General features: G+C 39.0%; 2 protein-coding genes across 3 annotated transcripts in view; one reads left to right on the top strand and one right to left on the bottom strand.

The window, feature by feature from the left end:
* The window catches only part of LOC149288955 (sacsin-like), a 22,799-nt gene extending 15,832 nt beyond the window's left edge, over positions 1 to 6,967 (top strand). For both annotated transcript variants that reach the window (XM_089491264.1, XM_089491263.1), the window contains one exon: positions 1 to 6,967. This exon is cut by the window's left edge and continues 4,582 nt beyond it. In XM_089491264.1, the coding sequence (XP_089347390.1) occupies positions 1 to 6,967 (6,967 nt within the window).
* A 17,439-nt stretch (positions 6,968 to 24,406) lies between these two features.
* On the bottom strand, positions 24,407 to 64,222 carry SGCG (sarcoglycan gamma). Its single transcript, XM_089491244.1, has 7 exons — positions 64,028 to 64,222; positions 51,662 to 51,763; positions 49,056 to 49,143; positions 43,592 to 43,711; positions 36,143 to 36,215; positions 28,813 to 28,936; positions 24,407 to 24,580 (listed from the first exon to the last, which is right to left on the bottom strand). The coding sequence occupies exons 1-7, from the start codon at positions 64,220 to 64,222 to the stop codon at positions 24,407 to 24,409; spliced, it is 876 nt and encodes a 291-aa protein (XP_089347370.1).
* Positions 64,223 to 72,089: the final 7,867 nt, after the last annotated feature.

Genomic DNA, 72,089 nt, shown 5'->3' with positions numbered 1-72,089 from the left:
GAAGCCAGTTCTTAATGAAAATTCCCCTTCGTTCAAGGGTTGTGGATCAATATCGTTGGCTGTCAAGGAGTTTTTAGGTTTACTCAGGAAACCGTCGGCAGAGCTGGTGGTGGAACAACTAAAAGAAGTTGCAAAATATTCTGATGGAATTACATTGTATCAAGAGAATATAACAAATTCCTGCTATAAGTTTCTAAGCGAAGCAGTCCTACAAAGTGAAACAACAAAAACAATGGTTGTTAGAGAATTAAAGCAGTCTAATTTCATCCTTGTTGAGAACATATATGTCAGTCCAGAAAGGGTTTCTTTTCAACTGAATTTTGATGCAGCACCTTACCTCTACCAGTTACCAAATAAATACAAAAACAACTTCAGAGAACTTTTTGAAAATGTGGGTGTAAAGCAAGCATTCACAGTGGAAGATTTTGCATTGGTTCTTAAAATCATTAAAGATGAAAGCAAAGGTAAAAAAATGACAGAAAATAATTTCCAGCTTTGTAGGAGGATTGTTAGCGAAGGAATATGGGGACTTATTCGAGAAAAAACTCTAGAATTTTGTGAGAACAATTATGGCCAGATACTCCTGCCAGATGCCAATCTTAACCTCCTACCAGCAAAATCATTATGCTACAACGATTGCCCATGGATTCAGGTAAAAGACTCTACAGTGAAATATTGTCATTCAGATATCCCTCGAGAGGTGGCGGTAAAACTTGGGTCTATACCAAAAAGACATAAAGCTTTAGAAAGGTATGCTTCTAACATTTGTTTTACTACCCTCGGAACTGAATTTGGCCAGAAGGAAAAACTTACTAGCAGAATTAAAAGCATTCTAAATGCATATCCTTCAGAAAAGGAGATGCTGAAAGAACTTCTTCAAAATGCTGACGACGCAAAAGCTACAGAAATATGTTTTGTGTTTGATCCGAGGCACCATCCGACAGACAGAATATTTGATGAGAAGTGGGCACCTCTGCATGGACCAGCACTTTGTGTATACAACAATCAACCTTTTACAGATGATGATGTGAGAGGCATACAAAACCTGGGAAGAGGAACAAAAGAAGGGAATCCATGCAAAACAGGACAATATGGCATAGGCTTCAATTCTGTTTACCATATTACTGATTGCCCATCATTCCTTTCTTCAAATGACATAATTTGCATTTTTGACCCTCATGCAAGATACGCCCCAGGAGCAACTTCAACGAGCCCTGGCCGCATGTTCAGGGATTTAGACACTGACTTCAGAACACAGTTTTCAGATGTGCTAAACTTATATTTGGGGAACCTTTTTAGCCTCTCAAGTGCTACAATGTTTCGGTTTCCACTTCGGAATTCAGAAATGGCCAAGACATCAGAAATTTGTTCAGCCCCTAGCTCAGATAGGATGGTTCAAAACCTGCTTGACAAGTTGCGTGCAGATGGAGCAGAACTCCTGATGTTTTTGAACCATATGGAGAAAATTTCAGTTTGCGAAATAGAGAAGAACACTGGTGAGTTAAGAGTGTTATATTCTGTAAGGGGCAAGATTACAGATGGGGACAGGCTAAAGAGAAAGCAGTTTCACGCATCTGTAATTGATAGCGTCACCAAGAAAAAACAGTTGAAGGACATTCCTGTGCAACAGATTACCTACACCATGGACATTGAAGACTCAGAGGGAAATCTAACTACATGGTTAATCTGTAATCGATCAGGATTCTCTAATATGGAAAGGGTGCTAAAAAGTGTTATATCGGCTCACAAAAATAAAGACATCACACTGTTCCCACGCGGAGGAGTTGCTGCTTGTATTACTCACAACTACAAAAAACCTTACAGAGCGTTCTGCTTTCTGCCCCTTTCTCTGGAAACGGGACTCCCGTTTCACGTCAATGGACATTTTGCTTTGGACTCTGCAAGGCGTAATCTGTGGCGAGATGATGATGGGGTCGGAGTAAGAAGTGACTGGAACAACAGCTTGATGACTGCTTTGGTAGCGCCTGCATACGTAGAACTCTTAATTCAGCTGAAAAAACGCTATTTTCCTGGTACTGACCCTACAATATCAGTGCTGCACAGCACTCCAATACACACTGTAAAAGACATTTTGAAAAAGTTCCTGTCGTTTTTCCCTGTAAACAGACTTGATTTACAGCCAGATTGGTACTGCCTTGTAAAGGCCCTGTACATGTGTATCTATATGGATGGTAAACGTCTTTTACCCATGGTGCGTGCCCCAAACGTCGATGGCTCCGATCTGCAGACCGCTGTCATCATTACATGGGTTAATATGTCTGCAGTGAATTCCGGGAAGCCATTCTTCGACAACCTGCTCCAAGATGAATTACACCACATGAAAAACATTGAATACAACATAACGACACGGAAAACAGTAGCCGAAAATGTTTATAGACTCAAACATCTTCTTTTAGAAATTGGCTTTAACTTGGTTTACTACTCTGAGGAGACCGCAAATCTTTACCACTGCCTTGTCGATGCAGGTATACCTGTTAGCTATGCAACTCCTTCAGATGTTCGCAATTTTTTGATGACTTTCTCATCTCCTGACAGTAATTGCCATATTGGAAAGCTGCCATGCCGTCTTCAACAAACAAACCTGAAACTATTTCATAGTTTGAAACTTTTGGTTGATTATTGCTTGAAAGATGCAGAAGAAAGTGAAATTCAGATTGAGGGGCTGCCGCTTTTAATTACACTTGACAGCGTTCTGCAGACTTTTGATTCAAAACACGCAAAGTTTTTAACAACTTACCATGAACTCATTCCATCCCGTAAAGATCTGTTCATGAATACTCTTTATCTAAAATATACCAATATTTTGCTTTCTTGCAAAGTGGCAAAAGTTTTTGATATCAACAGCTTGTCCGAGTTGCTGTCATCTGTGCTCCCCAGAGAATATAAAACTAAAGTGGTCGTTCAGTGGAAAGAAAATTTTGCAAGTGAATCGTGGTTAAAAAACGCATGGCATTTTATCAATGAGACCATGAACACCAAAGAAGAACAAACTGATATGAATGCAACATTTGATACTGTAGTGGATACACTGAAAGATTGGGCTTTACTTCCCGGTACCAAGTTTACTGTATCTTCCAACAACCTTGTTGTTCCAGAGGGTGATGTATTGCTACCTTTGAGTCTCATGCACATTGCGATTTTTCCAAACGCACAGAGTGATAAAGTGTTCCATACCTTGATGAAAACTGGCTGCATTCAGCTTGCACTAAACAAAATGTGCGCAAAAGACAATGTCTTGCTGCCTTTGTTGTCGGTACACACTGCAAACATTGACAATCCAACCAGCATACTCAAAGCCATTCAACACATGATCCAGACTTCAACATTCAAGACAGAAAAACTTGCAGAAGCTGATTTTGACGCTCTTCTAATGTACTTCAATTGCAATTTGAATAATCTAATGTTGGACGAGGCTACCAGCATTCTAAAGTTACTTCCGTGCTACAAGTCTGTCAGTGGCCGCTATGTGACCCTTTCCAAGTATGGAACCTGTTATGTACTTACCAAAAGCATTCCATTAGCTGAGGTAGACAAGTGGTCTCACTCTTCATCTTGTGCTTTCCTTGAAGAAAAAGTTAATCTGAGGGAATTGTACAGCGCTCTGGGTTGCGTCCCTGTTGATGACCTTGAAATTTATTACAAACACCTTTTACCAAAGTTTGAAAACCTTTCCTATAATGCAAAATTGGAGCACTTGATTTACCTGAAAAACAGACTATGCAGCATTGAAGAGACCTCAAGCATGAAAGAACAACTGTATGCCAAATTGGAAGACCTTTCATTCATTCATGATGCTAATGGTCGTCTTAGACCTGCCAAGAATTTCTACGATCGAACTGTCCGTGTTTTTGAAGTAATGCTATCTGAAAAATTATTTATACCTCTGGATTTCTTTAAAAAACTGGAACAAATTACGAAACCTAAAAACCAAGCCGCTTTCCTCGTATCCTGGATCAAATTTCTAAGAAATATAGGGCTAAAGCATGTCATTTCTCAGCAACAAATGCTGCAGTTTGCAAAGGAAATAAGCATGAGAGCAAACACTGAAAGCTGGACCAAAGAAGTCCTGCAGAACACTGTAGAAGTTCTTCTTTATCATGTCTTCCAAGAAAGAACAGATCTTCTATCAGGAAACTTTTTAAAGGAGCTGTCTATGATACCATTTTTATGCCCAGAAAGAGCACCTGCAGAACTTGTACGTTTTCACCCTCAATATCAAGAAGTAAATGGCACACTACCACTTATAAGATTCAATGGAGCACAGGTAAATCCCAAATTTAAACAAACAGATGTCATTCAGTTACTTTGGACGTCTTGCCCTATCCTGCCTGAGAAAGCAACTCCAATAAGCATAAAAGAACAGGAAGGGACCATTCTTGATCCACAAGAACAGCTGGAACAAGTATTAGCATTGCTAAATGTAAATACTGACCCCTCACTTGACAAAGTCATTAACAATTGCCGAAACATATGTAACATTACAGTGGTTGATGAAGAGATGGTAAAGACGAGATCAAAAGTTCTCAGGAGTATCTATGAGTTTCTTAACACCGAGAAAAGAGAATTCAAGTTTCAGCTGAGAGGTGTTGCCTTTGTCATGGTTGAAGACGGATGGAAGCTTCTAAAGCCAGAGGAGGTTGTAATTAATCTAGAATTCGAATCAGACTTTAAGCCGTACTTATATAAGCTTCCATTAGAGCTCGGGACATTTCACCAGCTGTTTAAGCACTTGGGCACTGAAGATGTTGTTTCTACAAAACAGCACACTGAAGTTCTTAGTCGAATATTTAAGAACTCTGAAGGAAAACAGCTTGACCCTAATGAAATGCGAACAGTAAAGAGAGTTGTTTCTGGATTACTCAAAAGTCTTCAGAATGACGCATCTAAGGTGCGTAATGATCTAGAAACTATCCGTGATGTTGCACTGTATCTGCCAAGTCAAGATGGAAGGCTGGTGAAATCGAGCATTCTAGTGTTTGACGATGCTCCACATTACAAAAGTAGAATACAAGGTAACATTGGTGTCCAAATGCTTGTCGATCTTAGTCAGTGCTATATGGGGAAAGATCATGGCTTCCACACAAGAATAATAATGCTTCTTCCTCAGAAATTGAGACCAAGACTTCTTAGTAGTATACTCGAAGAACAGTTAGATGAGGAAACACCAAAATCATGCCAGTTTGGAACATTATGTTGTTTGCAAGGAAGATTACAATTGTTGCTGTCATCTGAGCAGTTTATCACAGGGCTGATAAGGATCATGAAGCATGAAAACGACAATGCGTTTCTAGCAAATGAGGAGAAAGCCATCAAGCTTTGCAAAGCCTTGCGTGAAGGTTTGAAGGTAACGTGTTTTGAGAAGCTGCAGACAACATTACGTGTAAAGGGATTCAATCCAATTCCACACAGCAAAAGTGAGACGCTGGCATTTCTGAAGCGATACGGCCATGCAGTCATTTTGCTTTACATACAACATTCAGATAGCAAAGATATCAATTTCTTGCTAGCGTTAGCCATGACTTTAAAATCTGCAACGGACAATCTAATTTCTGACACCTCCTATTTAATTGCTATGTTAGGATGTAACGACATATACAGAATCAATGAAAAACTTGACAGTTTGGGAGTTAAATATGACTCCTCAACTGAGCAGTCAAAACTAGAGCTTCCCATGCCTGGCACTCCGATCCCAGCAGAAATTCACTATACACTTCTCATGGATCCAACAAATGTTTTTTACCCCGGTGAATATGTTGGCTATCTAGTTGATGCTGAAGGAGGAGACTCTTTTGGGTCGTACCAACCAACCTACACATATGCAATTATTGTTCAAGAAGTGGAAAAAGAAGATGAAAACTCTGAGTTCTTAGGGAAGTTTTACCAGATTGATATTGGATATAGTGAATATAAAATTGTCAGTTCCCTCGATTTGTATAAGTTTTCAAGACCAGACGAGACTGCACAGAATAAGGACAGCACTCCCTCAACACCAACAAGCCCAACAGAATTTCCACCACCTGGTCCTAGGACAGCGCCATCTTTTCCTGGTAAAGAAAGCAACAAAACATCTTCTTCCAAACACCAGTCTCCTAAAAAGATCAAGCTGAATTCTTTGCCAGAAATCTTGAGAGAAGTTACGTCCATAATGGAGCAAGCCTGGAAACTTCCCGAAACTGAAAGAAAGAAGATTATTAGGAGGCTTTACCTAAAGTGGCACCCTGATAAAAATGCAGAAAACCTAGAGATAGCAAATGAGGTTTTCAAACATTTGCAGAATGAAATAAACAGACTCGAGAAGCAGGCATTTGTGGATCAAAATGCAGACAGAGCTGCTAGAAGAACATTCACATCCTCATCATCATCAAGGTTCCAGTCTGAAAAATTTTCATTCCAAAGATTTTATACTTCCTGGAATCAGGAGGCCACAAGCCATAAATCAGAAAGACAACAATACGATGAAAAGTTTTCTTCCTCCGGCGGGTCATACGATTCTAAACGATTTTTCGTACCCCCCACATTTAAGTCTGTGGGGAACCCAGTGGAGGCACGCAGGTGGCTAAGGCAAGCCAGAGCTAATTTTTCTGCTGCAAGGAACGACATGCACAAAAATGCCAATGAGTGGGTCTGTTTTAAGTGTTACCTGTCTACTAAGTTAGCCTTAATTGCTGCAGACTATGCTGTTCGAGGAAAGTCAGACAAAGATGTAAAACCAACTGCCCTTGCACAGAAAATAGAAGAATATGGTCAACAGCTTAGCGGACTTACTAACGATGTTCAGACATTAGAAGCTTATGGTGTGGACAGTCTGAAAACTCGCTATCCTGACATGCTCCCCTTTCCACAAATTCCAAATGATAGGTTTACATCAGAAGTTGCCACGAGAGCCATGGAGTGCACTGCATGCATCATAATAAAACTTGAAAATTTTATACATAACAAATTATGAGTTTGAAAAAATTCAGAGCTTCTTAATATGCAATCATAGCAGATTTAAGTCTCACGCAGTGTAACAGATGATTGCTTTAAATGTCAGTGTTTTCCGTGGAATTAATTTCTAATTCTAAGGCAAGCCCTACTATCTCACAGCAGTGGCCACCTGATGAATTGATATAAGTGCAATAACTAATATAGGGACAACGCTGAATATAGGATGCAGTTGTCAAAATGTATGGCATAGTACTTATTTTTATACTTTGTGTAATGCTAAATGAATGTGTTTTATAGAACACAAGAAAAAGGACTTCAAACAAAAGTATGTATGTATGAAATAGTATATTCCTGCAAATATTTTTTGTTCCTGTTCGTCCTGGCAAGCTGGCTCGTTCATTTTAATGCAAGGGAACTCGTGTAAGCTAAAAAAGCACCCTGATAATGTAATTATTGGCCCAACATGTACAGTAACTATACAATCCTGTCAAACAAAAAATTAGCTAGTTCACTACCCGTTTAGGGTGAGATTAACTCATTGCCTTTCTTCCCGTGATTCACTCCCTTACGTAGGGAGTGGAGTGGCTTTTTTAGTTAATAGTCCTTAAAGTTACCTCTCCTAAGACATCCGACTTGAGTGTCAAACGTCTCAGAATGCCTTAAAGACCCTGTACAGTTAACTGTTAGTGAAAGAGTTAATTCACTGTTCGGCACTTTGAAAGTTTGAGAAATGTTCTTGTCCATAGGAGTGACGTGCACTTTATAACTAAAGCCTTTCAATACAACAGAGAGTCATTGCAAAAAGAACAGTTGCCACTCTGAATATTGCCAATTTTGGATGTCCTCTATGCTCCTAGTAAGTCTATTTATTGCAATAATCAGCTGGGTCTGGTTTTAATATTATTACAGTTCAAAAACACTTAACTTACCCATCACCCGTAGCACATATAGGAATATTCACCTTTCATTTTTTACTGCATACAAATTATTAGCATTGCAAAGCGTGTTGTTTTTTTTGTTTTGTTACCTTTTTCTAACCATATATATATATATATATAATGTTCAACTGAGGAGAAATGAGCGATAGTTAATAATTTTCAGATATGCACTGAATCTTTTCAGTTGTTCAATGGATGCTGGAGCCTTAACAATTATTTGACTTATTTTATAATCAAGAAAAACATATATATGCTTATAATAGTGGATTGTAAATTATACTCATTTTATTTTATTGGGTTGTGTGAGAGATCCGCTTCTCGTATTTGTTTCCGCAGGTTTTTATTTCTTGTTCAATACATGCCTTATAATGCTTTGTTTCATCAGTATGGATTGTTTGTAATAAAACATTGGTGGAAAACTTTGGAAGCTTTGTTTTTGTATGATATCAGTGGCAGATGGGGTTGGTCTATCTTGGAAAAGATTGTAGAACGATTCTCTACTTTCATGCCTAACAAATAAATGTAAAATACTAAGGGAGTTTGGCCTGTGTGTTCGCTAATATTTATATTTATAGTCATGTTTGAACAATTTCCTGCTCCTAGTCACCCAGGTGTACTAAAAAATATAAAATATCCGAATATACTTTAAATTCATTTTATTCATAGGAATTCATATGAGTAAACCAACATTCCAACAGACCAACATTCAAAACAGCCGCTGAGCGTCTGCGAACGGCATTGAAAGCCTCTTCCGGCCTTCGGCGTCTAATGAAATTAAAGGGGCTGGCATGCACCCACCGCGGCGCCCAATGGCCGTGCCTCAGCTCTTTGTCCCACCCATTTTAAGATGTGGGACGATGTGCTGAGGCATGGCCAATGGGCGGCGTGGTGCGTGCACGCCGCCCTTTTAATTTCATGAATGGCCTCCACCCGCTGCCCCCACCAGACATCAGGAAGCAGTGGTAAATCGGGGGGGGTGGACGGTATCAGGCATATAGGGGGTTAAAAGACATATGGGGCAGAGCAACATATAGGGGGTATAAGGCATTTCTTGGGGCAGTGTGGCAAGCCTGGGGGCAGATGTGCATAACTGGGGGGCAGGTTGGCAAATAAAAGGAAATAAAAACAAAAATTTCTCAATCATAGCTTTTCTTAAATATGAAAAAACAGTTTACATGAATAAATAAAGAAATAAGTTAATAAAAAAAAAAATCCTTACTGCTGTGGACTACTCTTCCAATGATGCTCAGCCAGCATTATGGCAGACACCTAAGAATCATAGATATTTTAGTTCACAGCTAGCATCTGCAGCTTTACTGTTGCTGCACTTCCCATGACGCTCAGCCAGCATCATGGAAGTAGTATGTCTGGGTGAGCCTTATAGGAATTCAATTCAATGTGTTGGTTATTTTTAATATGCATGACTATGCTGACGTGTTTTAAGTGGCGATGCAAGCGTGACATTGTAAAGTGCAATTGCTTGTATTGGTGAGTTCTGTGAGATTTAAAAAAAAAAAAAAGTGTCCCTCTTTCACATTTTGAAATGTTGGGAGGTATGTTATATGCCAGTAATTTAGGGGTTGCATGGACTTATTTATCAAACCATATTCACGATCACGAGTCTAGCTTTTCCATATCTGATTAACCCGCACAAGTTATACACCATTTTGTTCAGGAGAGGGGGGGCCTTATTTTAAAATCTTACATAAAACATAATTAGTAATAATAGGTAGAAAATTATATTGCAATCTCGCTTAACAGCTAAACAATTACACAATTCATGTTCAGCAACATCTCCTGATTACAGTCATACCCCACATACATGTTCACGATGATTATTTTTATATATTATTGTATATTACATATTCATTTAATACTATTGACTAAATGGGTTTGAAGGTAGTGATTTTTCTTCTTTTTTTTTTTTACTTAGTGGAAGGACCTAGGGTCTTTTTTAAAAAAAATTTTTTATTTTGGGGATCTTCTAAAAATAAAGACTGACAGAAGAAGAAGATGCAGAAAAGATGCAAAAGTGGTGGGCAGAGAATGTTGGGAAACATTTTGAGAGAGTGAATGAGAGGATGAGAGAGTGAATGTGGGCACCGGACAACACATTTTGTTCCTGAATCAGCGCCCCCCAATTTTCGGCCAAAACGAATGGGCAGGGAACAAAACTAGTTGCCTAAAAACAAATGGGCCAAAAAGTTTGTCTGAATCGTTCTGGTCCATTTGCACATGTCTACTAATCAGTCCTTGATTTTGTCTTAAATGCAGGATATCTATGCCTACTCCATGCCCACCACAATATATGTACTACTTCTAGTTTCTGCTCCACTTATCTACCACCCTCTCAGTAAAGTACAACTACCTTACATTACATCTAAACCGCTGATACTCTAGTTTTTAGGTCAAGACCTCCAACATTTCACCTCCTTTGAGATAAACTTCATTCCTGTACTTAACTACTATTATTACATCTCATCTTTCTCTTCTTTCCTCCCAGCTATACAGATTGAGATGGTTTAGTCTTTCCTAATAATTTTTATCCGTCAAACCCTTTACCAATTTAGTAGTCCCTCTCTGAACTCTCTCCAATATGTCAATATCCTCCTGTAGATGGGGACTATACTCTATCTATCCCTGCTAATAATGCCTCGCTGTACAACCCAGCACCCTACTTGCCTTTTTTTCTGACACTTTGTTGCTTTGCCTGCCTTTAAGTCCTCATTTGCATTTGAAAAGCTATCCTTTTTTGGATTCATGCAGGTATGTATGTATGAGTGTGCAATCTTTCAGAAAAAGTCTAGATTTTAGACAGTTTATTGCTCAGTGTGTCACAACTGAGCAAAACATGTATTAGGTTGGTGTCTTGTGTTACAGTAATTCATCACTAGATGGCAGTATAATATTATATATACACAGTGTATATACTGTATATCACTGTAAATCTATCGATCTACACACACACACACACAGTTGTACCCTCTTTGAATGAACTTTTTCAGCAATTTCAGCTACAGTAGCCCGTCTGTTGGATTTGATCCCACGGGCCAGCCTTTGTCCCCCACGTGCATCTAGCTGTCACAGTTTGGCCCTTATGAAAGTCGCTCAGATCCTTACACTTGACCATTTTTCCTGCTTCACGCATCAACTTTGAGGACGAAATGTTCACTTGCTGCCTAATATATCTCACCCAGGGCCGGCCTTTGGGGTGTGCGACCTGTGCGACCGCACAGGGCGCCACACTCCAGGGGGCGCCGCTGCCGCCAGCAGCGTACCTAGCGGGGGGGGGGGGGCGAGCGGCATTTTAAGCCGGTTCAAGGATCTCCCTTGAACCCGGCTTGACATCACTCAAGGGAGCCGGAGGTCTGTTAAAGACCTCCGATACCGCTCCCTTGTGATCCGCACGGCAACAGCTGCTGTGCGCCGGGGTTTGTAGTCATATCCCGGCGCACAACACTGAAGCCGCGCCCACCGCTGTCCGTGCCCTCTGACCCGGAAGAAGACAGAAGATAGAAGAACTGAAGAAGAAGAACGAAGAGGAGGAAAAGGAGCTGTAAGGAGAAAAGAGGAAAGGTAGGAAAGCACCTTGCACCCCCACCGCAGGACTCCTGAAAGGTAAGTGAACTTCAAAGAGGGAAAGGGTAGATAGTTAGGAGGGCGTATATAGGGAGAAGGGAGTGAGACAGGGGAAAGGGGGTAGATAGGGAGAAGGGAGTGAGAAGGGGTAGATACGGCAGAAGAGAGTGAGAAGGGGTAGATAGGGCAATCATACTCCTATCATGCCAAGTCTGCGAGTAAATCCTGGAATCTGGGTATGCCTGGGCATGATAGGAATGTGATTGCTGTTAATCATATATATATATGATATATATAGACTTGAAAACCGAAGTTGTTTGTGTGGTTATTTGGAAAGTCCCTGGAGTGCCGGTAACTATTTTTGGACTTTATATATATATATTTATATATATATATAATATTATTTAATTGTTTTGTCCTATTTTGGTGTGTTACTTACTTTAAATAAAAGTGTTAGATTTTTTATGGTGTTGGGGGGGGTCATATTCGGTTTTGGCCAGGTAAATGCTGCACTTTCGGTTTCAGTCCATAATTCGTTTCGGTGCATCCCTACTACTAAGCCAGACAATGAAGTGGTAGGCCTAGACCACATCAATGTTTGGCGTAGTATATAGTGATTGGGGTTTTGTTACAAGTTTTGTTACAAGTTTTTATTCCTTTCTTTTTTTGGGATGGGGGGGCGCCAGAGGAGTAGTCCGCACAGGGCGCCAGAACACCTAAGGCCGGCTCTGATCTCACCTACTGACAGGTGCCATGATAACATTCAGTTCACTTTCCAGGGTCATAATGTTATGGCTGAGCGGTGTATATATATATATATAAAAAAAATTAATGTTGACAATAATATTCATTTCACTAATTTGTAAACTGTATGTCAGCTGGAAAAAAATGAAATCTGAAAATATAATTAACTTATAAATAAAATTAAATTTAAAGTTTAAATGAAATTTACTGAATAGATAAGGAACAGTGTAACTCCTATCACTATATACTGAGCAAGGCATTGATAGAGGTACAGCCTAACCCCCATCCCTATATATTGAGCCAGCCATTAATGGTGCTGTAGCATAAACCCCATCACTATATACCAGGCATTGATGGTAGTACAGCGTAACCCCCATCACTATACACTGAGCCAGATATTGACGGTAGTGTAGCATGCATAACTCCTATCACTATACGCTAAGCCAGAAATTTACGTGGTAGGAGGCCTGCCTGTGCCACCTTTGCCCCTGAAACAACCTGTCTGTGCCACCTCTGACAATTAAGCAGTCTGCTTGTGCCACCCCTGCCTCTTACAAGCCTGCCTGTACTGCCCCTGCCCCTTAAGTAGCCTGCCTATGCCACACCTGCCCCTAAACACTAATAACATACATTCACTCACTCACTCGTTCACCCTCTCATATCCCCTTACCTCACCCAGAGAGATTTCTGGTCCGGGATCCGGTCGAGCAGCACTGGGTCCTCGCAGATGTCTATACGGCTGCTTAACAGGGGCACGCATCTTACTGCTGTGGCGTCCACACACTGTGAAAGGAAACTCCCAGGTGAAGCAGGAACGGGCAGGATTACAGCGTTAAGCTGCGGGGTGGACCTTAGGTTTTATATACATATATATATATATATATATATATATATATATATATAAAATCTTGCCGTTAGAAAGGATTTATTGCCACATACTGGATTAAGAGAAAGATACACTAACATTTTCACTTACAAGAATAAGTCAGTCCTTCAGTCATCCAGAGTGTGAGTTTATAATTGTTTTAATTACTATTAATAAGACAATATATCAAGCCTATAATGTTTAAAGTGTTGCCGTCCCTTCCTTGAGGTTTGAGCTCACATCTAGCCACCACACTGTGAACTAGGTTCTCCGGATATAAAGAAAATAATTGTTTTCTTATGGGCAAGGAAAAATCTATGATATATATATATATATATAGTAACAGGGTGCAGGGTGTTGTTGCGGATGGCGTATACATTCCCCCTCGATTTTGCAGGGTTTTGTATGATATATAGCCCCAGGGGGAGTATGTGTTGCGCCAGATTATAATGTTTCTATATGGGCCCCTGGGGTGGAGCATACGCAGAGTAGGGCGGGCTGGTGCTCCACCCTGCAGTTTCCATACACCTGGACTGACACAGGATCCAGGCCAGGAGTTTAGGCTGACTCCAGTAGTGCACGGGACTGGTCAGCTGCAAGTAATCAGCTGCACTGACTGCAATAAAGCCTGACCTGTTGGAGAGAGGGGAAGAGAGAGAGTTTTGTTTGGAAGCAGCAGGGCTTGCTATGTAAAAAAGAGACCATCAAAAAGGTTGGCGAGATTCTGTTTAGTTTAGACCCCCGATTAGTGAGGGACTTCTATGTTAGTAAGTGCTCAGACCAGCTAGGCTTTTGTTTATAGGGAATTTGTGTTCTGTATAATCCTGTTAATATCTGCATACGTGGATTACAAATAAATTGTGGTTGATTACCTTACCGAGACTGTGGCTTTAATACCCTAGAGGACCGTGCTGTTTGGTACCCTGTGTGGGTGTAGGATCACAATATATATACATATATATAATAAGTGTAGAAATGATGTACCTCTTTATATTTTGTAGTTATCCTGAAACCGCAAATATTATCTTTGATTGGTTTTCTTAGCACAATTTGCATATGCTTCATCACCTGTAAATAAAATTGGGTTGATCGACTAAATTGATATGCTGTATGTTTCCTTTTTCATTTATCACTTTATTGATTCTTTCTTTTTCTGTATGTTTATATAGTATTCTCATTTTCAGCCAGATTTGGATACTGGCTGCGTGTACCAGCCCAAGGCAAAGCAATTTTCACAAAGAACTGAATTTGTTAAGGAAAATTGGCTTATAAATGTTCCCTTTAGAAGCTAACAATATGTTACATAAGCCTTTGGAATTTATAACATGGCAGGAAAAATAGATCATAATATTGGCCTAATTGCTCATCTTTACAACTAACTTCTGCAGGAAAGAAATAGTGTTTGTTACTTCATTTAAATTACTTGCTGTACTGTAGGGATTATCAATGCTACTTATTATACTTTACATACTGGAATTTTATTACACAGTTCAAAAAATACATTACATTTATTTATAGTGCCAGCAGGTTCCTTAGTAGAATATTTTAAAATCACAAATAATAACAAACTGGTACAAAAGGAGAAGAGGGCTCTGCTCTTGCAAATTTACGATCTAGCGGGTGGTTGAGGGGGAAGTAAATAGTAGGAGAGGACTGCTTGGATGTGGAAGAGTTGGTCATGTCAGGATGATCTGTAGAGATTCTTGGTCGTTCAGGAGGCTTGAGTAGGATGCTGGCTGAGAGTGTTAGGAAGAAAGGTTGAAATTTGCATACAAAAGAGAAAGTCTAAGGAAGGGAATTACAGAGAAGAACTATAGCATGGGTAAAATCCTGAAACGGGAGTGGGACGAGGTAATGATGGTAGAAGAGAGATGCAAGTCATTAGAGGAAGAAGAGAGCAGTTAGGGGTGTATTTGGATAGGAAGAGATACAGGGGTGTGGAGAGTTGTTAAGGGCTCTGAAAGTCAAGGTCAGAAATTTGAATTTGATTCTGAAGGGTATGAAGTGATTGGTACAGTGGAGCAGCAGTTGAGGAAAGGTGACAGAGAAAGATAAGTCTAGCTGCAGTGTTGAGGACGGATTGGAGTGGTGAAAGGCAGGAGAGCGGGAGACCAGTTAGTAAGGAGTTGCAATAATGCAGACGCAATATCACAAGGGAGTGGATTAGCATTTTGGTTGTTTCTTGTGTGAGGACTGGGCAGATGTTTTTCAGGTGAAGGGGACAGGATTTGGTGAGGAACTGGATGTGAGGAATAAGGGAGAGTACAGAGTCAAGCATGACACCAAGGCAGCAGACTTAGTCAGTTGGTTGGATGATGGAGTTGTCAATACTAATAAAGATGTCAGGAATTGTGGATGGCGGGATTACCATAAAATTAGTCTTTGCGATGTTGAGCTTTAGATAATGCAACGCCCTCCATGATGCAATTCCTGAAAGACATAAGGCAAGAGAGTGAATAGGGTGTCATTGGTGTAGGTGGTAATGGAAACCAAAGTAAGATATGAGTTGTCTAAGTGAAGAGGTATAGATGAAGAAGAGTAGAGGCCCAAGAACTGACCCCTGAGAAATACTAGATAGCGGTAGTGTGGAGGATCAAGTTCCAGCGAAGGAGACAGAAGTTTTCTGTTGACCATTGGAACATAAAATGTAATTTCACAAAGTTAGGATTGGTAAGTAACATATTACAATCAGAAATGAATCCCTAAGTATCTGAATCTTGTAGATGTAGACACTTCACAATTAGCCTATGTAGTTTAGATGTTTTGACTTGCCTGAAAACAGTTGATTTAATATCCAAAGAAGGTAAAACATATTGAAGGTTGGGGAATGCCAGCAATCCTTGATAGATATCATAAACTCTACATATATCTAGCCATGTTGACAGGCACAGAGGCACTGGAAAACATTCTAATGCTGTAATTGGGTAACAACTAGACATGGGCACCAGGGGGCTCTTCGTGTTCGTCTTCGTGCTCATCTTCGGAAAAAAAAAAATCTTCTTATTCCGCGAATATTCGCCTGTTCCTGTCTTCTCTTCTGGCGAATATTCGTGGACATTCTTCGTGTTCGGTGGGCTGTGGCTATTAAATCAACGCCTGGTCCTCCCGCAGCTATGTTGCAGTGTCTTGTGGTTGCCTTGCCTTGTTTCCCCCTCTTTTATTTCTCTTCCTTTCTCTGTCCTTCCTTTCATTTCTTTAACTTGGGGGACATTCTTCTAGGCCTACCTGGTACTTCAGTTTTGGCATACCTCAGACTGAATGGACCCTTTATGTGTATATATATCTACGTTCCGCTAATCCTATTCATTTGCCCCTACTATATATATATCTCACATATGGTTGTATGATTTTATTTTTTTTAAATGGTTTTGCTGGGAATGAATGTCACTATGGTTAAAATATACAGGGTTAAACTAGTTTTACAATATTTAGAGAAAAAAAAAAACACTGGAGCCTGAAGCGTATAGGATGTCATTTTCTTTTGCAAGGAATGGTTAAGAGTTTAATATCATCTCTACTGTAGTTTAACCTTTTTTGTGACATTTAATAATCCAAAAGGGCAGCCATAAGCCACTAAAGACACAGAGTTTACACAAGATTTAACAGATTCATATCTTTAAGTTGTTCCTACAGCACAACCCCAATTAGCAAAGTATACTGGAGTTGCAACATAGACTGAGTAGCCAGAGATGAAGCTATATTACATCTGGCTGATTCATTAAATAAAGCTATCTTATGTCTAGGAACCTTCAAAATGAGCTGATCCATAGAGCTGAAACAATATTGTTAAAGGGTGCTAAAAGAGGAACTTTGACAATCAATGAACTTGTGCTGTAACTCCTGCCAATAAAACCAATAAGTAAAAAAAAAAGTAATGAAGTCTTTAAACTCCATCTTTTATCTCAATCTTCCATGAGCTATTTCTCTATAATACACAACAAATCTCCCAAAAAAATGAAACACACATTGATTTGTGTATTATCACATTAGTTCACAATTCAACAGAGACAAGGAAATAGTGCTTTTTAAGTGAGAAACAATATTTCTTAAAGAGACATGCCTTAAACATATAGTTCAATTAGGCACTCAAAAGTTGTGTCAATGTGGTGACAGGTTTCTTTTCTTTATTTTTCTTTCATGTCCCTGCATGTCTTGCTTTCCTTCTTTCTCAGTTTGTCTTTCTTATTTTCCCCTTTGATTCTTCTACCTCATTTCCTCTTCCTCTCTTTTGCTTTATCTCTCTTTCTTTTTCTCCCTTATCTACGCTTTTTCTCCCTTTCTTTCAATTTACTCCATAAGAGCAATTTAATTTCAGTCTGTTTAATTGAAAAATAAAAAAAGCCAACAACTATTATATATAAACATTAAAAAGTACTTAATGGAACCAAAATCTGCAAAGCCAAAACAGTCACACAAAACTATAACTTTTCTAATGATTAATTTGAGTATTAATCAGCTTTCAGTAGTCATATTTCAGGAATCACAGAAGCTTACATCGATTTTAAAAGGATTACATTTTAGTGTCTGTGTAGGATAAGTGATGTAAAGGTAAGGTGGAGGTGGAATAGATGGCATATTTTTCAAGTGTTTCACATTCATGCTTTAACTCATAATCATTAAAATATCCAAATTTATGAAAGGAAAAAGACACCTTTTTAACTTCAGAATCCTATTTCACGAATACACACAACTATAATGTGACCTGTTCACACAACTTGCTGTGCTGATAGTATTTATAGTTTCCTTTTTAACTATTATTGTTATTTTAGCACCTCCATGAGATCTTCTTCAAACTGGTGTTGAGTGTTTAAAAAAGTCCTTTTTACTTGCATGGTTTGATAGAACGTGAAGCAGCTGTGCACATCCAACTTCCTATAGACTGCTATATATAAAAATAAATGATCATTTGAAATCGTAATCTCTGAAAATGTGAAAAACGATATACTGTGATACAGTTCAAATTAAAAAATAAATAAATAAAAAGTCATAATAAAATATAATAAAGTTTGTGTCAACCTATTTACAGATGGAAAATCAAGTTATGGATTCAAATGAAAACCTAGGTATTTTAAAAAGACACAAAAGCCTGGCCCTTTAAAGTCATCCAATCAGTTCAACTGGAGGGTGAGTTCAGCGAATTACAGCTAAATTATTGCTATGCTGACTAGAACATTTGCAAGAATGACATTTCTTGATGTGGCTCATCATTTTCCTAATGACTCATCCATTGAAATGAATACATTTTATCCCCTTCAGGACCGGGATTTTGATACTAAGGTGTCGCTAAAGGACCGGAGCCGTTTTTGTGTTTTTGCCATGTCTTTCTTCAACTGTAATTTCTCTCTTATCAATTGGTGCACCCACACAAATCATATATTGTTTTTTTCAGCACAAGTAGGGCTTTCATTTGAAACCATAGTAAGCTGGGTAGTACATTGTTTTGTTTGAAAAAAACTGGAAAAAGTGGGGAAAAAATGAAAAAACGCATTTTTTTTACAGTTTTGTATACATACAAATTGTACACACATTAAACCAATGGGAAAAAATTATCCCAAATATATTCATTAACTTGTCCTGATTTGGAAACCACCCAACATGGCCAGGATTTTTATCTATTTTGACCAGTATAGGGCAAATATTGCAAGGCATGCATCACGTTTTTGAAATGTAATTTTTTTCAAATTTGGCATGGCAGTCTAATAACTGCAATAGTTGTCACAGATACTGATTACCCCCCCAAAATTATATGTTTATGAACAGTAGATAAGTCAAGGTGTACAACTAGGGTCATTTTGACACTTTTCAAACAGGGATTTTATCGCCAATTGCTGCCAAATTTTGAGGTATTTTTATATTTTTTTGGTTTTTTTTGCATATGTTGCAATGTTGCTTTAGATTTTATATTATATTTTGTATAGAATATGTGCAACTGCAGAACAAAACACCAAATTGTGTTCACCAACATCCCCCGGTTCCAACAAGGCCTCACATGCATGGTTCATGCATTTTTTGAGGAAGCTATGAGGGCAAAACTGGAACATGCGCATTTTCGTTTTCACATTTGGAATTTTCAGAAATTGGTTTCCTGGGCCCATATCCCATTTGGGACATTTTGGAAGCCCCCTGCTGTAAATTACCCCATAAAAGTATATATTTATGAACAGTAGACAAGTCAAGGTGTTCAACTAGGGTAGTTTTAACAGTTTTCAGCTAGCCTTTTCTTCACTGATGTCTGCCAAAGTTCACGGAAAATTTATTTTATTGCGTTTTTAACAAATACATTTCAATGTTAAAATTTATTTCTTGCACAGCATATGTGCAACAGTGGAAGAAAGCACCAGATTTTGTTCACCAACACCCCTCGGTTCCAACAAGGCCTCACATGCATGGTTCATGTATTTTTTGAGGAAGCTATGAGGGCAAAACTGGAACATGTGCATTTCCATTTTTTAAAATATTTTTTTTCATCAGATTACTTGTAAGTGACAGGTTTAGGCCGCTGACATCAATCAGGAAGACCGATCAATAATCAGCGACTTAAAATGTCACCGACAAGTGATCAGGTAATAATTATGATTTTTTCATTTTATTAATAATTTGTGTTTTTTCATAATTACCCTAGATGACCCCTCTCTCTTTGTAGAGCAGGGTCATCCGTGGGCTGCCATAATGATCCGATCACTCCTATTGGCCAGGGGCGATCTGATCAGCCCAGCATTTGACCTGGAAGCACCCTGGACTTTCAGGTCAGTGCTGTTATTTTTTTTTTTTTTATTATTATTATTATTATTATTTTATTAATTTTTTTTAATTTTTTTATTTTATTTTATTTTTTTTTAATTATTATTATTATTTTTTACATTATTTTTTTTAACTCTTTCAATGCTGATGCTCCATTGAAGCACAGAATTGATTGATATTTAGTCCCCACAAGCTTGTGGGGACTAATATTAACCCCTGCAATGCTGCGATGGGGGTCATACACAATCGCAGCATTGAAGAGGTTAATTGAGGAAGAGGGGGGTAGGGGGGTCTGGTCTCCACACTCATGTGGAGACCAAAGAACCCTGTCTCCCTGTCCCTGAAGCTGCCTCTGGCAGCTGGGACACAATCTCCAATAGACTGGAGATTGTAGGGGAGGAGTCTCTCTGATCAGTCCTACAGGACTGATCAGAGGACTTCTGGGGGCTCGTTTTTGCTGTTGCTGGTCTGCCTGGGCTTCCAGGCAGACCACCAGCAGCAGAACCCCCTAAAAAATGGGAATTAACCCCTTCAATGCCGCGATCGCGGCATTGAAGGGGTTAACGCTGCACTGACGCTCTCATGGAGCGATCAGGCAGCAGGGGGGTGTTGGATCAGGTCCCCACACTTGTGTGGGGACCCATTCAATACCCCCCCCCTTCCCTGAAGCTGCCTGTGGCAGCTGAAACAGCGATTGCAGATTTTTCTGCAATCGCTGTTTCTGCCTACAAAATCACTCCGTGGGAGTGATCGTGGGCTTGGGGGCGGGCTTAGACAGGCTGTGCTGTCTGCCCAGGAGTCCTGGGCAGACAGCAGCAGCAGCGCCCCCACGATCACCGCGATTGTGGTGATGTGGGGGCGTTTTTTGGAGGAGACGTACCTGGTACGTCCCGGTCTACCGGTGACTGTTAACCAGGAAGTACCAGGTACGTCCCGGTACTGAAGGGGTTAAGAATACTTTTTAGACCAAGTCGTGTCTAAAGCAATTCCATGCACCAAGAAAACAAAAGCAGATCGCCTACACATGGTCAATGGTGTCTAACGTCAATACAATTGTACTACCTCGACAATGATGCCTACAAATGTACAGCTTATTATACATATAATACATTAGTGAACTTATTATAGTATGTTTTGCCCTGCACAGTATGTTTTATGTGATTTAGACACACTGTTTTGTGGAATCAGGAGAGATAGGGCTGTGATTCGGCAGTACTCCACTGAATGTTTGTATTGATCTAAGCAGTTGATGGTTTGTTTGTGGATCTGTGCACTGGGCATTGAAGACTATTGCAGCATGTACTGTGTTCTTTAATGGAAAAATCTAGTTTTCAGATGGGTCATTGTGATTTCCAAATTACTAAATATTTTACTGCTGGTTCGGCCAGTGATCAGGAGATATTTTGTACCTCAGCAACGTGAGTTAAGTCTCTAAATTTTACATGCCACAATGCTGAGAAGACTAGATACACAAGCACTAAGACATGTTGCAACCCCTACTCAAGAGAGCAAAATAAAACCAAAAGTCTTGCGGTCATGCAGGACCAGACTGAGATGTAAATAGTTCCAGGCATTTTAAAGTACAGCAGCTCATTTGTGACTTATACAACATTTTTAGAGTCTTCTTGACTATAATTGATCACTGTTCTCAAGTGTTATTTAAATTAGTCTTCCAGCTATATTACAGGGTGATGTGTGTTTGTGTTGTAGATGCAGTAGGAAGTGGGATATTCATGACATAATAGATTTCTAAAACAAACCTCATGCTCCTTAAGCTGCATACTCAGCTTCTTTTGTCTGCAGTCAGCAACATGTTCTAAATCCTCGTGCAATTAAGGAATATTATCCAACATTCTTCTATAAATTCTAAGAGTGACCCAGGCTAGGTTAGAGCTTAAGAAATACCATTTTAGTAGAAAGAGAGACGCTAAATCTTGCACCATAGGCTACTCCCCGTGGCGTATTCTCACTTAAGAGAGCATATTAAGAACGCCACAGCTCTTTATATGCTGGGTAGAGACATCAAAGATTTCCCATGAAGCATGAGCACATGAGCACATACACAATGCACAACATTCGTTTTCATTCAAATGTGTTTTTGTGCCGCATTTTACAGTTTTGTCCTTTCGTCTGAATAACGAACCAACGAATGCAACACTGGACGAAAGAAACGAAAAGCGTATGTGCGCAATACGAAAATGTTCGTTCAACTGGTCACGGCGGCCACCATTTTAACTGCACTAAGAGGAGAAGAATTTTGCCTGCGCTAAGATGAGGGACATTGCGTAAGCTAATCGTTCTTTGTCCAATCAGCTCACTCCTGCCACATCATGCTGAGGGCTTGTCCAATGACTGTGCTGCTTCTTTCAAAGAGAAAAAAAAGAGCCCATATATAAGAGCAGAGCAGGCTGGGGATCCGTTCATTTCACTGTGACTGCTTTATGTGACATTGTTGTGCTGCATTGGAGCATTTTACAGAGTGATATTCTTTTGTGTGAGATTTGGTGAGTCTTAGACTTGGTCACAGTGTCTAAGACTGTTTAACGTTTTTTATTTAATTAAGATCATTAATTAAATTAATTTTATCAATTTAATTTAGATCATTTAACCAGTCCACTACTATCCTTAACCCTATAACTCTAAGCTCATTTTGACCCTCTTTCTTCTAGCAATTTCTCTCATATTCTCTATGCACATTTATTTCTTTTTTCCATGACAACCAAATGAATGGGATTTTGTTGGACAAATTGTGTTGAATACGAAGACGGACGAAGAAAATTTCCCCTCGAAAACAAAGACAAATTTTCCGTTGCCCAAGTCCACCAGAAACTACTTTATCATTGCATCATGCGATGAGAAAATGGCAAAACAACTAAACCACCAATAAGATGAAAGACATTTTTTTTTTGCAGTTGGCTAAGTTCCCAGAAATATTCTGGGAACTTTGCCAGCCCAATTAGCCCACCCTTGAATTGGCCTTAAGCTTAAAGAGTTCCCAGAAAAGCCAACTCTTTTACTGGCCCCTTATAAGTTATTATAAAGTTATTGTAGAACTCCCAGAATAAGTATGAAAGCTGCTGTAAATAACCTAGTTTTGTATTTATTTATATCTCATTGGTGATTAAGTGGCATGTTGTGGTTAAATGTCTTTGCTGTAGTTTATTTTTGCTTAACAGCACTTGTACAGTGTGTTTCATCAGTTCTTGTATGGTGTCTACATTGAATTTAGTCAGGTCAAGTGGAGGTTAGAAAAAATGTTGTCCTCGTACAAACTGCACATCTCATTAGATTACTTTCTGGGTAGGGTTTTCAATAGTTTGAATGTGGCATTTAATGACCCCTAAATTTAGTTAGGTCCTTGAATTGCTTACAGCAGTGCTTTAAATACCGTTTTGATCATTTTTACTTTAGTCAGCTCATTGAATCAATCCCATGGTTTCGTATGCTCAGAATCCTAGATATATTTTAGCCCTGCCTAATAGTATAGAATTTAGAAAAGGTCCTTTTTCATGATATTTGACACAGCAAGGAGCACAAAGGCTCATATATTAGTTCTACTACTAGTATACTAACAAAAGATTGGTTTTTAGAGTATTCCTATACATATTATGTTGCATAGTCAATATTTTATCTGATTATATATGTTTTGTATTTTTAAATTGGGTGCTGCCCCCAGCCTCCCCCTCTTCAACCAATATCCTCACTGCTGGACACCTGGATATGACATCATATTGCAGGACTCTTTCTGTTTAAGTCGTGTGATGCTGCATGCTGCTTACTATGGTGCCAGTACAGTATTCCGAACAGTATTCCAGAGTGTAAATGGTTCCATTGGGGAGATCAGCGTTCTGCTTTGTAACCGGCCCATTGAGCAGCGGCACGCCAAGGGCACTGCCCCCTGTTTTGCTGCAGAGAAACCTTCTCCCCCTGGAACTGCCATAAAAGGGTAATAACAAAATAACAAAATATTTAACATAAGCAAACTGACCTATTAGCACATATCCTGTAGTCTAACGATCATTAGAATAATTTCTCACACAGTGAAAATTATGAGGGATACTGTTATGGAAAAATTAGTAGCCATAACAGAGACAAATGTAAGGTAGACAAAACTCCTGAACCTACTACCTGTGTATACTCATATATCCATACATTTGATTTATTGCATTTTCCTGCTTCAGAAATGTTATTAATCCTTGATTTAAAAGTAGAAAGAACAAATTCACAAATAGGAATGAGCATGTTTTTCAGGTTATTACCCATAATGAAGCGCTAGTTCAGTGAGGAGACAAAATACTTTGTTTCTTTTTTATTATATGGCTGATTTCCAAAAACTACAGCCTTGATATACTAGTTTTAGCCAAGAAGACTTTCCAATGATATATCTTTTTCCAGCCTGAAGTTACTTGTGCTATTTAACACTGGCTAAAAAAATACTTACATTTTTAAGTCAATAATCTGAAATACAAATTTGCAGCCTATGCGGTGTTCTTGATTTTTTCTCTGAAATAATGTTAGCAAAGAGAAGGAAAGTCACTGGTCCTTATAAAATGTATTATTATCCAGAGACAAAATGCCTGTCAAAGTTTTTTTACTGGCAGTCACGGCTATATTCTTGGCAAGTGGATCCCAAACCAGCAACCGACAGGTAGAGTTTCCCATCTGGGCAGACACAAATTTCATAGAGTTCCTGAGAGCTGCCAGATGTCCCCTTCGATCCATGAGGCAATTTGGGCATTCGCACTGTTTCAGCATCCAGAACAAGCTGTAATGGATAGAATATTGACTTATTACACAATACAAAACAGAAAAAGCAACATCAAATACTTATGATGTCAATATTTCTGGGCATTTTTGGAATTACAAAAATAAAACTTTGATCCCTTTCAGGTCGTTAGTCGCATTGAAATAAACAATTGCAAGGTCAAAATCAATGGGCTACCAAACATTTTGTAGTTCTTTTGTACACCTATTTTAGAGAGACATTATTGTAGTTAAAAGCTAAAATTAATGTGTTAAAAAGTTGCCGATATAAACTACCAGCCCCTAAAGCATACATTTGAGCTCTTGGGAAAATGCCCCATAGGGTCTCTGGACTAGTGTTTATTTTTGCTTTTCTACATCACTGTTCTTAAACATGATGTGAAGCTCTATCCACTTTAGTGAGCAGGTTCTGACTGGCCATTATCAATCGGGGCCAATGCAGGTGGATCAGTGTCTAGTGGCCTTTATTCCCACTTGTGCGGGAGCTCCCCTCCTTTAGTGTGCAGGTGCCACAGACTTGATACATGAGTAGCATGTACGACAGGGACAACTCTATTCAACAGTCTATCCTCGTCTCAAAAGTTTGTCCTCTGAACTCCTGCTCGCAATCATTCGTAGGGATACAAAATAAAAAGGTTATGGAGTTGTCTGATTTTCTTTTAATCTTTTGCAGACTTTGTTACGGCTTTGTAAGAAAAGATGCCTGATAGGTCAGCATCTATAAATACACTACATGACCAAAAATATATGGACACCTGACCATCATACCTATATGGGCTTGTTGGACATACCAAAATCATTGGCTATATGGAATTGCCCCTCCACCACTTTGTGTCCATTCAGCCAAAAGCGCATTTGTGAGGGCAGTTGGAAACATTATATTGTCTAAAATGTCTTTGTATGCTGTAGCATTAATACTACACTTCACTGGAACTAAGGGGCCCAAACCCTAAAAACCAGACACAGACCATTATCCCTCCTCCACTAAACTTTACAGTAGGCACTATGCATTCCGGGAGGTAGTGTTCTCCTGGCATCTGCCAAACCCAGACATGTTCAGACTTCCAGAAAGTGAAGCAGCATTCATCACTCCAGAAAACATGTTTCCACTGCTCCAGAGTACAGATTTTAGGCCTGTGTGCTGCTGCTCAGCATGGAAACCCATTAAATGAAGCTCCAGGCGCATAGTAATTATGCTGATGTTGCGCCTAGAGGCAGTTTGGAACTCTGTAGTAAGTGTTGCTACGGAGAGCAGGCAATTTTTACGCACTAAGCTCCTCAGCACTCGGCAGCCCCGAACTGTGAGTGTGCATGGTTTATTACATCATTGCTGAGCTGTTACTCCCAGACGCTTCCACAATAATAGCACTTACAGTGGACCCAGGCAGAAATTTCATGAACTAACTTGTGGCATAGGCGGCATCCTATGGCAGCGCCATGTTTAACCCCTTAATGACAATTGCCGGTCCTGGCACGGCACGGAAAAGCATGTGCTTTACGACAATTGACGTGTCAGGACCGGCACGTCTTTAAACGGGTGCAGAAAGCGATCTACTATCGCTTTCTGCACCCAAAAAGCGTTGCTGAATGCCTCGACCTCGAGGCATTCAGCAACGCCGCGATCGGCACGAAGGGGCCATCTCTGGCCCCTCCACGGGGCGTCAACATCCGCCATACTTTGTATGGCGGCGGACGCCCGTTTTAAAAGCGTTTAGGAGGCGATCGACGATCGCCTCCTAAACTTAAATGGTGTCGCTGGAATGCCTCGATCAGGAGGCATCCAGCGACACCAAACACTAACCTTTTGATGGGCTGTGACCGCTCCGGAGAGCGGTCACAGCCGCAGCTGCCGGCAATCTTCGCTATCAAGGAAGATGGCCGCCGTCCTGTAACAGGAACCACAAATTTTAAAAGTTCGCTAGATGGTCCAGACCATCTAGAGAACTTTGGCTCCACTTGCAGGTTGAATACAGGTACTGCATTCACCATGCAAGTCAATGGAGCCCAGCTTTCTAATCACAGTGTGATTAGTAAAAATAAATTAAAAAATAAAATAAAATTAATAATAATTAGAAAAAAATAGTAAAAAAACAGTAAAATGTAAAAATCATTTCCCACTGATGTCACTATCAGGGGAACCTCCAAGTTGAAAAAAAATGTTACATTTTTTTTAAAAAAAAATAATAAAAAAAAAATATATATATATATAAAAAATATATTTTTGTGAGCAAGTCCTAAAATTAGCATATTAGCTTAAAACAATTCTCGCATGGAAAGAGTTAAAATACTGGCATAGTAAATGCCCGTGGGGTGTCTACTTTAAAAAAATGTATGATTTGATGGGGTAAATTGAATGGGCCAGGTTCAACAACGTCCCAATTAACACGGGGGGAAGGATGGCCACACATCTAATTTCCAATTAGAAAAATGCACACGTACCAAATGTGGCCTTTTAGTTCCCCCAAAAAATGACACACCCATGCATGTGGGGTATCACTGCACTCAGGAGATGTTGCTGAACACATTATGGGGTGTCGTGTGACAGCGGCATATACCAGGAGCTGTAAATTCATACATAAAGTAGGTGTGTGTGGGAAAAATACACACACAAAAATATTACTGCAAACTTTGAAAAAATGCTGGTGGTAAAATATGTGCATGCAAAGAGTTAAAATACCAGCATTTAAAATACCCTGTGGTGTCTAGTTTTGAAAAATATATGGTTTTGTTGGGCACACTGAAATGGCCTGGCTCAAAGATGTACCAAATAGGGCATGGGCAGTGGATCCCAAATGCCAAAGTTCAACATTGAAAAAAGCGCATGCCCCAAATGTGGCCCTTTTGCCCCAAAACAGCCAGGCAAAATCATTCATGTGAGGTATCGCTGTACTCAGGAGATGTTGCTGAACACATATTGGGGTGTTTTGTGATAGTGACATATACGAGAACATTTTAATTCATACCTGAATTAAAATGTGTGTGGAAAACCAAATGCAAAAAAATGACTACCACAAAGTTTGACAAAGACTGGTGGTAGATATGGTGCATGGAAAGAGTTAAAATACTAGCATTTGAAATACCCTGGGGTGTCTAGTTTTCAAAAATATATGGGTTTATTGGGCACACTGAAATGGCCCGGCTCAAAGATGTACCAAATAGGGCATGGGCAGTGGATCCCCAAATGCCAAAGTTCAACATTGAAAAATGCGCATGCCCCAAATGTGGCCCTTTTGCCCCCAAACAGCCAGGCAAAATCATTCATGTGGGGTATCGCTGCGCTCAGGAGATGTTGCTGAACACATATTGGGGTGTTTTGTGATAGTGACATAAACTAGAACATTTTAATTCATACCTGAAGTAAAATGTGTATGACAAAACAAATGCAAAAAAATGACTACCATAAAGTTTGACAAAGACTGGTGGTAGATATGGTGCATGGAAAGAGTTAAAATACTAGCATTTGGAATACCCTGGGCTGTCTAGTTTTCAAAAATATATGACTTGATGGGGTAAATTGCATTGGCCGGGTTTAAAGATACCCGAAATGGCACATGGGGGGAAGAATTACCAGATTTGGAAAAAATGGCTTTGAAATAGCAAAACGCTACCTGTACTTATTGCCCCATAATGGGTAGAAAAAAGCAAAAAAACATAAAAACATTGGGTATTTCTAAACTCAGGACAAATAGTAGAATCTATTTAGCAGGTTTTTTCATTACCTTTTATAGATGAGTAAAAGATTTTTCAACTAAAAGTTAGAAACAGTCATTTTTTTCTAAATTTTTCACCATATTTTATAATTTTTTTAATAGTAAATAATATGATACAATCAAAACAATGTCATCTAAAGAAAGCCCTTCTTGTCCTGAAAAAAACAATATCTAATGTGTGTGGGTTCAGTAAACGGGAAAGAAGAAAATTACAGCTAAACACGAGCAGCGCAGAAATGTTAAAAAGGCCATTGTCACAAAGGGTACAAAAAGTAAAATCAGCCTTTGTCTCGAAGGGGTTAAAGTCACGGAGCTCTTCAGTGCAACCCATTCTACTTCCAGTGTTTGTCTATGGAGATGGCTGCCTATGTGCTTGATTTTGTACACCTGTTAGCAATGGGTGCGGCTGAAATTACTATACTTAATAATTAACAGGAGTGTCATATACGTTTGGTTATAAAGCATATATAAAACATATGTGCATAAAATGTATACAAAGAAAATATAAAAAAATAGATACAACCATTCCTTCACTACTGTGCAGTTTAATATCCTTTTGGGAAAGAGCTTCAATGTTCCCAGCTTGTGCTTTTATGTGAATGCCTCTTGGTGCATCCATGCTCAACGATCGAGTTGGTGACTCCAATCTAAACACAAGATAACAAATCAAATATTAAAATGACATTGATGCGCAACTTTTCAGATTTAACTAGACTAGCACATAATCTGTAACTGAGCTCAGGTATAATACCAAACATGCTTTCACGTATCCCCAGTGTACACTTCATATGGTACTTATATATGTCTCATACACAGAACTTCCCACGATGACCCACATGCATCTTCACACACAGAAGGGTAGCACACAAATCAGACAGCCTTTCTAGAGGCTATGAGACTGACACACACCCTGCCACAGAAATCACTCTTGGTTTATACTCCAGGCAGGTAGTGACCAAGGAACAAACATGCTCTGAAACACAGTGGTCAACTACGTCACAGAGAGATAACCAGTGTGAAAAATGGCAGCTGTATGGGCCCCTGAGGTTTTTTTCGCCCTGATGGGTTGTCCCTTTTCACCCTGATGGGCTGTCCCATGTGATAAAGACAGCCCTAAATGTGTCCTTGAACCAGAGCTTCATTAAAATAATGACTCTGTTATACATTACGTAATATACATATCAATATATAGATTTATTTACCTCATTCGGCTTGCCTCAGTGAAGGATCATTCACCCTGTAGGTGAATCCTTTACTTGTTTCGCGCCTAACAATGGCGTTTAATTAAAGGCATAAAGACTATGTGCCGGTGTTGGGCACGAAACACGCAAGGCATTCACCCACAGGGTGATTGATCCCTCAGGGCCAAGCCAAATAAGGCAAATAAATCTATATAATGATATCAATTAGCTTGTCTGAAAATTATTTCCTTTGGAGTTGCAGATCAAAATCTTGTTTTTTGAAGCGCGTTTAGAGATTGAAGTGCCAAGTGGTCGTGGAACGTGGACGCTTTGGACTGCATATGTTGTGAGCTAAGGAGAGATGTTTCCAGCTTTAAATTCTGATGGACAGTTATGTTGTAACGAGACGTGGGGAGGAGCGGGGCTCAAGGTGGGGCAGAACCCAATGTGATACCTTGTTGTTTTCAGCTTTAGTCACAAGGAGCTGTGATAGAGTTTACAAGCTCTCTAGGACGATCAAAGGCCCTCTCCAAATGGCCTAAAAGCCCCACTGTGTGCCAAACTGTAACAGTAGGGCAGACAAACTGGACAGTGTTCAAAAAATCGAGACTTTACTTCTTTGTCTAAAATTGTGATCCAAGCAGGGTTGATGCTCAAACAACACCTTCCTTATACCCAGATGTATTCCTTTACATAAGCCAAGTGACAAATATGGGTGTTCACAGGCACCATTAAGCCGGGGTGTGCTGGGGGGGCCAAGTCCTTCCATGTGGCCCAGTAATAAACCAGCAGAAAACACACTCAATGCTCACTGTTTAGTCCTGTCCAAAACATCCATGATGCCTAAAATCATTTTTACTCTAGACAACCTGGTGGCTATATATGGAACTGCATGTAAAATATACATGTTGTGGCACAGTTTCTTTAAGCCAGTTTTTTAAACCAGATCTAGCCCTCCCTTGGTCCATAAGCATTCAAACATAAGGGAAGGATATGGCATAGGGGATATGGAAAGAACCCCTGGGCAAGCATTCTGAGGTATGAATAAAAAATAGGGAGCAGCAATTATAAAGAGAGAGGTTTAAGACACTAAACACCTGAAATGAAAAAAGTGAACAAGTGTAAAATAAAAAAAGGATGGCATGTACAATTGTGCTCAAAAGTTTGCATAACCTGGCAGAAATTGTGAAATGTTGGCATTGATTTTTGAAAATATGACTGATCATGCAAAAAGCTTTTATTTAGGTCTAAGGCTGACAGCAATGTTATTCACCACAAAGCCCCTAAAACAGTAGCGTATCTATAAGGGGAGAGGCTGCCTCCCCCGGGCAGGTCCATCACTTCAGACGCCGGCTTCTGTGCTCCCTAATCACTAAGCGGTAGCAATGGATGCCAAGCGCCCGGATATGACGTCTTATCCCGGCGATCTGCATCAATAGCCGGCACATAGTGATGAGGGAGCACTAGAGCAGAGGTCTGGATGAAATACCCCGCACTGCCAAGACAGGATGGAAGATGAAAAAGGTAACAGATGAGGAGAAAGGGTTGTAAGGGCAATGTATGTGTACATATGTACATAACTTCTGACACACTGTAATTGGGAGTGACGAGACCAAAATAGAGCTTTATAGTTAGGGGTCAACCAGGCCTATAGCGAAAAGAATACCATCCCCACCGTGAAGCATGGTGGTGGCTCGCTGATGTTTTGGGGGTGGGTGAGCTATAAAGGCACAAGAAATTGTGCAGAAAATTCTTCATTCTGCATTCTTCTACACGAAAGCTGCGCATGGGACGCTCTTGGACTTTCCAGCACGACAATGGCCCTAAGCACAAAGCCAAGCGGACCTTCCTGTGGTTAAAGCAGAAAAAGGTGAAGATTCTGGAGTGACCATCACTCCCTCCTGACCTTATTATCGTCGAGCCACTCTCTACACACTGTCATTGATGCGAAAGGGGGCAACACACAGTATTCAGAACTAAGGGTATGCAGACTTTGAAACAGGGCCGTACTCAATAAACTACTATTAAATATATTTTTTTTGTGTTCTACACTAAATAGTAAAGCAATACTCATCTGTAATAGTGTATTGTGCAATGAATTGTTATTGTGATTTGTGTAAAATAAGTGAGAGTGACAATAGTTCTAAATGTCTACAGCCTTTCAAGTGCAACCGCGCAATTAGTGAACTCACAAAATAAGTGATTTTGCCTTACAAGATACAGTTATATGATGAGAAACATCCCGGCAACAGAGTTATAGCACTTTATACAACATTAAGGGTGCAATAAAGCTTTCCGCTTGACAAGTTAGCTAGCACATAAAAGTGACGAATAAAATTCACTAGCAGCGTAAAAGCCATAAAATTAGCACAAAGAAATAAAAATAAGTTAAACTATGATCAGGACTGAAGTTTTCAATAAATATCATTTCATGATACCATTACTGAATAGCAAAATACAGAGCTTGGCATGATTTCCAAAGCTTAAAGAGATCAAGATATGAAATTAGGCTAAAATGTGATTTATACAAAAACAAGAAATTATTATGACTACTGTCAAGGTCATAAAGTACAAAGAAATAAGCCGTTTAACGTTATTTTATTGAAAATACACCTAAGATGTTGTGACTAGATTCCAAAAATGACCTAGTTGTATTGTGTGTGCGGCCAGTAATAGTCAATTTGTTGGGTTACAATATTTCCTGAGTCTCTACAATAGGAAAACGTTCAGACCAGATGGGTTCTCATCTGATGCTGTTTTTTTTTATTTCTATGTAATATCCCTACATCTTAGAGTGAAGCCATGTGAGGGATCAGGAGGGATCATAAAGGCTAGTTCCTTTTCAAGAAATGCTAAAGGGTTAAATGTAAAGAGTAGACTTGGAGAAATTGACCAAAAACGATTCTGACAAATCTTTCATTTCAGTTTTGGTATATATTAGTTTGCGGACGATACATTTTGTTTCCTGGCTTTTCGGTTCAGATGACACTCGTAGGGCTTTTTCCATTTGGAAACGAAATTTGTTGTCACACACCCTGTCTGCTTTTCTGCAGCTCTGCTTCTTCTCTTGCCTCATCTTGTTCTTCTGTCTTCTTTCTTCATCTGCTTCTCCCCAGTATCATCTCTATTAAACAGGCATCCCAGAGCACTAATAATTTTGAGGAATTTGTATAACTTTTCTTTGGCTAGGCCAGGTTTAACAGTCAGAATAAACAAAGTGTGTTGCAGAATAATATGGCACAATATGTGAATGAGAGTGTAACAAGGCAAACAAATTGGTTTCCACTTTTTATATGGTACAGATTATGCTATGTATGGCTAGTATGATAACTTAGCTCTGTATTGTGACCTAAAAGCTGAACTTCTGCAGCCCCCAAATCACTGGCTTGGACTATGAATACTTTCCCTTTTTAATTTTTTTTTTTTTGTGTTAATCATTTAATGGAAATAACCAGTAGCAAATTCCAACTGCACTCATGTTCTCAATGGAACTCTATTATGTATTTTAACCCTTTCAGTTAAGCATTCAAACACTGGGGAAGAAGAGGAAAATGATGCAAGGTTAAAAAAAAAAGAAGAAAAAGCACCTTCACTTTGAATGTAATAGTTTGAATAAGAATGATGTAAGCAAGGATGTTTTAGAGCAAAGAGCAAACTGACCTCAGTTTTATAACCTGCTGGCTCTTAAGCTAATTAAAAGAAAAAAGACAAAGATGCTAGTGAAAGTAATTGAATGTATCAGGTCAAAGATGCTGTCATATTACTGATCATGTTTAAATTACTTTAATTACCCTTTCATGTAATGTTCCATCAGCAACGTTATGCTTTTAGAGTTACTTTGAAGGAAATGTGGCCGTACCTGATTATATATTAGGTAGGAAAGCCACATTTTACATACTGATTTTGACCTTCTTAGATTCTGTCTCTAAAGGAATACTTATTCCATTAATTCCTCTTTCATTTTAAAGGGAATCAATATGATTTTATATAATCATATCTGTGTTTAAAACGTGGCATTGTGCACCCATAACACAACATTCTATTAAGGTTTTTGTGTCTAAGGGTAACAATATTTACCGTATTGGCCCGATTATAGGCCGCACTTGGGGGTGTGGCCTATAATTGAGGTTTAGCGCAGGGATGCGTAATTCGTATCACCTGACACCCGGGACATGCAGTTCGGGGCGCGGGCAGGTGTTTTTTTTTATTTTTTATTCAGCAGGGTTAAGATCCAGATCCCCTGCAGCGCTTTAGGGGACCTGTATCCTCCTCTCTGACAGCCAGCGCAGCTGGTATGCGCGATGCAGAGAACCCCCTCTACTGCCGGCACTTCCATCGGGGCTTCTGGTGCTCCACTATAGAAGCCCCAGCGGATTTACCGGCTAGCAGCAGGGGAGGTTGTCTGCGCGCATTGCGTGGGCATTCAGAGGCTGCCAGAGAGGAGGATCCCCCGCAGCGCTGAAGGGGACCTGTATCCGGTGAACGTCTGCGCGATGCAATCTCCACTGCTGCCGGAACTTCCACAGGGGCTTCTATGATAGAGCACCAGCATAGAAGCCCCGGCGGAAGTGGCGAGTAGCAGCAGAGGTTGTCTACGTGCATCACGCAGACGTCCACCAGATGCCCCCGCTAGGCACAAGGGAGTCTATCGGTGCATTGGTAGGTCTGAGGGGGGCAGAGTGGCATATCTAGGGGGCATAAAGAATATCTGGGGGACAGGGGGCATATCAGGGGGGCAGAGTGACATATCTATAAGTAAGGTGCATTATGAATTAAGGGGGAGGGCTTAAAATGGCTGTTTGTATATAACATATGCTGATTAACTGCATAATATATATTCCTGTTCATTAGATAAAATACTTTACCATTCCACTAATGTGTATTTTCCTTTAAAAATAATTTATTCTTTAATATAGCACCATCAGGTGCTGTTGGCAAAATGTCCAGAGTAGCCTAAATCTTTATATTGGGTTTCCCATGAGGCCTCCACCTTATCTTCTTTTATATATTAAGATTGATAAATGCAACTATGGGGGCTGACAACTGCTCTCCCCTAATCCATGTCTAATGGTGTGGGGGCACTAGGGTTAGTGGCACCTGGGTGTAGTATTTCTCCCCGCCCCCGTAATTAATATCCAGACTAACATATTAACACACAAATTTGGTCTAACATGCACACATCCCTTACAAAAAATTACTGCAGTACTACTGCACATTTACTGCAGTTTTTTTTTTATATTGCAAACCTACAGTTGTACTTCAATGTACTGCAGCTTTATTGCATTTGTACTTCAGTAAATGTGCAGTAATACTGCAGTAAAAGTGCAGTATTGCAGTTTTTTCATGTCCAAAAAACTGCAATAATTTTTTCGTAAGGGATTCTAAAACCCATACGCTTACAAACACACTTTACTACCACACTGACACAGGCTAACATCATACACTAACATCATACACATCATACACTAACACAGACGCTAACTCTTTATGCTCACACACACACTTTCTGCTCCAACCCCCCCTCAACAGTGAAGGAGAGTTCTCCCTCCTTCTCTTTTCACCTCTCCTCTCCCATCTGCAGTATGGCTCACATAGCTCTCTGTCCCTCCCTCCAACTCTTGTGGAGCCCTTATCTTCTGTTCAGCTACTGCTGTGTAAGCTGCAGCGCTATTACAGCAGAGAAATATAACATGTTGTGTGACCCCCCCTCAGATACCTTTGTTACTGAGCCTCATGGTGCATCCACCACTCATGGTTTATGTACCTGCAAGTTTTAATATTCAATAAAGTTCCTAATGGTTTAAGAACGTCCAATTTTGTTCTCCTTATGAAGAGGCACCCACAGTAAAAAGCGTGACCAGAGCCAGCTCCAGAAGGGGCATAATACCAGACCCATGGTTATGGGGGGGGATTGTAAAACAGCGAACTGACTAAAAGGTGTTACATATACACGTTACTACCCTTACGAAAAATTACTGCAGTTTTTCTGAAGTAATACTGCAGTTTTTTGGACATGAAAAAACTGCAATACTGCACTTTTACTGCACTTTTTTTTATATTGCAAACCTACAGTTGTGCTTCAATGTACTGCAGCTTTATTGCATTTGTACTTCCGTACAAAAATAACTGCAGTAAAACTGCAGTACAGTGAAGTACAAATGCAGTAAAACTGCAGTAAATGTGCAATAATACTGCAGTAAAGTGCAGTATTGCAGTTTTTTCATGTCCAAAAAACTGCAGTATTACTTCAGAAAAACTGCAGTAATTTTTTTCGTAAGGGTAAATTTCCAAGTCATGCTAAGTAATAGAACTTTTTTGACATTATTCTGACTCATCATCTTCAAATTGTAACATTGCCAGGGCACAGGTGTCTGAAAGGCTTAACACATATAGTCATTGTGTGGGGAATTATCTCGCTGAATACCTAAAGAAAAGTGGGAAAGCAGCATTTTCATGTCCTGGAGTAAGGCAGGAATACATTTTACATAAAAGAGGGAAAATGCTTAAATGCCCATGTCCTCCACTGTATTAAACAATTGATGCATATTGGAGGAGTGAGTCTATACAAGCTACCCTCTTATTCTTGTTTATGTATGGCACATTTACTTTTCAGTTAAATAAAACTGTGTATGCTATTCAATATTCACTGTGCAATTAGGGTCCAGTATATACCTGAGTTGCTTTGATGTATCAGCTCGAACAAGAGGAGTTTCCACAGAATGTTCAAATAGGGCACCCTCTGGTCCTGCAACAAATAAGAACTGTATTATAAATTATTCTTTATTATTCTTATTGTTATGATTCTCTGAGTCAGAGTATAACATTATTGTGTAGTGAGCAATAAATCCTTTTTACTGTGTCCATTTGGAAAACATGAATCTAGTCTTTTCACTAAAAGTTGGGTAATAGCTAGTTGGCAGTCAAGTTCTTAAAAGTTGAGAAAATTGCCCAATTTGCTAATTCGTCAATTTCGATTTTCAGTTACTGTGAGTTTCAATATAAGTTTTGCAAGTTACAATGGGAAGTCTGGAGTCAACTGAATGTAAGTTCACTGTTGAGTGCTTGATAATTAGTTAATTATGTCCCCTGGTTGGTTAGCAATGAAGCACCCAGGAAACACTTTTCCCCTTGAAGCTGCTTGTTATCCAGATTTATAAGTACAATAAAAATAATAAATACAAATAATAATAGATTGGATTTGTCTAGGAATTTATTCACAAACATTCACATGATTACTTGCACGCTCTTGCAATGGTAACTTGCAAGCTTGTTGGCACTGAAGACCAACTCGCAAAGTTCTGACATGGAGATTCAAGCTCCATCATTAAGTCATGCAAATCTTGTTTTTTCCCAAGATATGAGCATTTGCAAGCACTCAGAAGAAATGTGTGAGGATTGGCACAAAAGATCAAAGTCATAGCCTCCAAGAGAAATTTTATCAGAGGGTACAACGTTTCCTCTGGGCCCCTTCTCTTCTCCATCAGTCATTCTGGTTTTATCCACTATGGCTTTATTACATACGCTGTATAGATCAAAAAGGGTATGAAAGATGAGAAAGGAGTGGAGTGCTCTGTTCATTTTCTACATTTAAGGCCTTATGTTCCCTCCATGATAAATGTAAATAAATAAAATAAAGAAGGATACGAGAAAGAACATTTAATTTGAATATTTTTGTTTATGTTACAATAAAGATAAGATGAAAGAATTCACATTGAAATATCCTTTTATATTGGAATGCAGATCAGATCACCAGAAGTCATAAGTATTAGTAAAAAGGTAGATAAACTTACTATTTACTTTAAGAAAAGAGGTTTCCTAGACGTTTTGTGGGGGGAAAAAAATGAATCCCAGCATGTAAATTAATTGTTCTGGCAATGTCTGATTCAATACTTAGCCTGGCCAAATCCACAAGACATCCCTGAGACATTGTAGACCTTAAATAATTGGCTTAATTAGCTTAGTTTTGCTAAATGGCCTCTCTCTAGAAGCTACCATTTCTGGGATTGTTAATTGTATTCTTAACCCAACACAAACATTTGTAAACAGGTCACCAAGTTTGTGCTCTGTTAACAGGCTCAACAGATCTGATGGCTTTAACTGTGCATTTACATACTGGCTTTATGTACGGAGGGTAAATGTTGCATCTCATTTTAAAAATCATCACCATTAAGGTCAGCAGGATATTGCTCTAATAAGGATAAAGGTTTTCCCTCCACACTACTTTTAGACACGGTGAGATATTTCTACAGGAAATTTTGTTCTGTCATCACGCAATTTCTGTATTTAAGTTTGACGCAACCAATTTGTCTTCGTTTCTGTGAAGAGTTTTTCTATGTTTGCTACTTCAACATCCAGTGTGTCATCTCTAGCTTTGATGACTTTGTCGCAAACATCTATTCATGTTGCAAAAAGTTATTCAAAGTGACCACCAATTCATGTCTTTCTGGAGTTAAAGATGTCCTCCTGTAATGTTGCATAACTCCACTGTATAATTCCATGGTCTATCACACTTTTTCCTGTTCCATTGATTCACCAGCTTACAACTTGCCAATATGCCCTAAGTCACCATTACAGATATCGAAAGTCAGCAAAGGAGCCGTGTACAATGAATAATTAGAGCATCAGTCTTCTCACACTCGTGTCTAGGGATCACCCAAGATGATGCTTGCATTCGTCCTGCCTTATTATATTATTTAAAAAATTTCAACATTTTTTTATAACAAAACATCTGTTAAAATGGTCAGTAAGAGTCTTAAGTGATTGATTATTTTAGGGTATATCCCACACATTTATGTACCAACATTGAGGGCTTGTAGCAGATTTTATATGCTTTTATATTATGGTAACATATTCAAAAATACATTTTAAATGCAAATTAGCTGGATGGAGAATATTTAGGGGGTAATTATATTTTACTCCACTTTGGCTGCATTACGATCAGCAAAAAATCCTACTGACCTCAAGCATCTTGATGTTTATAAATATATTACGTGGTTATCAGGTTATCCAATAAATAATTACCGTTTTACTACGCTGCATGATGAAAAATCAAGAGGAAATTAGAAACTGTATGTTAAAGGTTCCCAAATGAAAATAAATGTTGCCCATTAAGTATCCATATACAGTACTGAAACAATGCAAAATGATTTATGTGCTCTTCATTTTGGACATACAACAGAGTATATCAAAAAAAACCAACACATATTAGCTTAACATTGCTACAGCCTACTTTTCCTGAAATAAAGGAAAGTTAAAATTCCATAAATTTACCAGATACTGCTTGAAGATTGTTCCACTTATTTACCGCCCTCTCGGTAAAGTAAGACCTTATCTAAGACTACATCTAAGTCCCAGGCCCTCTAGTTTTTGACCATGAACTCCATTTCCAACATTCCTGAATACATCAGAGCAATGTGATTTATTGTAAAGGCAATGCTCCTGCGATAGTGGATCCAATAATTACTGGTGGCTCATATGTCAATCTGTCCTTTACAGATGGGCAACCAAGGGATTATTTTGGTACTAGATGGAATTAATAATAATACAAATAAAAACAAGAGAGAGGCAAACAACGCACGTCATCACGATGTGGGTTGTTGGTCTCTCTCTTGTTTTTTTATTATTATTACCATCATGGTCAAATTCTGGCTAGCGTTTTAGTCATACCGTCCACCACACATCACAACCGAAACATAGATATTTACATAAGGAAAGATGAAAAGGCCTACCTTTGGCGACTCTAGTAACAATATTAGGGCTGCAACAACTAATCGATAAAATCGATAATAATCGATAATGAAATTCGTTGCCAACGAATTTCATTATCGATTAGTTGAATCGATTATTATCGATTATAAAATGAGGGTTTTTTCAGAGCAAACGCTCTGAAAAATCCCCCTCATTATATAATCCGTTTCAGTGACTCACAGCAGCAGCTCCTACTTACCAGTCCCTCCCTGTAATCACTGTGACAACTGGCCCCGCCCCCTTCCTTCTCCCAGAAGGCCAGAACCACATGGCTGTGACACTCATCTAACTGTAAGTATAAAATTAATATTTGGGCTGCTGAAAGTTAGGGGAGGTGGGGGTTAATTTAGGGGCAGTTATGGTTAATGGGGTGTTTAGGGTTAATTTAGGGGCAGTTATGGTTAATGGGGTGTTTAGGGGCAGCTATGGTTAATGGGGTGTTTAGGGGCAGCTATGGTTAATGGGGTGTTTAGGGTTAATTTAGGAGCAGCTGTGGTTAATGGGGTGTTTGGGGTTAATTTGAGGCAGTTGTGGTTAATGGTGTGTTTAGGGTTAATTTAGGGGCTGTTGTGGTTGACAGGGTCTTTAGGGTTAATTTAGGGGATGCTGTGGTTAATGGGGTGTTTAGGGTTAATTTAGGGGCAGTTATGGTTAATGGGGTGTTTAGGGTTAATTTAGGGTAGTTGTTTTGATGGGGTATTTAGAGTTAATTTAGGGGTAGTTATGGTTAATGGGGTGTTTAGGGTTAATTTAATGATGAGGACTGAGGGTTAATTTGATTAATTTAATAAAGTTAACTTAAGGTGCAGTTAGAGATAAAGGGGGGCCAAACTAAGGGGAATCTAAATCCTGGGGGCAGTGAAGATTAACCCAGTACTTATTTATTAAAGTATGGTGTCAGTGTGCTGTGAACGGGTCTGTGACTCTATGAGGGGACTATGAGATATCTGGGGGGTATAAGGCATATTGGGGTATAAGGCATATCAGGGGAGGACGGAGTGACATATCTGGGGGTATAAGGCATATACGGTATATAAGGCATATGTGGGGAGGGCAGCGTGGCATGTCTGGGGAGGACGGAGTGGTGTATCAGGGTGTATAAGGCATATCTGGGGCCACAGTGGCATATCTGGGGGTAGAGTGGAGTGGCATATGTGGGGAGAGCAGCGTGGCATGTCTGGGAGGTAGTGTGGCATGTCTGGGGAGGATGGAGTGGTGTATCAGGGGGTATAAGGCATATCAGGCACAGTGGCATATGTGGGGGTGGAGTGGTATATGTGGGAGGCAGCGTGGAGTGGTATATGTGGGAGGCAGCGTGGAATGGCATATGTGGGGGTGGAGTGGTATATGTGGGAGGCAGCGTGGAGTGGTATATGTGGGAGGCAGCGTGGAATGGCATATGTGGGAGGCAGCGTGGAGTGGTATATGTGGGAGGCAGCGTGGAATGGCATATGTGGGAGGCAGCGTGGAGTGGCATATGTGGGAGGCAGCGTGGCATATGTGGGAGGCAGCTTGGCATGTCTGGGAGGCAGCATGGCAAGCCTGGGCTCAAATGTGCATCAATTGGGGGGGCTGGTTGGGAAATAAAGACAAGAAATGTATTTTATCAAAGTTTTTTTTTTATTCTGCTGTTTGTATTTAACATTTGTTTATTAAATTATTTTAAATAAATGAAAAATTTACATTCATTTTTTTTATCCGATTAATCGATTAATCGACAAAATAATCGGCCAACTAATCGATTATGAAAATAATCGTTAGTTGCAGCCCTAAACAATATATAGCGGAGGCACATTAGATACCACTGTCAAAATTGGGGGCACTAATAATTTCCACCACTAAATCATGCCCTTAAAAAACCTAAATAAATATATATTAATAAGATGCCAAAATACCAGAGTAATGTGATATGCACACATACATGTAAGGGGCCATATGAAGAGGTATGAACAGTCAATAATTTACTATATTCTGTCTAGCGGTATACATCAATAAACAAATATGCCAGCAAAACTGGCCAGACCGGCCAGAAATAGGTGCAATAGTTGTGCACGACGTTTGTGCCTGCAGAATCCTAACTTCACAATAAACTGCTCTTTTCTTTGTGCCCAAAAGGATTTTGCACCAAAAGACCTTTTTTTACTCACATAGGAAGCTTTTACAACAATATGCTGCCTACAGTTCACATTGGGTTCACGCTGTCCTTGCTAAATAGAATAACAAAAAAGTACTGTCGATCCAAATGTTCCTTTAGGTGAATTCAAATGTGCAAACAAATCCAGTGCAGTATAGAAGTCTATATATCGCATATTTGTATGTTATAGGGTTACTGGCGTATCTGAAAACTGTCAGGGAACCTGCTATGTATCTTAAGAAATAATGACTGTTATTAGCCTTACCTCTACTTCTTTATTTGTAACTTATATCAACAAAAGTTTTATCTTGATATACTCTACATCAGTTACCTTAACGCGATCATCCTTAAAATGTGACCTGATAGCGGCCCATTACTGTGATCAGCTTAAAAACCAAAGTCATGTTTTACTACAAAAAATATGACTTGCCCTGCTTCACATGACCAGTGATTTTATATGTAATAAATACTCTACTAAATACCACTGTATGTTCTGACACCTTTCTATCAGAACCAGCATTCACTTTTTCAGCAATTTGAGCTACAGTAGCTCATCTGTTGGATTTGACCACACGGCCAGCCTTCACCCCCCATGTGCATCAATGATCCTTGTCCGCCCCATGACCCTGTCGCAGGTTCAAGGCTTTTCCTTCCTTGGATCACTTTTCGGGAACACCCCATAAGAGCTGCAGTTTTGAAGTCGACCAGCCATCACAATTTGGCCCTTTGTATTTAGCATGTCATAAAAGTACCTGTTGATATAATGGTCATAATGTCCATATAGTGTGTGTTATTTGTATTTACCGTATTTGCTCGATTATAAGACGACCCTGATTATAAGACGACCCCCCAAAATCTGAATATTAACTTAGGAAAAAAAGAAAAAGCCTGAATATAAGACGACCCTAAAGGAAAAAAGTTTTACCAGTAAATGTTAATTCATGTAAACTATTTTTTTTAATAAAAGCTATGATTGAGAAAAATATTTTTTTTGTTTTTATTTCTTGTATTTTCCAACCTGTCCCCCAGTTACGCACATCTGCCCCCAGGCTTGCCACTCCAATATGGCACTGTGGCCCATGATATGCCTTTTAACCCTCTATATGCCACTGTGCCCCATGGTATGCCTTTTGACCCCCTATGTGCCACTCTGCCTCCAGAAATGCCTTATACCCCTATATGCCACTCTGCCTCCAGAAATGCCTTATACCCCTATATCCCATTCTGGCATTTAGGGGGTTAAAATGCATATTATGGGGCAGAGTGGCATATAGGGAGGTATAAGGCATTTCAGGAGGCAGAGTGGCATTAAGGGAGTTAAAAGGCATTGTATAGAGCACTCTGCCTCCAGAAATGCCTTATACCCCTATATGCCACTCTGGCATTTAGGGGGTTAAAATGCATATTATGGGGCAGAGTGGCATATAGGTGTATAAGGCATTTCAGGAGGCAGAGTGCTCTATTAAATGCCCCCTTAACGCCACTCCAGAAATGCCCTATGCCCCCATTTAACACACACACACACACACACACACACACACCCTATACCCCCATTTAACTAACACACACACACACACACACACACTCTCCCCTCCCCTCCCCTCTCAGCCCTCTCTTACCGGTGCTTCCAGCCGGGGCAGCGGGTTGACGTCGCCTTCTGCTGCAGCCGGAAGGAGGTGGAGTTGGCAGCGGGGGTTTGTATCCGTCCGTCGCGTATACTTTCCCCGGCTGTCAGAGATCAGAGTTCCCCGCACCGGTGCGGGGAACTCTGATCTCTGACAGTCGGGGAAGGTTTGCGCGACGGACGCAGACAACCCCCGCTGCTAGCCACACCTCCTTCCGGCTGCAGCGGACGTTGTCTACGCGGATCGCGTAGACGTCAACCCGCTGCCCCGGCAATACAGCAGGAAGCACCGGTAAGTGTGTGTATGATGGGGGGGTGGGGGGGTGAGACAGGAGGATCCAGGTCCCCTGCAGCGGTGCGGGGGATCTGGATCTTAGTCTCCTAATCAGACTCTATTTGAGGTCTGATTAGAAGACGACCCCGATTAGAAGACGAGGGGTATTTTTCAGAGCATTTGCTCTGAAAAAAACCTCGTCTTATAATCGAGCAAATACGGTATGTATATATATATATACAAGTACATAATATATGTTTATATAATAAACAACATTTTATCTTCTATTCTACTGTTAATTGATAAGTCATAATATCATAGTAATATTAAAAACAGACCAACCTGTTACTCTGAGCTTCCCTGTTCCAACTAAAACTTCATCTTCGTTAACAGAAAAGAGCATCTTTCCATTCCTTGAGTTTATCTGAAAATGCTGGCCATGTGTTTCTACAGCTTTAGGACCTGCAGTGGAAAAAAATTACACATCCATTAGAAATGATAATATTTGAGTATCATGCCTGTGTACAAAACGATATCACTCAGAAGTCTCAGGTTTTACTGCTCCACATTGGACCACCAATGGCAAAGGGTCACAGTGTGAAAACCTGTGTGTGATATCCATATACCCTACCTCAATGCTAATTGATGCCAAATATAGCCATGTTCTAAACAACACAATCCCACAGAAAACCATGGAAAAAATGGAAATAATTTCCAGAATATGAATGGGCAAAGTGAAAAAAGAAAAAAACACCAATGAGCCATTCACAGGTAAAGGCGCAGTGTCTACAGAATGATTATCACTCTATAACAAAGAAGCATACATGCTAACGATGAAACTAAATCTAAAAATCATTGCAAGAAATCATATATTCACTTCTAATTAGCCCTTCAATCCTTCAACTTTCTTTAAAATGTTCATTATGGACTTTTCATAACCGTAGCGCTTAATAACTTTTGGTATAATTCAATAAGCTTTATTGCGTATCTTTTGTAATCATCCCCGTATTAAATCACTGGATCTAATGGTCCAGTTACGTATTAATTAAAACTACACAAAAGATTTTTGTAGCAAGAAGATTTGAAAGAGAAGACATATTTACTCCCTTGTTAGAAATACCAAGGAGCTCTTTGGGAAAATGAATTTTAAACGATGCTCATTTGAGATTCATAAAGAATGGAAACCTAATGAGATTATTATGTTCATCATTAAGCCAAGTTTGCAAACCTGGCTTGAGGGTGTTTCATTAAGGACACCCTTTACACAACATGTTTCATTAACCATCCCCTACATGTTTCCATTGTGTCTTAATGAAGTAGCGTATAGTTATAAAAATGTACTTGGTTAAGCATATTTAACAATTATCACATTTTCTGCAATAGTATTACATGTTTGGTAAAGGACATTTAGTAAGTAGTTCCAACACCTAATTTGTCTAGTTATAGGGAAAAAATATACCATATTTACAATGCTTGTTTAATACAGATTTACGCCAGACAGGATCGAGACAGACATCAGAGCGAATCGTTAAATAAAATTAAAAGACAGTTTTTTTCTAGACTTATTTAAAATAATTATAGAAAAGTAAATTATATTCCAAAGTCTATCTCCACTTCAGGGATTTCTTATGTAGATTGTTCTCTTTTACTTTCTGGGCTTCCCTTCATAAGGGTTTGGGTCTGACTGAATTTTGTTACACTCTGATGCCTACCATATAGTATGCACCCCCCCAACAGAGCAAAATGAAGTAACATTCTAGTTCCAATCCCTTACTGACCTCTGATAGCAGTGATTAAATATACAATTTTTAGTAGTGATTAAATATCACTTCCATTTCACCTCTAGATTATGAATAGCAATATATAGATGTTCTTTTGAGACTCGTCAGAACACAAGGTCAATATTTCTCCATCCAATGACGTTCTAGAGTATATCATCAACCTGCTATGCAGCAGTGGTCCCCTAGATTGGGTTGTCCATGTGCGCCAGCTCTAGCTCTTAAACACCACCACAGTTCCTAATGGAATCGGCCATAAAATGAGCGTGGTAGTCTTTCCAACTTCTGACTTAAACTAACCTGCTCTGGTCAACTTTCTGGATTTAATATGGTCTTTGATTTGTGCATGTACTTTTAACTTTGCTAAACTTCTTTTAAGCATAGCCTTCTTTTCTTCTCTGTACCAAGCACCTTGGAAGCTTCAGGTTTTTCTGGAACCCTTTGTTCTTTACACCATTACAGCACTTCAGTAACCCATCTTTCAATTGTCTTTGAAGTATATCTGTTGCTTGGGCACAGGTGGTGCTGATCTGAAATGGGTGGAAAGGTTCAGTCTATGGAAGCGGAGAATGTGACAGCTGATTACCATTGACATTCTGTAGATGATTATTTTCTTTGAACACCTCACAAAAATACTTGATGAGACCACAGTCTGCATACTTTACTGAAAATCAATTTCTAGCAGCAGCCCCTGGAATACAATGCTAAGTAAGGTGCATATAATGATGGTTTAAACTTGAAAAAGTCTACCCATCAGACTCAACATTATCTAAGTTTACAAAATTTGACAGATTTTAATTTCCCCTGTAAGAAAAATATACAGAGCAGCTAATTAAAATGTGTAAGACATGAGTATAACAGAAAATATAATTTTATAAACAGAAAAGATAGGTAATCCGAAAGCTGTATCAAAAATCAGGTACATTCAAATTGCCATTAAAAAACTCAACATGTGGATTGAAACTCTACTGTTTTATTGCAATCCTTAATATAGAGAAATAATGAATTCTTTACTAGTCATACAGAATGACGCAGTCTGAAAACTATTATTAAAATAGTGCGCTAAGAATAGGGGAACATATTTAGACCTCTGTGTTGTCAGTTGTGGAAACAGTTGTGGAATCAGGAAAAGGCTTCATGGGAAAGCAAGACCAATACCCCCTCCCCGATTATTTTAGCCAACAGAATAGTCAGAACATTAGGCTGTATTTACATACAGGATCATTTCTGTGCTCCCTATATTGATCTGTCATAAAGTTCCTCTTAGTAAATGTGCTGATGGGAGGGATATGGGGGCCCAGGTCCCAAGATGGCGGCCCTGCCAGGGGACAGTGATTGGGTAGGGGAGCTGCACCCCAGATACATCCATCACTGTAATAACATGCTCTTCTATCTAAAAACATTTGGTTAGTTTATATTAAAGGTGTCTAGAACTCTACAAACAAATTATTAGAAAAGAAGAACATTTGCAGCTTTTTGATGACAAATTTTAGGAAATTTTAATTTGACATCGGCATAGAAATTCACTTTGGTCTGACAGTAAATTATTGAGCCAGCTGCCAGAGGGGAAGATGATAGAGGGTTACTGTGATTAGAATAATGAATGACTAACATAATTAATGACTTTATCCTATGTACTTCCTAAAATAGATCAAAATGCAGATGCAGCCCTACATTAAGCAATGCCCTGGAAGAGCTTAAACCTTAAATCTATTCTGTACCTTATTTCTGGTGTTTTGCAAAGAGCAAGAAGCGGCTTAATAATGTTGTAGAGAGAATAAGTAAACAAGAATACAAAACTAAACAAATGTAAATACGTTTAAACGGGTAACATACTAAATAATGTTCAAATCTGAACAAATCAGAAGTTATAGGGGCTCTTACAGTGAGGGAAATGAAACATTCATGGGATAGAAACAGAGCTAACAAAACAAGACCAAGGACTGATTAAGGCCTGAGTCTCTACATCAGTAATATGGGCAGACCGGATGGACCGAATGGTTCTTATCAGTCGTCAAATTCTATGTTTTGTTTTAATGAAAGACTGGTTTAAACTGCCCACAGCAAACCACAGTAAAGCAAAGTTAATTAAACTGTGGCATTGACAATCAAATGTAACTGATTGCGCAATCAAAAGCGAAGCAATGTAGTAGATTGCATTCAAATGATTAGATTATACATACGATGTTGGATACTATAGCTGCTGAGATAGAGCAGGATTCTAATGCACTTAGTCTATGCTTACTAAAGCTGTTACAAGGCTAAGCAAATTTCATATTCAGACACAGCGGGTCAATTATTATTGAATAGTGGCACGTATATTGTTCAAGGGGAACGTCAGCATAGCCCGACCCTGCCAAAAATCAGATTGATTTGACTTCTTATTTCAAAGAAGCACACTTGAATTCAACCTTAAAGCATAACCTTGTTGTTATTGTTATTATGATTAACAGAGTTATAATCAATGTTACAAAGAGTTTCTTGCATGTTGTTCACGTTCTAAAGATAATTGACTCGTGTATATTGTTTGACAAGCATGACACATCGCCTGCGTAGCACAATAACAAAGCCTGTGAATGTTTTAAAGCCTAAATAAAAACATGAGTTCTACTAAGAAAGCATATTTGAAGTCTCGTAAACATCATTTTTACTTAAAAGAATATACTGTGGGGGATGCCAATCCTCCTGCTGTGGCACGCATGTAGAATACGAGGGTGCTGTGATATGTCATCTTAATCCAGCATTAGCCCGCATACTAAATAAAGAAGAACATCATTTCTGCACCTGGAACATTTCTACCCATGTGTCAAAATAATCTGGAAGTACTTTAAAATATTTAGTCACGTTAAAGAACTGTGATCAATCGCCTGTACTACCATTAAGAGGCTTATTAGTTGTTGCTATGGATTTTAAAAAATACATCTTTTCATTAAAATCACATGGAAAGCAAAATAAAGTTAGTGTTACAATAAAACATTGCATAAAATGACAGCAGATTAGATGTAAGAGCTATGAGTATTTACAAAGAATTTTACTTAGGATATCTTCCACAAGTTAGGTCCCACTGATAACCCACTGATAGCTTGACAGTTTGACATTTGGATTGATACAAAAAAATAGAAAGAAAGGTATATTGGTAGTGGAAATGAAATTGGGTGTTTGGGAACTCTATTTTTATATTTGCTTAAAACATTTTCTTAATTTTTGCCCATTATTATTATTGTCTTATGTATTTATTTACTGGTGATCACTCAGGAATGCCTCTTGGAACAAGACAGTACCCTTTATGATGTTATTTTTTATAGAGTGATCAGCAAGCATTGCTGGTTGCAGGACCTCACAAGAAAGACCCTCTGGGAACCTTTTTAAGTTTGTTTACGGCGGTGTCAGCACTAACACAGCCAGCAGAGAATGTCCGAACTTCTCAGTTACTCCGCTGTAACCGGTGCTCGCACTGAGCACAGTTACCCCCGATCAGTCAACAGGAAGCTAGTAATGCTGACTTCTGCTGACGGGGGAGACCTAAATCAAAGTGGTTGCATCACTGAATTCTACATTATGGATATTACAGACAAAAGCATAGCAGGGCATACCATTTTAAAGTTTATTAATCTATATGATATAGGACACGTGGAACAGTAAACATTAAAGTTGCCTACTCTCGAGGAGGGGTACAAGACAGAAAGGTCCAAGGTGTTATGTGTCTTGGCCTGCAGCTGGAATGTTACAAAGCTCCTCCGTATCTAGCTAAAATATAGAACTAAATGCTAGTCTGGATTAAAGGCCAGGTTATTTATTAAAGATATAGTTGTGTGAAACACACTCTCTAGCAGAAGAGAGACAACGGTTGGGGTAAATAGGTTTTGTGGCACGTTTGCCAAATAAAAGGTATAGCAATATTGCTGGGAATTGGAACTTTGTGTACCTCCTACTAAATAATTAAAAGCATGTATACCAGCGGTATATGTTTTATCTAAGAGCTCTGCATATTTACTAAATTAGCATCAGTTTAAAAAATTGTAACTTACCCACTGTTAGTCTTCCTGTAATGTGACCATCAGCGTTCCGTGCATTTACAGTCACGTTTTGTGAAGAATGCAAAAGAAGGGAATCATCCTGTGCAAAACATAAAGCAGACCTGCTTTTATTACTTGTTTGCCTTAAAGAAAAGACCCCCCAAATATTTAATAATACTGACTAAACTACTGGTGGTATTGGGAATGCCCCAGGGATCTTTTTTACCGCCACATCTCGTCTTGTGTGAGGTGACAACTTCTACACTGCTAACAGAATAAAAAGAAGAACCATTTGTAATTTTTCATAAAATTCTGTATTGTTCAGGGCTGTTTCTGGATAGTTCCCGGGGGCAAACCTTAGCAACACAGAATTGGAGGACAGTTAAAGACCATTTGGGACCACCCAATTTGACCACTTGTTATTGCTACAAAACCTCAAACATTATATGCACCTTGGAGTTATATTTAGCCTTTTACCCAAGATTTGAAAGCTTTAGACATCCCTCTTGTATTTTAGTAGCACTGTCTCTAGAATACAGATATCTCTCAGGAGATAGGGTCTCCATAACTGTGCACAATACTTTAGGTGAGGTCTGTCGCTTTGGTCCTCAGTCGCATTGTAATGAAACAGGGAAATAGATGAAAAAGATCAAAATATTTTTTGCACACAAAAATGGGTTCTTGGGCAACTAAAATCACCTAAAATGTGCCTAATTTCCTCAATCTCAAGTATTTACAACCTGTTGTGTATGGAGTGTGGCATTATCAAACAGCACAAAATGACTGGAAGCCTGCTAATAGAATCATCGATCTATACACCTGTTAGTGAGGGTGCATGTAGACAAGAATAAGGGCTCTCCATAGGAATCTAGCAGGAGATCTGTGTATCTATCACACATCTCTTGTTGAAAAATTGTATGTTCCTAGCACCCTTGAGCAGTATTCAGCCTACCAATGAAGGTATTGGGTTATGACATCATGACACTCATTACTGTAACTGAGAAATGAAGGCACAGGTCATATTCCACGATAGCAAGAAACAAAGGTCACATGGTACTTATAGCCACATATGAACCTCCAATATCTCACAGATTCTGAAGTGCTGAAAAGGTCCATAGGACTCATCCATTATGCCGTTTTACTTATTGAAATCCTAACAGTATGCTAGACTATAATGTTTATAAAAAAATAGCAAAACCGCATTCGAACATCACTGAGACTAAGAGAAAATAAAGAGGAAAAAAACAAGTTCTCTGTAAGATATTTATTACAATAGATTAAATGTCACAGAGTAGGAAAAGGGAATATAAATCAGATTGAATTTACTTAAAAAGTGGAGCTCTATTAACACCGTGGGTCTTTAATGCTGACATTTAATCTATTTGTAGAAATTACTGCTGTGATATGTTATTCCCCAATTAGAGAAGATAAAATGGCTCTCAGAACAGTACAGAAAAAAGCAAACATTCTAAAATAAAATAATAGAAGCCAGTGGTTTTAAAACCATTATTCTCGGTGCAAAATGGACAAAGTAAGGCACTTTAAAATGCATTTGTTTCATCTACGCCTTCTTGGTAAAGATGTAAACGTTGAGAAACCCGGCAGATTTTTGTTACCTCTAATCATGTGAGTGTTTTTATAAAACTAGGATTGGGTTTTCTTACTTCTTGGGATAAAACATTCTCCACAGGTGTAAAAAGTACATTTAGATCTACATATCTGCTTTATATAAAATAACAGTAGACAGTTCATTTCATTTTTCTTCCTGCTGTGTCTATTTCTATTACCGTTTTACATCAACATTTAGAAAATATGATCGTTAATAAAGGTTAAGAGGTTATCAGGTGTTAATGTCTGACTGATACTATTTGAGAGCCAAGATATCAAAAATAAATTTTGGACCTGGCTTACAGTAAAACAGAATATTTCAATACCGTGGTACAAATTGCTTGTGTTTAGATATTAAGAAAGAAAACCATTTATCTGGCGGTATCATCGTCAGCAACGGAAACACACATGCCTAGGCTGGCCCTCTGGCCCCATATGCCTGGTAGGCCAGCTGCTCGACATTGCTCCATATACAACCAATCTGCCACTCCAGTGTGTGCATCGGCTGGATATACCTGGGTGGATGCTACATGCGCAAAATTACTTAAGCATGGCCTGTCATATCCAATTGTCTTAAAGTGCCAGGTCCACCTGATTATTTCAGCCCTGAATACATGTTTAATCAGCAACATCTCTTGGTAAAAATAGTTTTAGGGGTAAAGAGGCGCAGTCAAAAGTGGTGCAGTCAACGGGCTTTTACCACCTTGCGTTAGAATTACACTTTATGCATAACCCTAATGCAGTCAAGTAACCAAATGCTCTTTAATAAAGCAAAACAGACTGAGCGATGTATACTTAGTCCCACCATTCCTCACTACAGGTTTGTCCATACAATTTTAATTTTGTTAATATTGGAATGAATAAAAATTCCCCATGCCTATATCATTCCAACAAAACCTTTAGGTTATGTTTTATGTGTGTCAAACACCTGGTATACAGTACATATTAGCTTTTAGCTCTGATCTAATAGAGGGGATGACATGAAAGTCTACATGTTGTTGAATACCTACCACTCTTGAACGGATTTCTGTGGCATAGAGTGGATGGAGAAACTCAGACTCCCCCTCAAGACGAAGACCCTCACTTGTAACACGTAAGTGTCCCATTCCACTCTGTGGGAAAAAAACAAACAGTACATCAGTGTCACAAGTTTTTGAATCCTACTACGAATGCATGACATGCATATATGAAGGACAGAACTGCAATCAGAATACAACAGAATACCAATGTGAGGAATCAGGACAGTGAGTATAGACGTACAGGCATTCTGATCACATATATCTCTTGCATTTATGACTGCCCCCGTGTCATTTTAGCTGGATTTTTGTGCGAAGTATCAGTTTTTCATGCTATGTTTGCATTGAGCTTTGACACTGTGTTCGCTGAACAGAGAAAATGTCTAGGAATGTAAAGAAAAAATATAGAGACAACATTATCACAAACAACTAGAAAGTGGAGGATAAAAATACTTTCTTTGCCTTAAGGATGCTCCAGCAGGGCTTCAAAAAATTAAGGACTTTCATCACGTGTGTGAATCAGGGAATAAGCGAGCGATCTGGGCACTTATTACAAAAAGTAGAACATAATATAAGGGTGATACAGCTATGAGTTTGTATGAGAGCTGCAGAAAGTTGAACATTTCACCTCATTAGAGTAAGGTCCAAACCCAGGGGGCATCTCATGCAAGAAGGCCATGCTAACTCAGTAAGGTAACATTCAAGGATTCTCTCTTCATTAATTAAATATTTTGAAGGGGATGCTGGGCAAGAGAAGCTCTCTTGGTTTGGGCATTTAGAATCCATATTTACAGAGGTGTAATATATGTTAACTCAACTCTGTTAGTGATCTCTAAGAATAAACCTATGAATGGACCTAAAACCCTAGCTGTTCTTCTGAAAAAAAACAACTATATTTTACCAAAAATATTACGGGAAATAAAAAAATACAATAAAAATATAAATGCTTTTGAGAATTAGGAGGTGATTTGACATTAAATGTTTCCAATGATTGACGCCATCCGCTTGATTTAATGTCCCTCCTAACCTTTAATAAAACGGTTTGACTTTTACCTATCCGTCTTCAAGTATTCTACAAAAAAGCTACAAACCCTCTGAGTTACTTGCTGTGTCTAAATTGATTTTATGTTTTGACTATTACCTTTAAATAGAATGTATTGGATTATTAAATGAACAGAATACTAGTGACAATTTAACCCATTTAATGTCAACATTGGTCATATAAAGGTAAAGAACTCACTTTAAATGAACTCACTACTACTGTACCATATTGGCTGCAATGAGCTTCTGCTGTGGTAACAACCTGTTTGAGCATCAATTGGAACTGTTTCTTTGATCAAGTGTTCAAATGATTTTAAGCAGTAAGTGATTGTTTTTTGTGCCCTGTAATTTTCTTGATAACAAGTGTCCTTGATTTTGGGGTGTGATCTGCTTTTTCATGAAAAGTCTAGTTTTTAAACTTCATTGAATTAAACCAAATAAATCTCAGATTTTTGTTTTTTAACTCCAATTGACTGTTATGTTCCTTTCTTATCAAACTCGATCTAAATCCAAATTTGACTAAAATCTGCCTTTTCACTTGTAACATCAATACAGCTTTAATGAGCACCCTGACCCATTTAAAATGTGCCTCCCCATAACCCCCAGGCACAGTCAAAACATTTAATCATCAATTGGCAATTACTCAAACAATCCTTCTTCTGTAAGTCAAATGGATTTTCCATCACATCTGATTTTTCAACATTGTAAAAAGAGGAAAGGGTAACAAAAAACCAATGTCAACCAATTCACAGAATCAATACGGTTGCCAAAATGGAGTGATAACTAATTGTCTTTGTTCACGAACAGCTTTGTTTTCTAATTAGAAAAAATATCGTATGCTCCCTATTGTGTTATAAATATTCATTGCTTTGATTCTGATTGCTTAAAGTATATATATATATATATATATATATATATATATACACACACACACACATATATATGCACATACACACACACAGTATTGTGCAAAAGTTTTAGGCAGGAATAAAAAAAAGATGTAAAGTAAGAATGCTTTAAAATATAGACATGTTGATGTTATTGGTATCATTTAACAAAATGCAAAGTGAGTAAACAAAAGAAAAATCTAAACCAAATCAATATTTGGAGTGATCCCCCTCCCTTTGTCTACAAAACAGCATACATTTTTCTAGGTACACTTGCACAAAGGCAACAACACAGTGAGCAATATAGTTCTGGCAGTATAAAATAAACTTGACCACACCTGGGCTATTTCAGCAAAACAAAAAGGAAATAAAATCCAGAAGACATGATAGCCTTATACGAATAAACACGGGGACAAGACCAAATGCTCTCTCATTACTTAACGCATTATTTAGTTAATGCAAGTGTAATGATCAAGAGGTCATGCATTTAAACTTGAGAAAGGGAATTTTCATTTCAATCAGAAAAATGGTTCTTTAAAGTAAACAAGAAAGATGTGGAATTCTTAACCCACAGACTCAAATCCAATAGATGCCTTTAAATATAAAGGGATTTAATTGTTTATAATGGCAGGATCAGTTACAGCTGGTTGATCCAGCGAGAAATCAAATTCCCATTTTCGTTGATTGGCCTTGTGTCTTTCTTTAATCCAAATTACTATAGACATGTCTTTTTCTACTACTCTTTAACCATGGCAACCTCTGAACCTGGGTATTTATATGATTTATTATAATGTAAAGGGTTCTGGCTTTCAGCAATGTTTTTTTTCTGCCAGCTGGATATGCAACAAGCAGAATGCAAGAAGGTTGTCCACGTTTGTGTTTACAGTTTGAGACAGTTCATTCATGATCTAATTACCAATATATTTGAAGAGTCACCTGGTTACAAAACGCGATGAGTTGTCTAGACATATTTGTACAGCAGAGGTCACTGAACAGATCAGTATGAATTATCTGTAAATAAATACATTGCTATAGTACAGCAATGTGATTTCATCCATTTATCATTACATAAATTATGGTGGGTAAAGGTGATGGAAAACCCTTCCACCTAAAATTAAGGGGTAGTAGAAGCATTATTAAACACTCATCTACAGACACCAGACAAGCCAGAAGGCTTGTTTTTCCCTCAGAAATCTAATGGTGTTGCCACAACCACAAGGAATTCTGGGTAGGCGCATGCATGTCCATGAGCGGTGATCTGGCTACTGCACCTCTTACCCGAGTTTTGTCTAAAGGCTGTCTTGTACAGCTGGCAATTACTTTCAAGGGATCCATGCATAAAGTGGATATAGAGGCAAAAGGTGTTTATTGTTGACCTTATTTACATGCGCCTACCCAGAATCCCTTGTGGTTGTGGCAGCACTAAATCCATTTATCTGAATGATATACATTTTGTCAGCAAATACATTTTAAGTGTGCATACTGGTCATTACATGTTCTTTGGAAGTGTCTATCACATTTGTAACAGAAAGGGCAGGAGAATGCTGGTGTTGCTTTGTTGTTTTTTAGTCAGTTATGTCTAGTCTAGTGCATGTGTCATCTGTAATACAATGTTCTGAAAATATCTGAGTGGGACCATGGCTGCTTAAGCTACTCATCTGTCTCCCCACCCATGGACAGTCATGTGAAAAAGAAAGTGCAACATCTTTGAATTCTATGGTTTTACACATCAGAACATAGTAAAAACCACCTGTTCCTTGGATGGTCTAAAAATTAGGTAAATACAATCTCAGATGAATAACAACATATTACATATTACACCGTGTCATGATTTATTAAAAAATAAAGCCAAAATGGAGAAGCTATGTGTGAAAAATAATACACCCTTACTGCTTCTATAGGATTTAAGATGCTAAGTTACTAATGCCCTTGATTAATTCATCATCAGCAAGTGTGATCACCTCTATAAACATAATGCCAAGGAGGAAAGACAACAGCAATGATGTTAGAAAGGCAATTGTTGCTTTTGGGTTATAAGGCCATTTTCAAACAATTTAAAGAACGTCATTCTACAGACAGAAAGATTATTAAGACAGCTACCAGCCTTCCCAGGAGTAGATATCCCAGCAATTTCGCCCAAAGGTCAGAGCGTGCAATGCTCAGAGAAATTGCAAAAACCCCAAGAGCTACAGCTACAGGCCTTGGTTAGCATGTTGTAGTTCATGACACTACAATTAGAAAAATACTGAACAAGTATGTTTTGTTTGGGAGGGTTGCCACAAGAAAGCCTCTCCTCAAAAGTTATAACAATGTCCTTTGGACAGACAAGTGGAGATGTTTGGCCATAATGCACAGCACCACTTTTGGCAAAAACCAAACACAGAATATCAGCGCAAACACCAACAGTCAAGCACGGTGGTGAAGGGGTGATGATTGGGGCTTGTTGCTTTAAGAAGCTGAGCATGCTCAGTAGTGTCTTGTGACTTAACTGACAACAAAGGACTTGTCTGCCTTTATTATGATATTGGAACCCCCAAAGCACGACACAGATATTGATAATGATGACAGAACAGCTTCTACCCAGCGTGTTTTTATCTCAGAATCCAAATTGCTTTAATCTGTAGTACAAATGTTTTCGTTATTCGTGACTTTTCTTTGTTTTTTTTTCACAAAAGTACAAAGGTGCTGTTTGTTTAGTGTACAGCAGCTATACCTGGGAACTTTTAGGCTCCAGCACCCGCCGCCGGCGCCTAATGAAGTTAAGGGGGTCAGTGCACACACCGCGCCGCCCAATGGCAGTGGTCCCACGTCTTAAAAGGGGTGGGACGAAGGGCTGAGGCACGACCATTGGGCAACGCGGTTCTTGAACACCGGTCCCTTTAACTTCTTGAATGCCGGCCTCTACCCACTGCCCTCACCAGACACCAGAAGCAGTGGTAAGTCGGGGAGGAGTGTTATATGGGGGCTTAAGGCTTTTCTGGAGACAGAGTGCCCCATGATATGCCTTTTAACCCCCTCCATGCCACTCTGCCTCTAGAAATGCATTTTAACTCCCTATATGCCCTCTGCCTCCAGAAATGCCTTTTGACCCCTTATATGCCACTCTGTCCCATGATATGCCTTTTAACCCAGAGTGGCATAAAGGGGGTTAAAAGGGCATATAATGGGACAGTGTGGCATATAGGAGGGTTAAGGCATATCATGGGGCACAGTGGCATATAGGGGGTATAAGGCATTTCTGGGGGCAGAGTGGCAAGCCTGGGGGAAGATGTGCATAACTGGGGGGGCAGGTTGGCCAATAAAAGGAAACAAAAACAAAAAAATATATTTTTCTCAATCACAGCTTTTCTTAAATTTGAAAAAATAGTTTACATGAATTAATAAAGAAATAAAAGTTTCTTACAAGAATATCGTGAAGAATAATCTTCCACTGAATAAAATGGAACTTTTTCATCTAAAAATTTTGCAGTAGCAAATGTTTTGATTCCATTATGTGTAATGTATTTAATTTTTTAGGGCCTTTTAACACTTTTGCTTTTTGGTATTTTAATACAAATAATGTTTTATAGTTATTTGTATGGCAAATAGTATGACTCGGGTATGTATAACGGGTGCGTGTGGGTATAAGAGCTCAACCGCAAGATAAACTATACAGGGCTGGTCTCCAAATGTTTCCAGGGCTGCTTTTCATTCCCAGTCCGGCCCTGCTTGTGGGATGTGGCCAGGACTACCTTCTGATGTCAGTGGGTGGCCCCACTGATGTCGCAGGTGTTCCCACTGCCATCACTGACGCTGATGTTGCGGGACAAGCGTCCATTTAAGGGGGAAATGGGTAAGGAGTGAGGCGTGTCCCAAGACCCGGAGGATTCAGGTGTCTACCTGGAGAAGCAAAAATATAGAGTTCCCAGGTATGATGGCAGCCTTCTGGTAAATAACATGTTTACTATTTCCAAAAAAAAAAGGAGGCCACTTTTGTTCAGGGGGTTGTGGTTAAAGGCAAACAGTCTTCAAAAGTGGGGCATCAGGGGAGGTGCCCCATTAATATGTAACCCCACTGGTTACCAGACTTTCCCCAGGATATTTAAATAAACACAGACAATATTCTGTATCAGTTTTTTCTGCAGTAATTATGTCCACAAGGTTTAGTAAGTCTGCTAATATTTCTCAAGTTCCTCACTTCAAACAAATGAGTAAGGTTACTCTTTGGTGGTCACGTGTCCTTAACTATTACAGTGGCTTTGTGATGTGATTAGATACATTTAACAGAATCCTTATTTTGGAATGACATCCTGCTTATGGTTACATCACTCTGAATGTGCTTAGCAAACTTTAGCATTAGGATTTACTGTTATACAGTTATTCTGCCCATTAAGAAATCAATGAACACGGTTAATGCACCATTGCTCTTTAGATCTCCAAGTACCAGGAATCAGCGGACTGAAATGTATATTTCGCCATAGTGATAATTACCGTATTTGCTCGATTATAAGACGAGGTTTTTTTCAAAGCAAATGCTCTGAAAAATACCCCTCGTCTTATAATCAGGGTCGTCTTATAATCAGACCTCAAATAGGTCTGACTATGAGACGACTAAGATCCAGATCCCCCGCAGCTGCAGGGGACCTGGATCCCCCTGTCTCCCCCCCCCGCCCCACTTACCGGTACTTCTGAGTCCCCGGTGTGTAGCTGGGGCAGCGTGTAGATGTCTACGCGGTTTGCGTAGACAACTTCCGCTGCAGCAGGAAGGAGGTGTGGCTAGCAGCGGGGGTTGTCTGCGTCCATCGCGCAGACCTTCCCCGACTGTCAGAGATCAGAGTTCCCCGCACTGGTGCCGGGGATCTACACGCTGCCCCGGCTACATGACAGGGAAGTTAGAAGCACCGGTAAGTTTGGGGGGGGGGGGGCGGGGGAGTGTTAAATGGGGGGCATAAGGCATTTCTGGAGGCAGAGTGCTCTGTGAAATGCCTTTTAACCCCCTTAATGCCACTCTGCCTCAAGAAATGCCTTTTTAACCCTCTATACGCCACTCTGCCTCCTGAATGCCTTAAACCTCCCTAGATGCCACTCTTCCCCATAATATGCCTTTTAACCCTCTAAATGCCAGAGTGGCATATAGGGGTATAAGGCATTTCTGGAGGCAGAGTGGCACATAAGGGGGTCAAAAGGCATATCATGGGGCACAGTGGCATATAGAGGGTTACAATGCATATCATGGGGCACAGTGGCATATAGGGGGTATAAGGCATTTCTGGGGCAGATGTGCATAACTGGGGGGGCAGGTTGGAAAATAGAAGGAAATAAAACCAAAATATTTTTCTCAATCATAGCTTTTATTAAAAAAAAATAGTTTACATGAATTAACATTTACTGGTAAAACTTTTTTCCTATAGGGTCGTCTTATATTCAGGCTTTTTTTTTTTTTTTCCTAAATTAATATTCAGATTTGGGGGGTCGTCTTATATTCAGGCTTTTTCTTTTTTTCCTAAATTAATATTCAGATTTGGGGGGTCGTCTTATAATCAGGGTCGTCTTATAATCGAGCAAATACGGTAGTTAATGGAACATAAGGTAAATTTATACATACACCGATCAGCCATAACATTATGACCACCTACCTAATATTGTGTAGGGCTCTCTTTTTTTGCCAAAACAGCCCTGATCATCGAGCCATGGACACTAGACCACTGAAGGTGTGCTGTGGCACCAAGACGTTAGCAGCCATGGATGCAACCTGGTGCCATGTGTTCTCCAGGTAAGTGACCCATACGCAGCCGGCCATCCATGTGATGTAAAAGACCAGTCCACCTTCTTACATTGCTCCGTAGTCCAGTTCTTCTGCTCACGTGACCATCGTAGGTGCTTTTAGCTGTGGACAGGAGTCAGCATGGGCACCCCACTAATCTGCGGCTATGCAGACCCATATGCAACAAACTGCAATGCACTGTGTTCAGAACCGGCATTTACTTTTTCACCAATTTGTGCTACAGTAACTTGTCTGTTGGATTTGATCACACGGGCCAGCCTTCACCCCTCATGTACATCAATGAGCCTTGGCTGCCCATGACCCTGTCAACGGTTCACTGCTTTTTGGTTTTGGAGATGCTCTGACCCAGTCGTCTAGCCTCAAAATGTAGCCCTTGTCAAAGTCACTCAGATCCTTACGCTTGCTCCTCTTTCCTGATTCTAACACATCAACTTTGAGGACAAAGTGTTTACTTGCTGCCTATTATATCCCACCCATAATGTTATGGATAATCTGTATATTTTCTCTGCCACTAACAGTACAGAACAATACTTTCTTCATTTACTTGGAACTGTTATGAAGCAAGTAGCAAAATATGAAGCACAATACAAACCTCAAAGATATTATTGTGGGCTGCACATACTTATGTGTAACTTTAGTTGTGCCATGGTAACATAACATCCAACATACCGATTTTTTTGAAAATTCTTAATTTTGTTAAGCAATCATGGGCCGGTTTGGTAGATCCTCTGATCTCCCAACTAGGACAGGGAAATGTAAAACCAATGGATGTCTGTGAAGTTGCAGCATGTACCTTACAGCATTACACACTTGGTTGTGATTAGTAAAAAACAAACAAAAAACAGCACAAATGCACAGGTTTGAGAGAAGTTCCTGTAAATGAATGTGGCTGAGGCTGTGTGCAAAATACTGTAAAAGTACTTTAGATTATGCACCTTAAATATAACTGCTATTTTTGTAACCAATGTGAATTACAGCAATTACATTATATTTGACTATTTTTGAGTTCACAAACATGCATCCTGATCACCCATCTGGCATTACAGAGAAAAAGAACAGTTATTCTGCATTTTAACACACTTTTTATCATGATGGAAAACACCAAACAGTATAAGCCAATAAAGGTAAAAGCTTTGACGAGTGACCTGTAGTGTTACTGCTGATCATGCATGTTTCAGCTAAATCACAAATAATTCATCATGGTATGTGGTATTATAAATTATCCGGTCTCATTAATCAGTAGCACACAGAAACTAGACTGTCTCCATTTTACTGCCCAGCAAAAGATGGGAAACATTGCTAATTACAGCATGTAGTTTTTTTTTTACATTTGGACATCTGGCATGCACCACTACAAAGAATACATATTCTGTATTGCCTAGTAATAACATGGAATGTAGATCATGTTACTCTCCATGTGTGCAATGAAGGCCCCAGATATCACAGCTGATTAATGCCCCCTGTAGTTGCTCTTTATTATGAGTAAGTGGAACGGTTTCAGACCATATACACACCTTCTACTTTGTCCAGCCTGTTCTGCACCCTTTTTGTGATGTGATAAGGACTAACCATTTCATCGCTCCCTTGCGACGCTGCTGGCGAGTGATCATGGTACCCAACCTCACTGCTGAAAGCTGAGATATGGCATTGAGCGCACCATGATTACTCGCCAGCAGCATCGCAATGTAGCCCAGGGCTTACCTATTGTAGAGTCAAGTTAAGCGGTAACCATGTAGGAGTCTAGTGACTATTACTGACACTTTGCCAGTGTTTGAGTTCGCTTTGTTGCTTCAGGCTCAAGTCATGCTAGTAATCAGCTTGTAATCCTACACCTATAACCTATGTTAAGGTATTTGGGATTGTTCACAGAAGGTGTACATTGTTTCTTCAAATATTTCAAGAGCATCTGTTGAATGTCAAGATGCCTGGATGCTCCTCTCACAAAGCAGACCCACAGCACATAAATCTTTCTTATTAAGAATCTAATAAAATACTGCACTAATTTATAATGGTAGTTTTTAATTTTATACGCTTTAGTCATACTATTATGCACTTACTGAGGTCATTGATAAAGGTTACTAGAAAGTACACGCTACGCATACTAATTGTACAATGCAGCTTTATACAGCCCAGAAATAATAGAAGGGTCTTCTTTTCTCTTTCCACAGATCATTTTATTGAAAAGAATAATTTTATTTCCTTCTTCATTCTGTTAAAATAAAAATCTGTAACTATCTCTACATTGAAATAAAAAAAAAATCGGTTTGTAAAAAATAAAATAAAACCAAAAAAAATTTGTATTAACACTGTAGAACATCTTCTTTGATCGTTACCATCTTTATCCTTCCAGTGTCTTTGAAATGCAGCAAACCCTAACTGAAGGGTAGAAACACAGAATTTGACAGCAGATAAGAACCATTCATTCCATCTACTCTGCCCATTTTTCCTGACTCAGACCTTAATCAATCATTGGTCTTGCCTTAGATTCAGGAGAGCTGTATGCCCATCCCATTTATCTTCAAACTCCCTCACTGTAACAGCTTCTACCACATCTGATCTGATCTGATTAAATGTGCACGCAAGATTTCGATAAAAGTAAGATGCCTAGTGTTCACCTTAAAATGTAAGACTCCACCTGAGGTTATCAGAATGCCGATGATAGAGCAGCTGTTAATCTCTGACCTAAGTGTAAAATAAAATCCAATGGCAGGGAACACTGCACAGGGCTAGTCTTGGCACCAGGCATCAGAGACAGCTGCCTGAATCAGGGGAGTCCCTGGCAGTGGCATATTCTTTCTAGACACACAGGTTTAAAATGGTGGAAGCTCCTGGGCTACTATTTTAGTGACAAATTGCCCTAGGGAGCTGAAAATTCCAACACATACCTTTCCTCCCCTTATAATATTTATATAAAACAGTAAGATAAAACAGAAACTGTGTTTAGAAATGTAATTGTATAAAAACATAATGATTGCTTAAAAAACAATGCTATCTACAATGCAAAAAAAATATCCAATGCATCCAATATGGTTGCTTGCTACATGACAACTTACAGTATTAAAAAAAAAAGAAGAAGAAAAAAAAAAAAGTAAAAGCTTCACCATGCCGCTAGGACACATCCCTGGTAATAGTGACATTTTTAATGGCAAAAAATGTAAACTTACAAAAGTTGGACAAAAAGTATAACACACATTTACTAAAGCCAGATCACATTTACAAATTCACAAACCGTTTCAGAGAATCAAGTTGATGCAAGCAGAAAAAAGCAAGCCATCATTAACTTGCGAGATGCAACTTTAGTGCTGTTAAATTTTCAGGTATAGCTATAATAATAATAATGGATATTTAATACTACTTGGATAGCGATAATGCAAGCCTCAAGGTACTGGCATGTAGGAATTTATGCACCTCTGCTAAATAGCAACTTAAATTAACATAAAATATATGATTATAAAAATGTAGTATCCATCATACGAGAATGTATTTGTATTTTTGTTAGCAATATAATAACATTGCAAAGTCATCATCGTTCTTTGTAGTGATATATTCCAACTATATTCCAGTGAAATTCAAAATTAACAATTAGCAGGCACACCCAAGTGGAGACCAATATTAAACTAAATGGTATCATGGTACATTAACAGGCTGATATCCATAATAATTAACATCAATTGGAAAATGATTAATTACAGCACTCTTTTATTTCTCTAGAACTTATTATAATAGTTCAAATGATTAATGGTGTAATCAGCAGAGGAAAGAAATAGAAATAAAAGGATTAACAGAACAATAAAAACTTGCAATTGCAAAATTAAAGTGATTTAATTTCTGCTTACAATCAAGTTACAAGTATACTAAGAAGTAATAACAAGTCAAGTGAACATTCACATTTAACAAGGTTTGGAGCACATCACACATTAAATTTTAATTATGTGTGCATTGCCAGTTACTGTATAAATGTTGCAATTCTCTCAGCATGAGCCACTTCCAATACAAACTTTAAAGGGACTGTATACACTGCAGGAGATAGACCCAGACTATTCATCTAGCACCCCAGGAAAATGCCCTGTGGACCAAAACAGCGGCATACTTACTGATACTGCCCCACCAGCAACAGATCAGTGTGCGGACACCGGCTGGATATGCCACCTCCTGATATAGTAAAAAAAAAAGACTGGCCATGGCCACATAGTCATCCCAAGTCCAGCCCTGGTAGAAAATGAGCTACTAATTAGGTGTAATTTATACTTACAATTTTTAAATACAATTTTTTTTTTTAAATCCTGTCTATTCTAACAGCAGCCTAGTTTTAGGTAGTTTTAGGAGGTTTCAACAAAAATTGTTATGTGCCTCAGTTCTGTTGCATGACTGTCAATCAAATGTAGATCTATCTAAAAATGTTCTTACTGGTGTTCTACCAGTCTAGAACAGCGTTGGGAACATGGGTGAAATGCACCCCCCCCGACATGCATCATATATGCCCACACAATGCAAACCTCTCAGAAATTGCATGAACACACAGCAATGCCGTTACTGAGCATTCTTCACCAGGAAGAAACCGACAAGATTCCTGCTTCTTCTCATAAAACTGAATATATCAGTGAGATACTGTATCATGAAGAACAAAAAAAAACTTGACATATATCTGTTTACATTAGTTTTACTTACAGATGAAAACCACATAACTCTGAGGATCCAAATAGTAAGAGCCAAATTGACTACGAGGATGATAATAAGAAGGAGAACAAACAGATAGAGGCAGCGTTTTCTCCATCCGTATATCCCAATATTATACACATACTGGTTCTCCGGCCTCTCTAGGCTTGTTCCTTGAGTTGCTGTTGTATATTCCTCCCGGACCATCTGCTATGGAAGAGATTAAAAAATAAGACCATGTTATAAAACCTTACTCAGAAAAGCATGTAACAATGTTTATATACAGCAAATGTTCTCTTTTTCATAAATAATTCCCAATTAAACAATGTGGAACCTAAAATGAAATAAGTGTCTCATACATACAGAAATGTAACTATAAAAACAAAAATGCAATTCTGTGTATTACATAGACTATAGAGATATGTAGCGAAGAAAAAAGTTGCTTTCAAAAGATGATGAAAGATAGTACTGATGAATATTCATTTTTATACATTCGGTATAAATCCTTCTTTAAAGGGTAATTGCCACTATTTTTATTACTAGTATCAGATTAAAAATAGTGTGCTGGTTTCTTTTTTTAGCCCCTTTGAGACCAAAGACTTATGGGGTGACTCATGAAAATATGTCCCTTAAGGACTAATAATGTACCTGGTACGTTACTGGTAAAAAGAAAAAAAAACAGTCCCACACGCAGTGATTATGAACTCACTGCTGTACCTGACCGCTCCATGATCGTTTCGGCCAACCTACAGCACATCCCCTACGCTTCCGTGCAAGTGATCTCTGATACAACCAATCATATGCACGCCAGATGACAAAGGCAATGCTTATAAGCTTTTAAGTCTCTATCCTTCTCTCCTAGTGCTATTACCACGGAAATCAAGAAGACAGAAAAGGAGATGGAGAAGGGCAAGTGATTGGGAGAAAGGGGAAAGAAGAAGTGTGAAAAGAAGAGGTGGGTGATGATAAGAAATAGGAGAGGAAAAGAAAGGAGAGATCTAAGGAGAAAGAAGAGCGTTAGGCAGAGATAAAGAGGAAGATACAATAAGCAGAAAGATGGGCGATAAAGAAAAGGGGGAGATGTGTGTGTTTTCAAAGTGTCTGTATGTTAGGGTAAGTACCGTATTTGCTCGATTATAAGACGAGGTTTTTTCAGAGCAAATGCTCTGAAAAATACCCCTCCTCTTATAATCGGGGTCGTCTTATAATCAGACCTCAAATAGGTCTGACTATGAGACGACTAAGATCCAGATCCCCCGCAGCTGCAGGGGACCTGGATCCTCCTGTCAACCCCCCACCCGCCCCACTTACCGGTACTTCTGAGTCCCCGGAGTGTAGCTGGGGCAGCGTGTAGATGTCTACGCGATTCGCGTAGACAACTTCCGCTGCAGAGGAAGGAGGTGTGGCTAGCAGCGGGGGTTGTCTGCGTCCATCGCGCAGACCTTCCCCGGCTGTCAGAGATCAGAGTTCCCCGCACCGGTGCCGGTGCCGCACCAGTGCGGGGAACTCTGATCTCTGACAGCCGGGGAAGGTCTGTGCGATTGACGCTGCTAGCCACGCCTCCTTCCGGCTGCAGCGTAAGTGCGTGGGATCTACACGCTGCCCCGGCTACATGACAGGGAAGTCAGAAGCACCGGTAAGTTTGGAGGAAGGAGGGGGGGGGAGTGTTCAATGGGGGGCATAAGGCATTTCTGGAGGCAGAGTGCTCTGTGAAATGCCTTTTAACCACCTTAATGCCACTCTGCCTCCAGAAATGCCTTTTTAACCCTCTATACGCCACTCTGCCTCCTGAATGCCTTAAACCTCCCTATATGCCACTCTTCCCCATAATATGCCTTTTAACCCTCTAAATGCCAGAGTGGCATATAGGGGTATAAGGCATTTCTGGAGGCAGAGTGGCACATAGGGGGTCAAAAGGCATATCATGGGGCACAGTGGGATATAGGGTCAAAAGGCATATCATGGGGCACAGTGGCATTTAGAGGGTTAAAAGGCATATCATGGGGCACATGGCATATAGGGGGTATAAGGCATTTCTGTGGCTGATGTGCATAACTGGGGGGCAGGTTGAAAAATAGAAGGAAATAAAACCAAAATATTTTTCTCAATCATAGCTTTTATTAAACAAAAATAGTTTAGATGAATTAACATTTACTGGTAAAACTTTTTTCCTATAGGGTCGTCTTATATTCAGGCTTTTTCTTTTTTTTCCTAAATTAATATTCAGATTTGGGGGGTCGTCTTATAATCAGGGTCGTCTTATAATCAAGCAGATACGGTAAGTATGTGGCTGCAAGGTCAATTGTAAACTAGGATGTTTGTATGTAAGGGCAAGCATAAACGTGCGTACATTTATGTGTGTATGGACAGGCATTTCTAAGAGATGTGTATATGTATGTATTTCGACAGAATATCCATTACTATCACGGGCCTACTATTCGATGTATGTATTCGGTGTTTGAATGAGTGTGTGTTGGAAAGGTCTATGTACAATGCTAAACTATGTGTGTGGCATTGTATCAATGTGTCAGTTTTTGAGTGTGTGTGTTTCTGGGGGTGTTTCATTACTGAATGGTGTTAGAGTGAATGTGTGTGTCAGCATACAGTGTTAGACAAGGTGGCATGTCCATTTACAGTGTGAGAGCCTGTGCATTGTTTGAGGGTCAGTGTATGGTGTTAGGAATGTGTATGTTACAGTGCATGAGCCAAGAAGATGGTGCGCAGAGTGACACACAGAGAGCAGGGCACTCAGCAGTGAAGAAGCTGTAGGGGCAGAGGAATTATTTAATGTGCCAGGGTGTGATGTACCCTGTGCACCTGACTGAGCTGCTCCTGCAAAAAAAATAATTTTGCTGCACCCCTTATAGTTTCTTTACTGCTAGTAAAATGTCAGCTACTACATCAAATTTTTTTTTATTACAAACAAACATCATGTACTGCACAATTTTACTGGAGTAAAGATATTCAGAACCCAATTACTAGGAGGAAATGTTTTACAGATTCCTGAAGGAATTCATTCACAGTTCCATTATCCACTTTGACAGTTTCAGCCTGTTAGGTTTAAAAATATGCATATTAATTCTTAAGTAATATGAGTACACCTAATCAATATGGGTTCTACATTTCTTCCACCCTTTGAGTGCTGAGAGTTGGGGCACATTAATCCCAATCAGAGGCCGGACCAATTTGTAGAGTTTTACTATAGTACTATAGTTGGCTGGGTTGACCATTTGATACACATCTTACTCATAATTAGGGAAATATACAGTGTAATATATATATATAAAATATATATACATGCATGCATAGTTGTTTAGGGTAAAGGATGTATTTAATCAAACAATCTATAATAAATATGAAGAAAAAAAAAACACCCACAGATTTCACGATAAATTCCCCCACAAAAAAATGTAGAAACCTTATAACCGAATAATTTTCTTAAAAGCGTCCACCCCACTTACTAAATGAATCAAATAAATGTGACTGTACATGTACATGTAGATTGCACACGCAGCTCATGAAGATCACAGGATACAATATAATGCAGTTTAGGCTCAAATAAGAAAGGGTTAAATTGCACAATTGTGCTAAAGAAATCAAATATATGTACAAAATGCACATGTCCACATTTATGCCAAACTTGCACCCACATTTGAGGCCTATCTCCCATCACCTTCTTGGTGAAGGAAATGGGTTTTTAAACTGGAAGCAGGTAAGATGGCTAAAGCTCACCCAACACATTAGGTGAAAACAATTTGCTTAAATTATATATATATATATATATATATATATATATATATATTATATAAATATTAGTTATACAAACTCTCTCTCTCAAAAAAAGAAAAAAAAAAACTTTCCACAACATGTTAAACTTGAAATACGACTGATACTAATGTGCAAGAATAAGTACATTAAAAATAAAATGAAATTAACTAAATGACTCTGAGACAGGGCAGTCAACTATGAAAGTGGTGCTATTTTAGATATAAACGTTTGTGCATCAGTAAAAAAAACATGTTAATTCTTGAAATTGTATCTAGATGGCTCCTATGAGCACAACATTTATTCCTTAAACCTGCTATTAGATTAAGTGAAATTTTGCATCATTACATTGCACAGACCTATAATCAGTGTTCTATTCAACATTGCACTATAAGTAATTATGGCTAAATATTTTTAGCATGTTGCGAGTTGATGTACTAAATGCTGGAGTGAACCTGCTGAGATACAGCATCATAACCCTGCTGGGAGACAGTGGAGGGCTGGCAGTATTCAGCTGAGGGGGGCAAACTCAGCCAAGTGGCACGGTAATAAAGCTGCCCGAAACAGACCTGTCAGACAACACACTTAATGTGGATTATCCAGTCCAAAACATATTTACAGAGTGCATACAAAACTAATAAAAGGAGCACTGGAGTACACGTAAATGCTGCCTTTAGTCCTGGGTATTACAGGCGTATTGGTAAATATAGGTGTAATTACAAGCATAATGCAAAACAACTTCGGTTGTGAAGATTCGCCACAGACTGTAAAATCTCCTGGGGAATTCATTTGTAGAGACTGAGCTGCCTTATATACCCTTACTAACCAATGTGTACAGTAACAAGGTGAGAGAAGAGGGAAAGCTGTGAGTGCGGAAGAGAGAGGTATAGCTGTGAGGAAGAGTGAGGATTGACGGATGTGACAGAAGGAGAGCCGAGGGGCAGCTGTGAAAAGGAGAGAAGAAAAGTGAATGTTTATGGTACAGAGTGTATGGTGTTAGAGTGTGTGTTAGTGTTACTGTATGTGTGTAGGCATTTCATGTTAGAGTGTGTGTATGTTAGTGTATAGTGTTAGTATTTGTTGTTTACATGTGTATGTGGCTGTAAGTGTATGATGCTAGTATGTGTGTCAGCATATGGTGGCGGGTGTTAGCGCGAGTGTTTGTGTCAGATTGAGTCACCAGTCCCTGCCGCATGAAGGGGATTCTCTGGCATTGTCTGAGGTGATGTCACCAGCACGAAACACCCAAATTTCCATCTGGCCATTACATTTTCACAAATTTTAGCTCCAAAAGGCTAACATTTCGGCAAGGCTAACTTTTGACAGTCTGATCCCACGTACACTTGCAGGGGTTTAGCCCTGTCAGTGAAAAATAGACTGTACCATGTACATACCATGTACGTCATTGGTCCTTAAGGGGTAAAAGAACACTCACTTATTTATGTGTACTAGTAATTGAGTCAAAAGAATATTATAAGAAAATTCTAAGAATTATACATTTGTAATTTATCTTTCATTCTAAAATTTGCTGCCTTAGTATATTGTCCCTTTAGTATAACAATAGATGTATTTGCTTTGCTGTATGTAAATCAAACCTTTGGCAGAGAAGTGGTGACCTTTCCCGAGAGGGAAACTTTGATTGAAGTAGAAAAAGGCACAAATGGTTTCCCATTAAATTGTACTTTCATATTAAGGCTCTGCCACGTGGTTTAAAGCACTGCAGAAATGTTAAGTGTTTTAGATAAACAATACTTGATGTCAGTCTATCAATGTACCTAGGGTCATTTATTATTCTTTTTGAGTAAGTCAGCAGTACTGAAAGCAACCTTACATAGCAACAAATTAAGTTAAGTGCAGAACTATTATAAGCCCTGTGCTGTATTAAACATCCATATTCTTTTTCATCCTGGTTATTATGTTCTCGGCAGACACAAACCCATGTAAAGGTTACACCACTGGAACTATAAAATTATTTTGAAAAATAAATACATTAATTTAATTTTTTTTTAAACTTAAAATTTAGTGTGAGTTGCGCTTTAAAAGAAAGGGGTTTTATTTGATCCCAAGGGCAATAGCGTCCTTCCACATAAAATACAAGTTGGCCCTAAAAAAAACCTGTGCTATGAGGGATTTCTGCAAACTTAAAACTCACATCATCATTCATTTGTGAAGTCATACACAGTATCTGCAGTCAGTGCTGATGGAAGAATAAAGTGGCTGATAGTTGGGAGCTATGTTTAAAAAAAAAAGTTCAAAGTTTCAAAAGTCATGTCATCGCCATAGCAATGAAGCCTTTTCCATTTTCAGCCTATATCTTTTATTTTTTCCTCCCATTCTTAGTTAGCCACACCTCTCTTTCCTGTATTTTATGAATAGCGGGGAGGGGAGTGAAATTACACATAGATTGTCCTGGTCAGTGTAAAAGCTACATATGATATAGGAAGAAGAATTTAGGGTAGTAAAGAACAGAATATTTTTTGCTAATAGACTAGATGACACACATTATGAAATATGTGAAAACTGACAAAATGAATCTCATTCAAATAAGAGACCAATTAAGTTCCTAATAATAATCATAGATTGATGATTAAAGAATGCTAGTCCCCACTCCTTACACCGACTTAGAGAATGTAAAAGGCAGCATCTGAGCCACTGATGATCATTAAACTACAGGTAGTCATTAAATTTAATAGGGCCATTTAATTGTCAAACTTCAATATTTTCAGTATAACACTTAAATCCCTTGAGTCTATTCTTTAAAAAAAACTATTTTTAAAATCCAATTTGCATTTGTACATGCCAGACTTTGGTAACAAAATCTAGAACATTTTTAAATAGTAAATGGGGCTGATGGGGCACGTTTTACATGCTTTTGTATTTACTTAAACACCACTTCCCCACGGCTTATCAAAACTTATCGAAAGTCTCTTGGCTCCCATTACTGTACTGTACATAATGGCATATGTATAGCACGCTGATGTCCTAGTGAATTTAAGAACAACATGGATCCCTATAACTCCATCTCTGACCCAATTAATGTGATAAAGTCAATGGCCATTTGCCTCAATAGTTTAACAAGCAAACCCCATATACGTGTAGTCAAACCTATGCCAGGTATTGGGTGCACCTTTGGCTAAGGCCATGTTAGCAAGTGGTGTGTGGGACCTCAGCTGAGTAGCAGCAGCTTATCATTGGCGTACATGTGTGTGTTTGTGGCAAAACACCACTTCTGTGATATCTGCATACTCCCATATTTCACACCAGGCAATTCCCCAAGGGCCCCAGGTTTTTAAGGGAGCTGTAATAGGTGAATGGAAGAGGTTTGATGGTATCCTCCCTAAACCAACATATTCTCCACAAAATCCTGCCTAACTCCATCAACACCCATTTTATGCTTATGCCCTTTCTTGTAATGTCTTTAATTTGTTGACCCAGGGCCTTCAAGGGGACTTTGTGCTATGGAAATCAGAAAAGTAAATCTGCATTACAGCACAGGCCTCCATTGAAGCTCCCACGACTCCGCGACTGTTGGGGGCATATGTAAAAGTCAAATTACAAACCTGCATAGAATGATTTGCTTATTCCTGGTGTTAAGTAAATGCCATATCTGCCAATTGCTTGCAATATCTCCAATATCTTGGTTAAAGGGTTAAAGACATCCCCAGTCCTAATAGGTTCTTTGGGGTCTATTTCATCTGTCTCCGCCAGCCAATAATATTCTCACATTTCTCAGTATGACTTTCTGTTTGATCTGTCCTTTTAGGAGCCATTTGACACTGAAAACTGCTCTGCTTATTGCTACCCTTAAGGTATTTAAATATAAATTGTATTTCACTTCACTCTCATCTCTACTAAAATGATTCCAAAATAATTTGCACATAAAGCCAGAAGCTTCAAAAATATTTAACAATTCTGCATAAATATGCTCTGTGAACCGAGAAAATCATTTGCTAGTAAAAAATATGACAGCCTCTCTGCTCTTCCATCTGAGCATATTTCCATCGCTAACATTACATTTTGGTTCAATTTTTATGTTTGAACATAATGTAAATTTTAAAAAACAGAAATCTGTGAATAAAAAATAATCCCTTGGTTTATAATCTATTATCATTGGCAGATAATGCAACATTTGCTCTGAAAATATAATATAAACAAACTAATAACCGGTAGTTACATATAGCAAATTATTCCACATCCCACCTTGAAAATCATTACTCCCCTAAGGCTAGGTTTCCACTTGGGTATTTTTAATGCGTTATTTTCTTGAAGAAAAACGTCAGGAAAAACGCCAAGAAAACTGCCACTGCAT

This window comes from Sceloporus occidentalis, unplaced genomic scaffold, assembly GCF_023333645.1.
Source record: "Sceloporus occidentalis isolate IW3139 unplaced genomic scaffold, rSceOcc1.0.p SCAF_49, whole genome shotgun sequence".
Classification (NCBI taxonomy): domain Eukaryota; kingdom Metazoa; phylum Chordata; class Lepidosauria; order Squamata; family Phrynosomatidae; genus Sceloporus; species Sceloporus occidentalis.
The sequence above is the reverse complement of the archived record's forward strand: the minus strand, read 5'-3'. Positions and strand labels throughout refer to the sequence as shown.

Bases quoted from the DNA above. Each gene is read 5' to 3' on its own strand.
- SGCG (XM_089491244.1), bottom strand. From the start codon at position 64,222: ATGGTCCGGGAGGAATATACAACAGCAACTCAAGGAACAAGCCTAGAG. The intron at 43,712-49,055 runs GTAAGTTACAAT...TTTCCACTGCAG, and splicing joins TACAGGAAGACTAACAGTGG to GTCCTAAAGCTGTAGAAACA. The intron at 36,216-43,591 runs GTTGGTCTGTTT...TATTTGTTGCAG, and splicing joins AGGGAAGCTCAGAGTAACAG to GACCAGAGGGTGCCCTATTT.